The sequence below is a fragment of the Grammomys surdaster genome, unplaced genomic scaffold (genome assembly GCF_004785775.1).
Source record: "Grammomys surdaster isolate TR1022 unplaced genomic scaffold, NIH_TR_1.0 126158, whole genome shotgun sequence".
Classification (NCBI taxonomy): domain Eukaryota; kingdom Metazoa; phylum Chordata; class Mammalia; order Rodentia; family Muridae; genus Grammomys; species Grammomys surdaster.
The window spans coordinates 1,778,049-1,848,251 of NW_021620966.1; the positions used below are offsets into that span (position 1 = coordinate 1,778,049).

The following is a 70,203-nucleotide window of genomic DNA, read 5'->3' on the forward strand; positions in this document are numbered from 1 at the left end:
TCAGCATATTTTCATGCACTAAGGGAACTAGAGAAGGGGAGTGGAAGGAAGGAGAAGGAAGCCATGCTGTCCAGGACAAAGACTCAGAGGGCCTGGGAAGGGACCCAGAGCCCTGGCGCCCTTCAGAGGACAGAATAACTCTGCAGACAGGGATAAGGGCTAGGACAGCAAGTCCTCAATGCAGGGTCCCCAGAGTCTAAGAGCATCATCCCTTTGAATGAGAGGGGTCTCTGAAAGGCATCAGGGGACAGTGGGGACAGGACATGGAGAGATCTGAAGCTAGGAGTCACAACCAGTGCTGTCCTGGAGAATTTAATCCCAGTGTTGATCACTGATCCTCTGGATGTCTCTGTGCACTGTCACACATTCACAGTGCAGCCAGTCCTAGTGTCTTTTTTTGTTTTGTTTTGTTTTGTTTTGTTTTGTTTTGTTTTGTTTTGTTTTGTTTTTTTCGAGACAGGGTTTCTCTGTGTAGCCCTGGATGTCCTGGAACTCACTCTGTAGACCAGGCTGGCCTCAAACTTAGAAATCTGCCTGCCTCTGCCTCCCAAGTGATGGGATTAAAGGCGTGCGCCACCACCGCCCGGCCAGCCCTAGTGTCTTAAAAGGACACTGTGCAGGAAAAATCTAAATGTTTTGGAGGAAATTTGGCTTATAACCTGTAAAGTGACATCTGAGATGTATTCTATAATTCCTTCCAGGCCAACGGGTGACATTCAACATGGTCAATGAAAAAACACAAGATTCTACAAATAATGGCTTCTGAATGTTTAAAACACTACAGAAGTAAGTGTCAACAAACAAAGTGGTCTCTGCCTCATGGAGACTCTCAGAAAGTCTCTCACATGCTGTCTAGAGAAACTCAGGAAATAGAGAAGATACATGATTGAAGAGGAATTTTAATCCAGCAACCTGGTTACTCTTGCTGGAATATAGACACACCCTCAGTACACCCCTTTAACCTCAAACAATGCTGTCTAATTGAGGGACAGACAAAGTAATGAATCAGAGAAAGATTTGATGGGATAGGATACGCTCAACTCTCATGAGAACAGCACAGGAAAGAGGGGCCATTTAATAGAGAGCAGGGAGAGGCAGGGGAGTTGAGTTGAAGTCAGTTCAGTCAGTTTAGTGCAGGTAAGTTAAGTCAGTGCAATTTGGGGTAGTTTGGTTTAGTCAGTTGGGTGTGAGTGCAATGGTGTGGAATTGAGTTCATTTGTGATTTAATGCAGTTCAGTGCAGGTCAGCAGAGGCAGTTGAAGCCAGAGAATAAAAAGGAGCCAGGAGATTAGAACAGATTACCAGAGTTAGACTGAGGCCAAGCAAAGCAATTCAGTGAGAAGCTGAAAAAAGTCAGTTTGAATCAGTCATCTTGAAGAAGAGTTTAGGTAGAACAGTTGAGTGGAACCAGCGAGCCAGAGTTTATAAAGAACTAGAAAGGGTGAGCGTATCAGCAGTAAGCCTCCAAGATGACAATTACATCAGACAGATAAAAGTTACTTTTACAAATAATATTTTCTCATTTCTGTAAGGAATAAGGAAATGAATATCATACATGTCCCAGACATGCTCAGCTCAGAACTGATCTTGCCCACCCCCTTATGATAGCAAGAACTGGGTTAAGGACTGGCTTTACAACCAGAATAAGAGAGTCTGTACTGCCTGTCACCAACAAGCAGTGATGGGAATTGAATCTTCAGGTTGTGCTCTCATTGGAAAACAGGCAAAAACTGTTTTCGTATCTTGTCTCCACCCAGTAGGTCTTTATAGAGTTAAATAGTAGCTTTGGGAAGTAACCCTGTGGCACGGATGAGACCCCGTGAATAAGCCTCATGCCTTGTGTTTTCTCTCATTCTCCAGACATTGGATTCCAAGCTCGTTTTAAAATGCCAAGTCTAATAAGCATCTGCCTGCATCAGCCCTGTACCCTCTAGACATCACTTGGGCTAAAGAATTAACTCAGAGCAAAAGCCATGGACCAGGTATACCTGTAAATTCCACTCTACGATATGAAACATAACACGCCCCTATCCCTCTCCCATCCAGGTATCCCCACTACTAGTCATCAGACTTATATCTATAAAAATCTGTTTAATATAAAAGACATCCTGCCACTGTCCATCCAGTCAATCATCAGCTCAGCTTCTTTTGGGAAAGAAAAATTTCCATAATAGTTGTGCACACCAGAGTACATCACATGCAAAAGTGAATAGTTAATGCTGAAATGAATAAAGAGCAGACAGGAAAGCTAGGCAGACTTCTCTAAAGCCTTTGAGGTGAGAGAATCAGGAATTGAGAAAAGATAGACCAAAGCTAAAGAAATACCCTTGTTTCGTTCTATCAGAGGCAAGTTCAAGAGCTGCCATAACTTCTCTGAGGTCTAAACACCTACCAGCATGCTGTGAAAACAGCACATTCTCTGGCATGTGAGATACTAGTGGTAGTGCCTCACCTGCCAGGAGGATGCAGATGTAGTTAAGCTAGCATCTGTAGAGAGTGGATGACACCCTATGTGCAAGTTGTAGATACATCAAGACAGAAAATAAGCTGGAGAGACAAGCAGTAAGAGACAAGAACTAAGGAAGGAAAGAAAAGAGAAGGGAGGGAGGGAGGAAGGAAGAGAGGGAGGGAGGAACTGAAAGAAGAGAACAAGGGAGGGAGAAAGATGAAGTGAAATAGAAAAAGCTTTATTTAAACATATTGACATTTCAAGATGGAAGGAAAAAGAGCCACGTTTAATGTAAAAATTTTTGTCTGAAAAAAAAATACTAAGAAGAAAAATACTCAGACTTTCTCTAAGATTCATGAACACCCATAATCCTATCTCAGAGCATCTACAACATTGATAGAGCGTTATTCAGAGACAAATAGAAAACCAAAGACAGAGGTAAGAGGGGTGGGACTCAGTTGGGAGGGTGCTGGCCTAGCATGCACATACTCCTGGGTTCCATCCCAGCACCCCATAAACCAAGCAGAGAGGAGCTCACTAATCTCAGCTCTCAGAAGGCGGGGGCTGGAAGATCAATCAGTCCAAGGCCATCCTCAGCTGTACAGTGAGTTTACGGCTAGCTACCTGAAACAAGAGGCCCTGCCTCACCTGTGAGAAAGTGGATATGGTAAACTCATAAGTATTAGAAAAAGAAAAGAGACTTAAAAATCAGCACAAATGGTTTCAAAGTCAGACATGCACTTCTTCCATGAGCATATATTAATGCTACAATGAGCTGCATCTAATGCAAATACAACAAAATATAGATTAAACCCCAAATGAGGCAACAATGCATGATAAGTAGGGTAACAAAAGATATTTGGTTTTCATGAACTAGCTGGATGGTATTTCAGAACCTCCCCAAACGAGTAAGTTTGACTACCAATGTCATGACCTGCTCTCAGGCCTGGCATAAATGTCCACATGGGAGGCAGAATGATGATGAAAGCTGTCTCTCTTCCTTCCGAGTCTGATTTCCCACCTAGGCCTCACAGAGAGAATATGGTGTCTTGGTTGTAATTGCTTCCGTGCTCAGTCATGGCAATACAAAAAGAGAGAAAGATAGAGTAGAGAGGGAAGAGAAGAGTATGTAGACATGACAGCTGAGGAGCACAGGGGAGACTAGATCCTGTGCAAACTGTTTCATGCACTCTGGGTGTCACAGTACAGACACGGACACTCAGCAATCCTGCACAATTTGTCCAACCATGACACTTGTCAGAAGGGAACCTGAGATCCAGAAGGCTTAAGTAATTTCCTTCTCACACAGCTAGTCAGTAGGCCAGTCAGACTGGCTTTGTGGGGCCGTTCTGTGAGGTTCCTGACCCCATGCCTCCTGTCTTCTTGCAGGAAACACTCTATTCTTCTCAGTTTTCATCAACATGTTTCTGGTTCAGAGCTGAGCTCCTTCTAGCCTAAGTTTGCATATATCCTGGACTTCCAGCAAGACAAAGGAGTCCAAAAGGTCAGCACGACATAGAAGAGATCTTACCCAAAGACCTACCAAAGACAGGATGAAATAGGACAATGGGGGCGGGAGTGGGGGAGCGAAGGTCCAGGAAGAAAGACTCATCAGGCTTGTAATCAAGACAGTCCAAGTTCCCCCATGTGGTGCCTGAGGCCAACCTCATTGTGCCAAAGCTGACCTCATCTCCAGGCCTGATAAGGGACCAGGCTGGATAACACCCACGTATGTTACTGACCTTCTACCAGGATGGTAAGTGTCATAGAGTTTAAAGAGTTCAAAGATATCCATGACTTCCTGTCCTCCAAAATCCAGGTGCGCCCAGCCTCAAGTGCAATCTTCAACGGTTCCCTCCTGCCCCTCTCCTCCCTCTCTCCCCATAGCCATGCCAGCTCTTGCACAATCTCCAAGGCCATTAGCCTGGACCAGAACCAGTTCTGATGAGAGCTAGTGTGTAACTTGATGAGTGTAAGCCAGAAAAATAGATTCCAGGCTGAATGTTTCTATGACATCTCCAACTCTAAAATATCTAATAAAGTAGTCTGTGTGGTGTCAAAAAGTAGTGACCCATGGTTATCTGTGACAAGAGAGTCAGACTTGGCTCCCTAGAACCCAGGAAGTATCACATACACATCGGAGTCTGGGATCTCTATTTTTCTCTGTCTGTCTTGTCTGTCTCTGTCTGTCTCCATCTCTCTGTCTCTCTCTTTCTTACCCTCATGATGAGGACTTGTCTATCTATCTCGCTGTACCTGACATCATGCCTCATACAGAGGACTGTAATGTGAAATTGAGAATCTATCCCATTTCACAGAGAATCCGAGTGCTACAGCGGAATGTACATGATAGTCAGGTGTCTGTTACTTAGACAGAATAGGAGAGGAAGTCAGTCCAAATGAGGAAATATTTATTCTGCCTCATGGTTTCAGAACTTTCAGTCCATGATCTCTTGGCTCCATGATAGGAAAGAATATTTACTGCAAGGTGACAGTACTGGAGAAAAGCTGCTCACCACACAGTGTGAGGAAGCCAAGAGACGAAAGGGAAAGGTTATAATATACCCCTCAGCCATGCCCACTCCTAACTCCTACTAGGGCTGCCCCCTTGGATTTCCACCACCTCTCAATAGCCTTTTATTAATCAACTACACCACAGCATTGATGGGTCTCAGATTCATGTTCCCATCACCCCAACTCTGAACACAGTTACACTGGGACCGTGCCTGTGGTTACATGGGACAGCTCAGATCCATGCTCCAACAGGACATGATGGGTAAAACGAAACTGCCATACCAAAGGATGTTCAAGGTGTAGTCCTTGAGAAAGGACACCCAGGTACTTCCTCCAACCCAGCATAACCACAGCCTGGGAGGTCAGTGCTTTTTAGTGGAGGCTCTGATTAGAAAGGATTCTCTGATGAGCATCTGTGTCCGTGAACATTTATTAGTGACATCATTGTGAGAAACATACCTGACATAGACAACACGTGAAAAGAGAGGGTTTTTAAAAACATGTTTCATGACTTTACCTGTTAGTTAGTTGTTCATTTGTTCGTAGGAGGCCTAGGTGAACACTCGTGGCAGTCAGAGAGTAACTTGCAGGAGTCCTGGGCACTGACCTCAAGTCGTCAGGCCTGGAAGCCTTTATCCATTGCACCACATCGCTGAACACGTGAGCGCTACTTTGGTTCATGGATTCAGAGGGATTTCAGCTCATCTTTTCAGGGAAGATATGGCAGCAAGAGCAGCTCCCTTCCTTACACCTTGTGCCTGGGAAGCAATGGCCATCCCTCAGAATCTGTAATAGCTTCAGTTTTCAGAGAGGGCCTCCACACACTTCTGTTTCTCCTGAAGCCAAAAACAGCTGTCATCATCCTCATGCACAAGTCCCCTGGCAGAGAGGATGTCCTGGCAGGGCTGTGCAGGCTCCAGCCGGGCAGCGTGAGCAGCTGCCTTCCTGACCCCCAGGCTTGGGTTTTGGTAGAAGTTTCAAGTTAACGAATCAGCATTGGCTGGACTTCAGGTGCAGCTGATGTCTACAGATGTGATGGGGAACCAGATAGGAATACAGTACTGTCAGGCTGCCATGGCAGTGCACATCTGTAACACCAGAACTCCCTTGTTACTTTTCAGAACTTGTAGTTTATCTGTCTAGACAACCCCCCTCCCCCGCCTTTTAAAGTCTCAGCTGAAGAATCTGCTGTTACTATGATGTGACTTGGTGCTTTTCTCTGACCTCCTTCAACAAGATCATGGGGAGTTCATAATGATCCTGAAGCCCAACTACAAAAACGTTTTGGAAAACCTGGCCTAGCAGTAAAGATACTTGATGCTCTTGCAGAGGACCAGAGTTTGGTTCTCAGCACCCACATGAGATGCCTCAAAATCACCTGTAACCCCTGTCCCAGGGGATCCAACCACTGAGAGCACCCGAAAGGGTGTGTGCATGTCCTCATCCAGAGGAACACTGAAACATACATTTAAAAGTCTTTTAAAAAGACTTAATTTAATTTTAAACTCTGAAGAAAGAACAAGAGCAAGAACAGCATCAACAACCACTGTCCCTGTGTGTACACTGACTGCATCCCGCAATGGACAGACTGAAGAGGCAAGACACTGAAATTGCTCCTAGATTAAGAGCTCTATCCAATAAAATTATGGAAGAATGAAATAAGCATCTGAGATTTCTATAAAGCCGAGGAGTAACTGAGGCTGAAAGGAGAGAAGGAGGCCAGGCAGTGGTGGCACACGACTTTAATCCCAGCACTTGGGAGGCAGAGGCAGGCGGATTTCTGAGTTCGAGGCCAGCCTGGTCTACAGAGTGAGTTCCAGGACAGCCAGGGCTACACAGAGAAACCCTGTCTCGAAAAAAAAAAAAAAAAAGAAAGAAAGAGAGAGAGAGAGAGAGAGGGAAAGAGAGAGAGAAAGAAAGAAAGAAAGAGAGAGAGAAAGAAAGAAAGAAAGAAAGAAAGAAAGAAAGAAAGAAAGAAAGAAAGAAAGAAAGAGAGAGAGAAAGAAAGAAACAGGGCCTGGGTTCATAGGAACCCAAGAGTCCTGACCCTGATCCAGCCTGGTTCAGCCCAGTTCAAGGCACTGGATGATTCAGAAAGGCTGGAGAGCAGATTCTGGCCACCTGGCTGCAGGTGGCTATAGTTGGCTTCAAAATGTCCAAATGAATTCTTCTTTTCTGCTCATGTACACCACACAGAGTGGCACATAGTACTTCACCAAAGCAAGTTCATGAGGATGGACATTCCCCAACTTTTATCATAGGCTACTTTCACACAGAAACACAGAGACATGATATTTGTGGGTGACATAACATAGGATGGCATTAATCTAGGTGAGCTTGTGCCTAACTATACCACATACTGAGTTTCTGCACATGATGAATGCTCCCTGTTTCAGCTGCATAGTGGGAACTTGCTTTCTTAGCTTGGGCTCTTCTGCATGTCTGTCTGTCTCTCTGTCTGTCTGTCTGCCTGTCTCTGTCTGTCTCTGTCTCTGTCTCTCTTCAACTCTCAGTGCTCATGACACAGCATCCTATGAGGTGGCAAGGCCACAGTCAGAAAAAGCTTATATACCCAAAGGATGCCATGGAACAGGACCACTCAGCCTCCTGGATGCTTCCCATGGAACTTCTATAAGGAAAGTGAACTGTTTTGCAGATCAGGGTCTATTTTAGCTGAATCCATCTCCATTAACACGTTAGGAGTGGGAAGCGTTAAGGCTGTGTAAGAACAGCAGGTGGCTGCAGCCAGATTCCGGGGGATCCAAGCGTTTCAGATCCTGTGCCCAGTCCCCATGCTACAAACATTCTAAAGTGTTTGGACTTCTAATGGATTCCAGCCACATCAAGTCATTGGCCTTTTGGGTTAAGTTCAAAGACCATGCCTTTCAGTACTGTTACCTGTGGCTTCAATTTCCTAATTTTGCCACAATATTCTAAAACTTGTTTCCATTCCATATTCTCTTGGTTTGCAATGCCTTCCCCTTTACATAAAGAATGATTCAGACTCCTTTTGGTTTGCACGAAGATCATAACCCAGGACCTACAAAGCCTCAGTACTGACTCTCATGGGGACGTTAGCCAACCTCTGTTCTAGGTCCATGTCTACTTCGGTGTCATTTGGTAATTTTATCCTCTCTACTCAACATTATCAGAGCGCCACTCCTGACTTCACTACATCCTTTCCAGCTTATCTTCTTTGTCTTTTAGTTAAAATTTAACAGACATTGGCTGAAATAATGTGAACTTACCAGTTTCACGAACATTTCACTTCTATGAATTTTTATCTTATGACTTTTTAGTTCCTCATTTATTTCAGCAAGCCTGCCTGTTCCTTGACTGCAGTAGGCAGCAGCAAACAGGGGGCATGAAGACAACACCCATCAGGGCTCTCATCCTGATGTGCTACCTGGTACAGGTAGGTTGCAGGCACTGCCTGACAAAGGTCAGACACTATGATGCAGCTCCTGGCATAGGAACATGCTCAGTAGGTACTTCTGCAATGTGTCCAAGTCCTTCATGGACAACTTGATGCAAAATGTCCACAGCATCTTTGACTGTACACTGTGGCACTGGAGCCCTCCACACCAGGCCTGCCCATCCCTGATCATGCTCTTCCACAGGCAGCTGCTGCTTCTTAATGAGCCTGCTTAGCTGAGAGACTGCTGGTTGTATGGAGGGGCCAAAACATCTCTGGAGATAATGCACTCATTCTAAATTTTCCAGTCATCCAGCATTTGCCAAGCCCTGCCTGCCATGAATTCTGAAGATGAACAATCTGAAGCTGGTGTTGTGGTACACATGTGTAATGCCAATAGTCAGGAGGTAAAAAAGGAGGATTATGGGATCAAGGGCTATCCCAGGCCCATAGTGAGTGAGGACCCAGCCAGTGTCAGAGTCATGAGATCCTGGATCAAAAACACCATCAACTAGGACTGGAGGCATGAATTAGAGATTAAGAGTACACTGCTCTTAGGGAAGTTCTGTTCCCACCCACAGGCCCATCTGTAATTCTAGCTCCAGGAATTTGATGCCCTCTTCTGGCATCTGAAGGCACTAGTAACTCATGTGGTGGTCATACACAAATGCTAGCAAAAGACTCACATGCATAAAGTGATAAGAGAGAGGAGATCCCCTAAATTAATTTCTGCTTGAGTTGCTTGAGTTGTGGACAGATGTACAAAGAGACATGCTGAGAACACTGAAGCAATATGGACGCTTTGTCCAGGAAGGGCATTGATGAGGAGAACAGAACCTGCTCACCCAGAGCCTGCATGCTTTGCCCCTTCCTTCAGCACAGGATCACTCTGAAGCATGACACAAGCTACACATGGACAACTGTGTTACTGCACTCCGCAGAACCAATTAGAAATGCAGGAGATCTCTTCCATGGGATTCTCAGATTGAGAAGAAGGGGACTTGAAGCAAAAACATCAAGGACTTTAAATATCCCAGAATCCCACCTCTAGCTCCTCCTGCAAACAACAAAACAGATACCACCCAACCAAGTCAACACAGTCAGCCCTGAGTGTCACAGCCAGCAAAACAAGACACTGAACAAATGTGGCTCACACTTTATTTTGAATCAAATGGGGCTTAGCTGCTCACTCTGAGGAGCAGGGCAGCACACGGGCAGATCTAATCTCTCAGGCCACGCTGGAGATTCTGCGGTCTGGTACATTTTGCCAGCCATCAGTAAGGGAAGGGCTGGATGCAGGGCAGAGACACGGGATAGGAGGAGACTGATGAAGAAATGGGGAGCCTGAGGAACCAGAGGCTTGACTGAGGGAAGGACTGGGAAGAGGAAATGGAGGAATAGGGAGTGGAAAGGAGAAAGCTGCACGTCATGGGAGCCAGAGCCGTGCTCGAGGCCCAGAGCCAGCAGGGCACTCATGAGTATTCCCCCAGATCTGGGCGTTGTCGGCCTACTTTGGGTTCCAAAAAGCCATCTTTGCAAAGATTGGCTTGGAGAGGAAGCGGCTGCTCTTCATGTAGTCAGATATCTTCTTCAGGCCCTTCAGGGAGGAGAAGAAAGCAAGAATTGAGGATCTGGGGCTCCAGTGGGAGCATAGGTTTCATTCTAAGAACCCCAACTCAGCCCAGGTTGCTCAGGTGCCCAACTCTGGTAAGAGAATGCTTTAATTTCCTGTGTTGACGGGAAAACTGGCACTGCGTTCAGCTGTGTGTCCATCTGCAGTTGTGGTGCAGGTGTGGAGAAAGAGGGAGCACTCCACAGAATCCTGCAGAACAGTGCTGTGCTCCACATTCACCAGGAGGAAGGCTGACACACAGGCTCAGCAGAAACAGCAAGAGTCTGCATTCCTGTCTAAATGGGGAGGGGCTCTGCAGTTTCCATTCTGGCTCCCTCGGTTCACTCCCCTAGCAAGAAATGCCTTGTTGCTACCTGTTTACACAAACTCTCACCTTTTTTACCAGCAGGCTCCTTCTTGCCTGTGTTTCCACATCAGGGAGGAACCAGGCAGGTCAAAGGGACCAGTAACATGCCAGGGTACTTTGGAAGAGAGTAAAGCTCTCACCCAGTATGTCAGTAAATCCTGACTGCATTAGGATAGCGATAGATGAGTCAGCAAGGAGACAATGAAGCGGCCTTTGTCATTCTCCTGATGTAGAAAAAAATCTAAACTTGGAACACTGGTAGCTGAATGCATACTTAGTGTGTCTGTCCTGTTTTTCTCAGCCTCGCTAGAGAACATTCTACAGAATGGCACTGTGCTGTGTGCTATCTTTCCACTACAGTGCTCAGATAAGCTGTGATGAATTCAAAGTTCCAGGGCAGCCTGTACCCAAGAGGCGAGGCTTGGCTGGCCTTGGACTGCAGCCTCCCACACTCTCCCACCACACTGATGGGGAATTTCATGCAAGAGATGAAAGAACTGAACACAGTTCCATGCTCAACAAAAGCTAATCATTTTCACTTCCATTCCAAGGAGTAGAAAGGCATTCTGGAAAGGGGGAAGGGAAGTAAGTAATCCAAGAGGAAGCAGGATCAGGACATCACCTCAAAACGAACTATGAAATCCTTCAGGTTTGGGAAGGCGTCCAAGCACTTGGGTTCAAATATACGGTGCTGATCAAGAATGTCATAAACGAGAAAATCCGCATAGGTGATCTGCAGGAAGCCAAGAGTGAGTCCTCTGGAATTTGACACCTGAGAAGAATGGTAATCCCTCCTTCCCACCCTCTCCCTTTACCTTGTTCCCTGCAAACCAGGGCTGCTTCCCCAGAAACTCAGAATAGAGCTTCATCTTCTCAGGGAGACTCTCTAAGTACTCGGGCTTCTTTTTCTCCTGAAGCAGAAAACAACTGTCACCACCTTGGCAGAGGCTTGCCTCACAGGGCTGTGCAGGCCCCAGAAAACAGAGGAGAAGTCTTCATGAGATTTAGTCTGGGTTGATGTCCAAGCATTTAGTTAGAGCACCACCATGATTAGACTGCTCTTAGGAAACAGCCCAACAGGATATAGCTCTGTCCCCTGGTCTCTACCACCATTGTCAAGACCACTGTGCATGAGACAGCTGTGAGCACCTGGCTCTGAACTCTGACCTCACATGAGGCAGAAGCAAACAACTGAAATTGTCCAGGAAACAGGCAGTGTTCTACCTACTGGTGCGGTGAGGACTTCAGTACAGGTTCCAAAGAGATGAGGTGAATTTGAGAGGACAAAAGGAAACAAGGGGAGGATCAAAGGCCTTTGGTTGACTGAGTTGTCTATTAGGAACATCTGCTTATCTCTGTGGATGTTAAGGACACAGCTCTGGGAAGCCATTTGGGAGGAAAATGTTCCCTACCCCCAATGTCTTCTTCTCATAATGTGAGTGTGAATGCTACAGACATGGCAAGCCTCCAGGGCAACAGAAAGACATGGCTCAGGACAGAACCAGCCATTAGAACTGGAGGGATCGAGCTCTGTCTGTCCTATTAGAGACTGAAATACCGCTGTAGAAAGTCTGGACTGGATCTTAGGATGATGACTGGAAGTTTTCATTTGGCAAACTGAGCTTTGAGTTACTCTGTCAGCAATTTCAAACACTGTACCATGAGGAGCACTGAGAGGCTCTGGTGGCAAACTGGACTAGAGCAGATGCAAGGGCAAGAGTACAGGGCCAGCTCCAACTCAGAGTTGGTGGAACTCACAAAGTCAGGGCTGTAGCAGACCATGGCCAACTGCATGCGGGTGTCCATAACCTGGTTCTCCAAAATGTCCACACGAATGTTCTCCTCCTCTGTCTCTCCACCTGCAGCACACACAGCACAGACTCACCCTCAGCATCCTGTTCCAGCCAAACCAAGAGGAATGGCTTCTGTCCCCCTCCCTGCAGTCAGCCCCACTCACATAGGTTGTGCTTGCGGCCAAGGTAGCGCAGGATGGCATTGCTCTGGGTGACCTTGTGTGAGCCATCAATTAAGTAGGGCAGCTGGATGGACAAGCAGGGACAGTCAGATGGGTTATGGGGTCTCAGCATCCCTTCCCTTCCCTGGGTGAGGACAGACATGGGGCCTGGCACTCAGTGTGCCTACCATGGGAATCCCTCCATGAGCACCGTGTGCACTGAATGGGAGAGCTGGGACACAGCCCATCACAGAAACACAGTGCAGCCAGTAGGGATGGAGCAGGTGAGCAGAAACATTGATCTTAAGCTCCTTCAGCCAGGCCAGGAGATGAGGTGAGGACACCAGGCCTTCCCCAAACCCCACCTTCCCCACACCTACATTGGGAAAGTCCAGGCCCAGCTTGAACTTCTCACTCAGCCACTGGTTTCTGTCATAGTCGGGAGCTGTGGTGGACAAAAGGATGTGAAAAGGAATCACCTAGTGTCCCAACTTCCTTCTCTAAATATCCCTCCAAGGAGCCAGACGTTCATACATCCCAGGGCGGAAAATGCTTCTTAGGGCCCTGGACTGTATATCACTGAGATTTTTCAAAAGGTCTGAGTAAGCCAATCACTATAAAAGGGTACCCAGCCCTCCAAATTTAAGAAAGTCTCTAGAGGGGACAGTTTCTAAATCCAACTCCAGGAGCTCTGTAGAGCTGAGCAACGGGGGTCAGAGAAGTGTTGCTGGGCATCAGTGAGCAGGGGAGCAGGGATCTGAGAAGCAGGGTGTAATCACCGTCCCCCATGGAGTATTTCTTGTCCTCATAGCTTGTGTCTGTGTACTCCAGGAGCAGGCGGATGGAGTGAGCCAGCTGGAAAGATGACATGTGACAAGTCACAGATTGGAAAACCCCCACAGTCTGATTTTGCCGACTCTTGGTGAGCCTATGCCTTACACTTAACAAGTCTCCCCACTAGCTCACACACAGGCCACACATAAACACAAGCTCCCCTGTGTTTGCATGTCCCCTGATAGACAAAGCTTTCCGACAACTTCTCTACTCAATCTATCTCCTGGAAATAAGCCTCTAGCTACTCCCCACCCCACACCTGTCCCACCCAGCAGAAGCACTCTCACTCACCCCACGGATGTCCCAGTAACCCAGTATCATAGGCATAGTGGTGGTGTCCAGAGCAGGCCAACCTGGGCTTTGCTAGTCTGAGCTTCCTGATAAGGTCTTAGGCATGGAAGAGGCGGGGCCTGGTTATGGCTTTCTATTGGACCATTGGCCTTTAGTGTCTCAAATTTCAAACATTCCGGTTGAAGGAAGGAGCCAAGGATCCAGGGGCAGGGCAAAATATATCTAGCCTCAGGAACCAGTCTAAGCAGTCTGAAATATAAGACAAGAATGGGCTAGTACCTGTGTCAGCAGCTTCCTGTTCTTGCTCTGGTGTGCTGTTTCAATGGAGAACAGATGTGCAGCTAGAGACATTCTTGACTCTGTTCATTATCTTCCTGGCATTGTTCTTTCTTCATTATCAACTCCCTGTTTTGGCTCTGGGTGACTCCTGGTGGCTGAGCCAGGTCAAAACAAGATACCTCAAATGTCCCTGTGGTCTATAGCCTTTCAAAGACAGCAGATGGCATGCAGGATTCTGCTAAACTGGGCAAGTCAGGGCCACATACAGGTACAACCAGTGGATGCATTAAAGATATTCAGGATCACTAGGCACTGGGAAGATGTAAAGCAAACCACAGAGAGTGAGATACACCTTCCCCAGAAAGAACTCCCATTCTCACATAGAACAAAGGTATCGGGAGCTGGCAAGAGTGTGGGCAGGAGAGACCATTGAACACTGCTGGTAAGAGTGTAAACTGTCACAACTCTGTTAGGGAAAACAACCTGGTGTTCCCTGAAAAGTCAAAACTAGAGGTACCATGCGATCCAGCAATGCTGGATATATATCCACAGGAAGTGAAATTAGAATGACAGGAGAACACACTTTACCATAGCCAAGAAATGGATGCCATCTAAGAACCATTCTCTGACAAATGTATAATAAAAATGTGGTCCACGTGCACCTTGGAATACTAGTCACTCTATAAAAAGGGGAAAAAGAAAAAAATAAAGCTAGATATCCACACACAGAGAAACTAGAAGTGAGGGGCTAGAGAGATGGCTCAGAGGTTAAGGGCACTGACTGCTCTTCCAGAGGTCCTGAGTTCAATTCCCAGCAACCATATGGTGGCTCACAACCATCTGTAATGGGATCCAGCGCCCTATTCTGGTGTGTCTGAAGACAGCTACAATGTATTCATAAAATAATAATAATAATAATAGAAGTGAGATTCCTGTCTCTTAACCCCGGGGGGACAGGGAAGGATACAAATAAACCAGTGGCCTTAATGTAAGACTTGAAATTTAGAAGTCACTCGAAGGACACACATGGAAAGAGTTCCAAGATGATAGCTAGATTTTTTTCCTTTCAGAATAACTGTTTAATAGTTCAGAAAATAATTACAAGATTTGACTAGCAAGTGTGCATCAAATCAAAAGGCTCCTACACAATAAAGAGGCTCCCCCCGCTGAACTGGAGGAAATCTTTACCCACTATTCCTTTGACAGAGGACTACTATACAAATATGTAAAGAACCCAAAATCTTAGTGAAATGTAATGACACTGTAATCTGAACAATGCGGGCTGGAGTCAGGACAGTCATTAGGACTTTGAGGTCAGCCTGGGCTACATAGCAAGATCTTTCTCAAAGACAGAGGAGGGGAAGGAGAAGATGGGGAGGAGGTGTTGGTAGTTCAGTGGACATGCTGAGTATTCAAAGCTAAGGTACACAAGAGAGAAGAAAGAGAGAGCGGTTGCTCAACAGGTCCGATGTTGCACTTAGGAGGAGGTTCTGATGGGCCGATGCACAGCAGGTAACTACACAGCATGACAGCAAAGTATTTCTAACCAAACAACTGGAAGAAAGGACTTCCTTCCCATGTTTCCATCACAGAATAGTGATAAGAGTTTAAGGAATAGATGTTTAACTTAATTTCAACGGAATATTCATGTGTATCCAAAAATAATTCATATGGTACCACCCAATAATGTGTGATTTTTTAAATGTTTTTCTGTATGTCAAAAACGAATTTATAAATCATTTTTTAAAGGGTGGCTGGAAAGATGACTCAATGTTAAGAAGACTTGCTACTCTTACAGAGGACCAAAGTTCATATCCTATCACTCAACCTGTAATTTCAGCTCTAAGGGACCAGAAGCCCATTCTGACCTTTGTATATACCTTCATTTATATGCACATACTCATGGAGGCACACACAGAAACAGATCGTCCACGCATGCACACACACACACACACACACACACACACATTAAAAAGTAAAAATGATTATTTAAGAAAAGTTAATAATTTAAAAGTTCACAAGACCCTTAGAAAGTATAAATGAGGGGAAATTCCTATAAAAGTTGAAAGGATACACGTTCTGAGACGTTAAAAGCAGTTCTGAAATGGAAATTTATAGCTCTGAGAATCTATACTAAAAAATCAACACAGGCTTGGAAAAACAGAACAAATCCAATCCTAAACCCAGTAAATGGGGATAAATAATAAAAACCAGAGCAGAAAACAACAAAACAGAAACAAAGAAAGCGATACAAAGAGTCGCCCAATCTAAGAGCTGCTGGGTCTTTGAATACATAGATGAGACTGATAGACTCTTAGTCCAGTAAACAAAAAGGAAGGGGAACCCCAAATTGACAGAGATAAACAGGAGACATTGCAACAGACAACAAAGAATTTCAGAACATTATATTTTACAAACCTATACTTCATTAAGTTAGAAAACCTAAAAGAAATGAACAAATCTCTAGATTGATCCAAAGCATCAAAGTTAAACCAAGAAGAGATCAACACCTTAAACAGGGCTGTAACAAGTAAGTCTCAAAGACATACAAGACAAGTCTCACTCAGCACCTGTGACTCCTCTCAGCACTTTTCACCCGGCCCCTAACCTAAACCTCTCCAGCCCAGGGACCGGGCTCCCCTCCCCACTTCTGATTCCCACAGGACTCAGCCGCTTTGGGCACGAATTCTCTTGGTTTGCCCACTGCTCTCTTGGCTCCTGGTTTCTCTCTTGGCCTTGAGAGGGCCACTAAAAAAAAAAAAAAAAAAAAAAAAAAATTAAAAACCTTGGGAATAAAACTTTTCAACTCCCTGGGCAGCATGACGGACTCCTCAGAGGGAGCCACTGACAATAGGTCTTCAGTCAATGATGACCCTGAACAAGAGAGGATGGCTCCAGAGCTGAGACAATCTCCTGGACACCCAGCCAGAGGAGATAACAAGGCCAGAACAGGGCTGGTCACTGCAACTCTTCAAGGTCTCACCAAATATAGTGAAACTAATGTAATAGCCAATCAAAGCTGTGCTAATGTCATTGGCTGGCCTCTACCAATCATAATAGAGGTTACCTAACCCTTCTGGAAATTTCCCCTACCCCGCATAAAAAAGGGGCCTTCAAGCCCCTAGAGTTGTCACCATTTTGATAAATGGTTAACCCTGCACTCTGGTAATTTCTGCAGAGTAAATGTTCCTTGCCTTTGCATACTATTCGAGTCTGGGGTCTTCCTTCAGAGATTATTGGACCCTAACAGCCTCTTGGCCTGTGGCTCCTCTCTTGGGATCCTTGTCTTCTCTCCTCTTTTCCCTCCCTCTCTTGTTCTTCCTCCCCACTTCTCTCATGGCCCAGTTCAGTCTGGAACCTTCCAGATGCCTCTGGTTATTCTCTCCCTTTGCATCTACAATAAAATCCTTCTCATCAACCATACCTAAGAGTGATTATGTTCTCATTTTCTCTTTCTTTCTTCCTTTTTTCCTTCCTTCCTTCCTTTCTTTTTCTTTCTTTTTTAAACTAGAAACTGGCATTTATTATATGTGGAGGAAGGAAAGGTCACTCACCCCAGTGACCCATACATAATACAGGCACATGGCGTCCTAAGCTCAGGCAATGTGTGACTGTCGAGTCCACCCTCGACCAGCAAGGAAGATGCAACGCACGAGCTCTTCTCCAAGCAGTTTATTCAGGACCCTTGAACAATCTGCTGACTTCTGACCCCGGGGGAAGTGTCTCCCAGGCTTAAGTACTCTAGGACTAGCCTACCCCCATCTGCCACGTGGCAACAGCAGATAGGTACACACACACACACACACACACACACACACACACACACACACGGAGACAAGCCAGATCACCAGCCACAGCCAAATAAGGACTTTACTCCTAAGAGTCCTCGCCAGCAGGTGGCAAGGACTTATTTACTCCTAAGAGCACTCGCCAACAGGAGGAGGAAGGCGGAGACCGGTGACATCTTAAGGGCGCATCACTATGCGGCTCTCCATATGTGACTATCCTTGTGGCCACACTTCTGACATGGGTGGTCTTTGGTTCACAGCATCATAGGTTCCTGGGACACATCTGCGACGATCTGGATCAGCTTGTCTACTTTGTGGTGATTCTGTTGATGTAGATGCAGCTGTTGTCTGCTTCCTGCTGGGAGCTGCAATTCTGGCATGCATGCCACAGAATGTGGTTCCTTGACCTCCTTGGGCTACAGCATGTTATGACTGTGGAGAATGGAAGGTCAGAGGTCAGGAGCCAGTCCTCACTGCCTTTCCATGCCAGCTACCTGGGCCTCACCATTCATTCCTGGCAGAATCAAATACCCACAAGGCCAAGCTCACAGGTCTAGTCTGATACCATAACAATGGGGCTGTCCATATTCTCATTTTCATTCAATAAAGAGAAAAACAGTGATAAACAGCCTTCTAATGTAAATTAATAATAACAATAATTTTTAAAGGCCCAAGGCCTCCTGATGAACTCAAAGAAGAATTCTTCCAGACCTCCAAAGAAGAATTATAACCAATACCCCTTAAATAATCCAAATAAAATAGAATAAAAGGAGCAGTTTTAAACTCCTACAATGTCAGTATAACTTTAGTACCAAGTCAGCACACAAAGAAAGCTAAAGCTACAGGCCATTATCCCTGATAAACACAGATGTGAAGTATTTATTTATTTATTTATTTATTTATTTTGCATTTTCTTTTTTTACTATTACTACTTTTTTTTACTTTCTTTTTAAAAAATCAAATCGTAATTTTTACTTATTCACACAGAGGTTATAAACACAAAAAGGCAGGACGTGGGGAAGGGGATGACACCGGAACGTGGGTGTTCGGAGGAGTTCAGATATCTTTCAGAACAGGGTATTGGCTGAGTGAAGGTTCAGGGGACGGGTCATTATGACTCTGTCTATGATTCACTTGTCCTTTTCTAAGGTGGTATTATCCACCAAGGCTATTTACAAGGTCTATGACTACTCAGGCTGGTAAATTTCCACAAAAGCTGCCTGTTTACAGTAGTGTATAAGATGTGAAATTTCAACATCTCACAGGGCCTGCATGGGGGTGCACTGTGCCCTCCGCATACATGTTATAGCTTTCAGTTTAGTATTTTTACGGGACTCCTGAGTATAAGAACGAGTGGTCTCTGATTCTTGTGCTCTTTTCTTTCCGTTGGGTTGCCTTGTCCAGCCTCAATGTTATGGTTTTTGCTTCATCTTAGATTTTAGTTTGTCACTTTTGGTTGTTACATCTTGGAAGCCTGTTCTTTTCAAATGAGAGCTAGAAAGAGGATGGCTCCAGAGGGGAGGGGAAGGGGGAAAGAACTAGGAGGGGCAGAGGGAGAGGAAAGAGAGGAAACTGTAATCAGGATATATTTTATGAGAAAAGTATCTGTTTACAATAAAATTTTTTAAATGACAAAAGAAAAGACTACTAACTGGGTTTGCTTGTCCAAGATTAAACCTTATTTTCCCAAAATCACCCAAAGGAAAAGCAAGAGAGAAACAGTAAACCAACTGAAGACTTACACTTGCTCTTCAAAAGGAGCCCCCAAAGGTGAACTAGTTAGGTAAATCTGGGAACTGTAACAGAGTTCTTACTATTATCAGCAGCGTTCTCATGAAAAATGTTTGGCAATGCTGTGTCCATTCTCACCTGTGCCTGTCAGGTAAAGCCTGTGTTGACAACAGCCTGGCTTCTGAATGACAAACCAGATGTGTCTCTTAAAAACTTCAACAAATCATTCCTGGGATATCATACTCTACACAGCCAATATGTCTGCAAGACTTTCCAGTCGTTCTTATCGATGGGCTCTGAGGCCCTTTTCTTACTGATTTAATTTTGTGTGTGTCTCGAGTCCTTGTTCATTTACAACTGATGTCTTCCAGAGTCCAGGCCCTAAAACTTCAAACAGAACTTCACCACCATAACCACATCCTTCCACCAAAGGCCACCGGATCATCTGAAGTAAGGCCATGCAGCACCTTTTGCTTGTAAGAAACCCAGAAGGGGGTCAATCCCAACCCTTTTACCAATGTTCCTACTTGGATTTAACGTATCCAAGAACAGCCATCACCTGATACTCTCCCAAACTGAGTCCCCAAATCCTAATGAGAAAAATGTTGATAAAATCAAATGTGTAAATTAAATATGTTAAAATGTTAACATTAAAAGGAAATAAATCATCTTACAGCTGGGTCTAAGATAGACAAAATTAACCAGATTTTTAAAAAATACTCAAAAACCAAAACCAACCAAACAAAAACCCCACATATGACAGAATCCTTACAATTAACCTTTTTTTTATTACATTTCAATACATAAAAATATCCTATAACAAATGGCAATTTTACAGGCTGAATTTAATGCACATTGTGTTGATAACGTGTTGCACGTTGCTTGAGCTCTCTGGGTACCTGGATCTAGATAAGGGCTGCATACTGCCTCCCCTCCCCACACCCATTTCAAACCCAAGCAACCTTGTCTCAAAGTTTTCTCCCAGGCCCTTTGTCTGGGGATAATATGGCCCCTTCCCAGCTCTGTGACAGTGGGTCTCAGAGATCCTGAGAGTAAAAATCGTCCATCTTGAGAACAATGAAAAAGTGAACAGATGTTCCTGTTGTCAAACCCATGTTATAAACGTGCCTACAGTGGCTGGGTAGAGGTGCACGCTTTTAACCCAAGCACTCAAAAGGCAGAAGCAAGAGGATCTTGTGAGTTCGAGGCCGGCCTGGTCTACAAAGCAAGTTCCCGGACAGCCAGGGCTACACAGAGAAACTCTTGTCTCAGAAAGAGAGAGAGAGAGAGAGAGAGAGAGAGAGAGAGAGAGAGAGAGAGAGAAACCAGAAATTCATTTGTGGAAAGCTAAGCCATGGAGTGAAACCTCAATCCAATCCTACTTAGTTCCCCAGCCATTTACTCCTGGATATATTGAGCACCTAATTTGATAATGCTTTCCTATTTGTTGTCTGTCTATCTATCTATCTATCTACTTTGCCATGTACTTAAGAAAACTCTCAAATTCAAAACCTAAAGTCCTGCTTCATAGATCATTCATTCGCTGGGAGATACAGAACTCAGGACTAGACCCACTCACACATAGTAATTCCTCCAGAGCTGCAGGATAGGGCCATGCAGGATCTACTAAGCTTTTTAAAGAAGTGCTTCATGATTTCCACAAGTCATTGCCAGTGGCCTCAATAGGACTCTGTCTCAGGAAGGCCAAAAGTGACTGCATAAGTGCCTGGTGATCGTCATGGGGCCAAGGCATCAGTGACAGAGGTAACCATAGCAGCAGTCCCAGGCAACTGCTCATACATGCTTTCAAATTTCCTCACGACCATAAGCTAGATAAAATGTGCAAGCAGACAGGTTGTTTGCTCCTTGAGACCCATAACACACTGAGATTTTTAGGACAAAGAAAGATAGCTTACCTCTAAAAGATTTCTTCCCTGCACATCTCCCTAGAGCTGTATTTTAAGGCAATTCTTCCAGCTACTCCGGGTAGAGGAAAAAGCCTTAAATTAATGCACTTCCTGTAGAATTATGCATTGAATGTCTGAACAAACTTACTCATTGATCAGTTCTTGCTATGTGTAGTGGTGAGAGTTTTCCAAGAGACAGAATCAACAGAAGATATTGTCTCTATATTATAGAAACAATTTATTTGGATATTATGTGGGTATGTATATGGTATTTGTCATGTGATTGGCCTGTAATTTGTCACCCAAGACCTGTCTACTGCAAGAGGAAAAGCCAGAGAGCCATGGATGTATTCAGTCCAGACCTGACTAGTCAGGAGACACTGGGACAGTCCCAGATCATGATAGAGAGAAAGATAGTAGATGACCAGGCCAGGGAGCAACAGACATCTGGACATTACAGAAAGAATTCACTCGTCTTCTGGTTTGTTTTTTATTTTATCTTGTGTATGTGAATGATTTTTAATTTTTTTTAATTTTCTGCATATGATATTTTCCCTGCATGTATGTCTATGCACCACATGCATGCAGTACACACAGAGGCCAGAGGAGAGAGAGGCAGGGCCCCTAAGTAGAGACAGAAAGCACTGTTAGCAATCATGTGGGTACTGGAACTAAACACTGGTCTTCTAGATGTACAGCCAGTGCTCCAAATCTCCAAGCCATCTCTTCAGCCCCCAAACTGGAGTTGACTAAAGCAGACTCATCCATAACCAGTTCTCCAAGAACTGAACAAATTTCACAGTATTAAACAGCTTCCCTGAAAGGGGGATGCATGGACATTAGAGAAGACACAAACAATAGCTAACTGAGTGATGTAATATTCAATTCAGTTTTCCCAGGTAGAAAAGAATTAACCAAGAATGGAGGGCCGTCCCCATGCCAGTAGAGATCCAAAGCAAAAGAGACTCAGTAGAGACAATAGCCTAGAGACCTAATAGTGACACAGCCATGGCGATGTGCGAGGTGGAGAGACCTTCCAGGGCCCCTCCTGGGCATTCCCACCAGCCTCATCGTCTCTTACGGAGACACAGCTCTTCACAGTTCCAAGTCCCAGTTTACTTCAGTGAATGAAATTCCCAGCATGCCACAGTGAATGAGATTCCCAGCATGCCACAGTGAAGGAGATTCCCAGCCAGCACACTTTATCCTCTCACATGCTGTCAATCAGTGGTCCTCAACCTTCCTCATTCTGTGACCCTTTAATACAGTTCCTCATGATGTGGTGATCCCCCAATCATAAGATTATTTTCATTGCTACTTCACAACTGTAATTTTGCCACTGCTATAAATCATAATATGCATGATACCTGATATGTGACACCCCTCAAAAGGATCATGACCCATAGGTTGAGAAATACTGCTTTAAAGAGCTTTATCCCTGCTGTGAGGGTCTCAGACTAGAACCAAGATATGTCAAAGCTCTTCTGGTTCCATTAGACATTTCAGAGCCCAGCCCTACAGGCTCAGAGCTCAGACTGTTTGGAAGCAGCTGTGATGCTTGGCAAGGCCAAAGAGCAAAAGAGAAAGACACAACACACACACGGCAAGTGTGTTTCAGACTTTATTGTGGATGAGACAGACCTGGGGCGGCTCCTCCACCAGGAACAGGCTGCATGAGTATTGACCTTCGGGGTAATTCTAGGGAGGGCTGGCACTAAGATAGCGTTGACCTTCAGGGTAATTCTAGGGAGCCTGAGTTCAGGACAGACCTCAAATCGCAGAAAAGGGCTGTGAGGTTGGGTCAGAGCATCAGTGAAGAAGAGGCCATGATGAAAGAAAGTGGGGTGAACGGAGGCTGTATGGGCTTGACTGGGGTGAGGGAGAGGAGTTGGGGCTGACAAAGCTGCAGAGGGGAGCGGGAAGGAGAGAGAACCAGGAGCCACAGTGCAGAAGGGCAGGGTGCTGTCCCTACCCAGGGCCTGCAGGATCCGCAGTGTGGACAGGTCCTCCCTGTGAGTTCCAGCATGGCAGGGGCCTACTTGTTACACCAGTGGGCCATCTTTGAAAATATAGGTGTTGAGATGTAGCGGTCACTCTTCATGTAGGCAGAGATCTTCTTCAGGCCCTGCAAATTGGGAAGGACACAGCAGGAGCTCAGGTCTGCAGCCCACTCAGGGGAGCAGCCCCAGGTCAGGAACAGCCTTTGTCCTGGACTCATGCTGGAGCACAGAGCAGCCTGCTTAGCTCCCAGCCCAGGCAAGAGAATGTTTCCATTCCTCATATCAAAGGGGAGACTGGATCCTGCATAAGCTGTTCTACACTCACTAAAAATTACAATACAGGTTTGGAAAAAACCTACCCATCAGTCTTGCAAGATGAGTTATCAGGAAGGAACCTGAAGTCCAGAGAGGCTGAGGAACTTCCTGCCTCACACAGCTAGTGAAACAGGGCTGGATTCATCCTGCTTGGGAGCAGCCTGCTGTGTGTTCTTGCTCTCTGGCTCCCCCCACACACACACATACTCACCCCACACTCACACATACCCACCCCCACACACACATTCCCACCCCTCACACACCCACACAATACTCCACACCCATACCCCCCACCCCATACTCCAACACTCCCACCCCCCTACAACCCCCCCACACACACCCCCACTGCTTCTCTACTCCCTCTTCAGCCCTCCCAAGGAGACCCTCACTGTCTCTCTGCATGGACATGACCCTGTTTCTGGGGACGCTCTCTCGAGCTTGTATTTACACACAGAGGAGGAATCTAACAGGACAAAGGAACCAAAACTTGACTGTGTGTTCTTAGGAAGACAGCCAAGCACCCAGTGACTCAGCAAATCATGCAAGAAAGGGAACAACAAGAGAACAGGCCAGGGAGAAAAGCTGAACAGGATTCTAATGAGTTTCCTGAGAGAGGAGTTAATTATCTACCTTCTGCTCAGTACAATCTCACTGTACTCTGTCTGTCCTCATCTCCACCCCTAATACAGGGACCACTCCATGTGACTGTAGGTTGTGCAGTAAGCCATCCACTAAGCAGGAGAATACACAGACAATTCCAGAGGGTGCTCAGAGATCCACCACAGACAACACACACAAGCTAAGCTAAGGCACTGAGCTGTTTCTCCATCCACCCACCCCACAGTGGTGCCAACTCTTGCAGTTTCCCAGGATACCCAACCTGAACCAGAACCAGAGCTGAACAAGCTGAGAAAGGCCGGGGGTTTCAGCAGGTGAGTGCTTGTCTGGTAAACACAAGACCCTCAGTTTAGCCCTCAGCTCTGGGGAGAGAGGGATAGAGCAAGGAGGAAGGGAGGAAGAAGAGACAGAGACAGAATTAGCAGAGAAAGTGTATCCCTTGATGGAGAATGGGAACGGTCAACAGACTGCAGTTTGAAAACCCTTGGATCAATGCATCTAATTCCTAGATGTCTGAACGACCAAAGTCTGATGGAGGTGAGGTCCAGGCTGGGCTCAACAGCCCTGGGGAATATCACAAGCATCTTACAGTCTGGCTTTCCACAGCTCTCTGCTGACTCTGTCCCAAGATGGCAGCATTTTGCATACCCTCTGGGGCCCAACATGAACCTCATATAGAGGAGAATACCAGAGAATAATAGTAAAGAAAAAAAAATTTGACCCCCATTTCACAGACAGCCCTGTGACATGAAAGAGGAGAAGAATGTAAGGGAAGAAACAATGCCCTGGCACATTCTCAGGCTAAATGTCCCCCAACAGGGAAGGCACTCACAAGTCTACTCAGTGAGGTACCACCTTCAGCCCTGGGCTTTCAGTGCTCTACAGATCAGGTCTGGAGCCCTGGGCTCTTGGTACTCTGCAGATCAGGTCTGAACTTTCTTCCATCTGGGTATGTCACATTAGTCCTGCCTGCCTCACTCTCCTAATGCTCTGCCTGGCCAGGGATCCTAAACAGAAAAATGAGGTTGTGCAAGGGTCTGAAGCCTTTTCTTTTGACTCAAAGCAGGGACAGTCATTGAATGCTGTCCTGGAACCTGGTAGAGCTGCAAGTGCAGAGACCTTGAATACCTGAGTACCCACCATAGTATCAGGCTCCTTATCTGACCAATGGGACTCGGAATCACATGAATCTTTCGGAATTTTGAAGGGATAAATATTGCACAATACAGTTCTTTACAGAAAGCTCAGAAAATCCTGGTTATTTTCCTAGTCTTGGGACTAGAAAGCATCATGGACCTGAGAAAGAAGACAACCCAAGAGGAAGCATGATCAGAGCATTACCTCGACGCGGGCCAGGAAGTCCTTCAGGTTTGGGAAGGCGTCCAGGCACTTGGGCTCAAACATACGATACTGGTCAAGAATGTCATAAGCAAGGAAATCCACATAGGTGACCTGCAGGAAGCCCAGGGTGAGTGCACTGGAATTTGACACCTGGGAAGAATGGCAACTCCTCCTCCCCACCCTTCTCCTTTACCTTGTCCCCTGCAAACCATGGCCGTTTGCCCAGGAACTCAGAGTAGAGCTTCATTTTCTCAGGGATAGCCTTCAAAAACTCTGGCTTCTGCTTCTCCTGAGGCAGAGAACAGCTGTCACCACCTTTAGTCATAGGCTCCCTGGCAGAGAGGGCTTTGCAAAGGAAGAGCCACCTTCCCAAGAATGGGCCAGGTCCATGTCCAGGATTCCATTGAACACATCACTATTTTACTGGTGACAGAACTCATGTCAGAGGTGACGGACAGCCTGCAGAAATTCCACACTGTCCCTGAACTCTGTCACCACTGAAGTCCAAACCAGATGCTGTGAGTCACACCTAGTACCTCCTGACTATCTTGCATGTTTTGGCCCCAGAGATCCAACGGAACCACAGAAACAAAGGGCACAAAAGACACCGGGAGAAGACAGTTACACTGGATGGATGGGGAAGCATGAGAACAGATCAGATAATTGAAGGGTGTGCTTCGGTTTTGATCAGTGACTAATACTGAAAGGAAAAGGCATCAAAGTTCCTCTGTCTGAACCTGAGCTGCCTACTAGGAAGATGTCCTGGTTTTCTACTGTTACCTAAGACAATTCTTTCCCTACGGGGAAAGAACTGGATAGATGTGTGAGGCCAGTGTAGACATAACTTATTTTCATCATCAAGGAGTATACTGGTACTTGTTGGTGCGGGGGAGTGGGGAAGGGGTGCAATGTTGATGCCAAGTATCTTTCTCAATCACTGCCCACCTTATTTTTGAGATAGGGTCTCTCACTAAATCTAGAGCTCAAAGGCTGACTGGCCTTATTGCTCAGCAAAACCCAAGAAACCCTTCTGTTATAAGAGCAGGCTGCAACACTAGGGTGTTTTTATAGGATGCTAAGGATTCATACTGAAGCTTTAATGCTATGTAGCAGGCTCTTTCAACCAATAAAGCAACTCCACATCCTCTAATTTCATCCTGGAAGCTTTTGGTATAAAGACTGGGTAAGGCGGCCCATTGGAAGAGGTCAATCTAGCAGAGATCTACAACTGTACTGAGTAACTGAGTCCACCGGCAGAATCTCAAGACTAAGACTAGCAGGGATAGGTTCACAGTGTTGATGTGATAGGTCGTCAGGGTGATAAGGGTAAGATCAGAAAGCGTGGAGAATTAGTAACAGGGCTCATGACCGAAGGAGGATACTACAGATCAGAAAGCAAGACTTTCACTCCTGCTTCTAACCCTGTCTGCCCCACCTCCGGCCACTCACAAAGTCAGGGTTGTAACAGAGCATGATGAGCTGCATGCGGGTGTCCATGACCTGGTTCTCCACAATGTCTGCACGGATCCTCTCCTCCTCTGTCTCTCCGCCTGCAGCACACACAGCACGCCTCAGCATCCCAACCCAGCCAAGCCGAGGAGCGTCTCCACCACTCTCCCCCCCTGCGGCCAGCCCCACTCACACAGGTGGTTTTTCCGAGCAATGTAGCGCAGGATGGCATTGCTCTGGGTGATCTTGTGTGAGCCATCAATTAAGTAGGGCAGCTGGATAGACAAGCAGGGACAGTCAGATGGGTTATGGGGTACCTGAAACCTTTCCCTGGGTGAGGACAGACATGGGGCCCGGCACTCAGTGTGCCTCTGTGTTCATGCTGCCCACTGAATGGGAGAGCTGGGACACAGCCCATCACAGAAACACTGTGCAGCCAGCAGAGATGGCGCAGGTGAGCAGAAACATCGATCTCAAGTTCCCTCAGCCAGGCCAGGAGATGAGGTGAGGACACCAGGCCTTCTCCAAACCTCCCCTTCCCTGCACCTACATTGGGAAAGTCCAGGCCCAGCTTGAATTTCTCGTTCAGCCACTGGCTTCTGTCATAGTCTGGAGCTGTGGTGGACAAGAGGATGTGAAAAGGAATCACGCCATGTCCCACCCTATTACAGATATTCGACCAGTAGCAAGAAGCCCTAAGTCAGGGAATCAGCAATCTGTTACAGCGAGTCACTTTCCAAGATGGAGAAGGGTCTGAATAACAACTGGTAATAAAGGGAACCTGGACCCAATAAGACCCCAATAATGAATCCTGTCTAATTATAAATACAAATGGACCAGGAACTCCATGCTCAGTGTTCTATATTGCAAAACCAAACTGCACCCTCAAAGAGGTTCCCAGAAGCAGCAGCCTCTCGCTTCAGCTAGAGACTAGCAAGGCTAAATAACAGGAAGTATAGGCATAGTTTGATAGGCAAGAGGGAAACAGGTGTCTAACCAGAAAGGTGTCATTACCATCGCCCATGGTGTATCTCTTTTCCTCATAGCTTGAGTCTGTGTATTCCAGGAGCAGACGAATCGGATGTGTCAGCTGGAAGAGAGGATACGAGACAGGGGTCAGAAATTGTGGGGACTTCATCTTTACCCGTTGAGACCTCCCACACTCTACAAACACAGCCACCCCGCACGGGCATGTGCACACCACATACATGTGCACGCCACACACATACGCGCACTCACACAACCACCCAAGTATGTAAGCTCCTTAGCGCAGAGAGCAGCAGGCAGAAGATTCTAGCGAGGCCACAGGAGTATTCACTGTTAGAAGGGCCCTTGCTGTTAAGAACTTTCTGCTTTACATCCCAGTCCCACCCTCCAAGTGGACCCCTCTCTCACTCCGCGGACGTTCCAGTATCCCAGTATCATAGGCATGGTGCTGGTGCTGTGGTCTTCTCAAACTGGCTTCAGCAGGATTGACCTGCGTGTTTCGAGTTATGATTTTATATAGACTATCAGAGAAACGTGGGCTAGACAAAACGGCGGGTCCCTCCCAAGTCTGCACCAATCCCAATTAGACACTCCCCTTCCCGGGTCTGTAACCAGAGCTGCAGACCCTAAAGCGGAAGGCAGAGGGCCACACCCTCTCCGGGAGAGGCGGGGTTAAGACTCTTAAGCAGCCTCTGCCCCGAGATTCTGTTTTGCACACCCTGAAAGCAAAATCTGCTCGCCTGCTCCCCAAACATTCTTTGCTACTGCCGCCATCGCCGCCTGCTGGATGCTCCCGAGACTAGCTAGCACTTTCCCTGGAGTCAGGCCAGGCAGCGAAAGAACATGGGTGGGTGTTCTCCCACCTTCCTTTCTTTTGCAGAGCTCGGTTTTCACACCCAGACTGTGGGAATCTGTCACTGGGGAGGCTCAACTCTCAGCTTAAAGACAAAAAGGTGAGCCCCCGACCTGAGAGTTTAATGTAGCACTTATCGTCAGAGAAAGGACTCTGCCAGTCTGACAGCTACTGGATTTTTGTGCACACAGCCTCAAGTTACAGGAACAGTCAGTGACATGAAAACAACCCCAGGGCAGAGTTAAGCAGATCTCTGTATTTTCCTTTAGGAGATTTGGGAACCCAGCCCTTCTGTTACCAGTTATTAAAAACTAATCAGTCTTTTGGCCATGTTTATTAATCTAAATTCAAGAACCAACCACAGAGGGACCATAAGTCTGAGGGAAGCCACAGCTGTGGACAGCAATCAGCTGACAGAACCCAGCAGAGCACAAGGGAGCAAAGAGCCTGCAGCTGGGGTGTGCCATAGCGAGGGAGAGTATGCGTCTCAAGCGACTTGCTTTCAACAACAGGATGCTGTACACATGGGATCCTGTAACACTTTGCACAGGACACAAGGAGTCCAAAGCTAGACCTTCAGCTGTCCACATCCCTGGATGCTGGACCTGACCCGGGCTCCTGACATGTGTTTATATATGACAGAGTGGCTCAAATCACCATTCAGGTTACCCTGGGATATATGTCCTGTACTATAACCTTCACAAGGACAATGTCCTACCAAGAACACTGTCCCACCTGCCTACTTACTCACCTGTCAGCAAGAGACTCTTTCATAACCAAGAGGCTTGTGGTTAATTGGCCTGAGGATGACATCACCTGGTTTACAGAAACTTACCAGATATAATGAAAAACAAGTGACGAGAGAGGAAACTAAAATGAGTTTACAAGTCAAAAGGCAAGGCTGTTGCTCTGCAGAAAGTACATTTTGGGATTAAGTCATCCTTTACTAGGACGATGGGATATGAAGCCAGCATATCACTTCACTCACATAGGAGGTGTGCAGTGAGGGTGCAGGGGACAAACAGGCCATCTTATCCTGGGACCTTAGAGAAGCCACGTGCTTTGCAGGTCTCGGTGAGGATGCAAGCAAAGAGACCATGTCTCTGGGGCTCACAGTGCCTGTGGCAAATGCCACCTTAGCATTTGGACATGTCCACCTGCCCACTTCAGGTTCTCTGAGTGTCTACGCTCAGAAAGTAACTGAGGCCTTAAGGACAATGTTCAGAGTTAAGCTTGCACACAGAGAGACCATGCTAATCATACATGCACGAAACTTCCTGGTTCCATGAGCTCCTATGGTTTGGATCTTTAATCATTTGCTCTTCTAAGGATCTCAGAAAAATGAAATTTCTATATGTAGCTGAAAACTGAGTTTTAAATGCGATGACCAACTAAAACAATAACTTTGACAGGCAGTAAAAGAACATTAAAACAGCTTTTAATTGTACCACAGTGTTCATCCAATATGTTTCTTCCTTTATTAAACAGTCAGTTCCTAGCAAGGAGACCCCATGGATAAGAAGGCCCTTCGTGTTGACTGTGAACTGACTGGTAAAGACCGCAAGTTTGGTGGGAACTACAGGGAGATCGTGTGCAAGTATGAATGAGGCACATCAGCATATTTTCATGCACTAAGGGAACTAGAGAAGGGGAGTGGAAGGAAGGAGAAGGAAGCCATGCTGTCCAGGACAAAGACTCAGAGGGCCTGGGAAGGGAGCCAGAGCCCTGGCGCCCTTCAGAGGACAGAATAACTCTGCAGACAGGGATAAGGGCTAGGACAGCAAGTCCTCAATGCAGGGTCCCCAGAGTCTAAGAGCATCATCCCTTTGAATGAGAGGGGTCTCTGAAAGGCATCAGGGGACAGTGGGGACTGGGGACATGGAAAAATCTGAAGCTAGGAGTCACAACAGTGCTGTCCTGGAGAATTTAATCCCAGTGTTGATCACTGATCCTCTGGATGTCTCTGTGCACTGTCACACGTTCACAGTGCAGCCAGCCCTAGTGTCTTAAAGGACAGTGTGCAGGAAAAATCTAAACGTGTTGGAGGAAAATTGGCTTTTAACCAGTAAAGTGACATCTGAGATGGATTCCATAATTCCTTCCAGGCCAACGGGTGATATTCAACATGGTCCATGCAAAAACACAAGATTCTACAAATAATGGCTTCTGAATGTTTAAAACTCTACAGGATAAGTAAGTGTCAACAAATAAACTAAGTGTTCTCTGCCTCATGGAGACTCTCTGGAAGTCTCTTACACGCTGACTGTTGATCAATGGTTCTCAAACTTCCTAACACTGTGGTCCTTTAATTCAGTTCCTCATTTCGTAGTGACTCTCACCCTCACTCCATAAAATTATTTCATTGCTACTTTATAACTGTAATTGAACTACTGTTATGAATGGTAATACAATTATCTGATTTGTGGGATATGTGCTATTTAACCCCAAAGGGGTTGCAACCCACAGGTTGAGAACCACTACTTAGATAAAGCCAGTATGGAGAAGGTACGTAATATTTTCTCATTTCTATAAGAAATAATGAAATGAATATGACCATGTACCAGACATGGCCAGCTCAAAACTGAGACAAAGAAACAAGAAAGGAAGGGATGGGGGAGGAAAAAAGAGGGAGGAAATGTTGGGATAGAGGGAAAAGAGAGGACAGATGGAGTTAAAAGAGAAAGAGACAAAGCTTTAGTTTAAACGTATTAAGGTTGTGAAGTGGCAGTAAAGCAGCCAAGTTTGTTGTAAAATAAAATCGTAGAAAACAAAAAAATTACACAAAGAAGAAAAATACTGAAACGTTCTTCAGTGTGCATAAGAATCCAGTAAACTTATACCATAAAACATTAGCAAAATTGACAGAGCAAAACTCCAACACCAACAACAAAAACGACAAAAGGAAATGACAGAAGGAAATTGCAGGGGCTGGAGAAGTGGCCCAAGTGGTAGAAAGCTTGCTGAACACGCATGAAGCCTGGCAGTCAATCCTGAGAACATCATAAACCAAGCATGGTGGTGTTCGCCTCTAATCTTGGCACGCAGAGGCTGGGGCTGGAACTGAAGGGCACTCAAGGTCATCTTCAGCTACACAGCAACTTTGAGTCCAGCCTGGGACAGAAGACTTTACTCAACATGGGAAGACTCCAAGTTAGTACAACATCAGGAGACAGAATAAAACAATTATAAATCTGAACAAATGATTTCAATATTGAGGATACATTTTTCCATAGATGCATATGAATGCTTTAACCGACTGCATCTAATGAATGCAACAAAATATGGATAAAAAAATTAAGAAATGAGTGATGTAATGACGCATACTAGTGATGTTTTTCCAGGCACTGGTTTCCAGAAACTGACTGTACAAAATTACAAACCTGCCTAAAACTTACGTTGCACCAGTTGTCAGGAACTACACGGATCAGGCGTGAATGATCACCTGGGAGGCAGCACAAGAGAGGATGATTGTACAGTACATTCTGAGCCTAAATCCCCACCTATGCATAACAGAGAAAGTGTACTGTAACTTGGTAAAAAATCATTCATCCAGAGCATAATAGAGTCACCCATGAGGAAGGGGGAGTCCGAAGGAAGGAGAAGGGAATGTGAACCAATGGAACAGCTGGAGCCCAAGGCAGGAACTAGACCCTCTACAGGGCGCTTTGAACACACCAGATATCACAGTGCAGACATGGACATACACTCAAGAATCCTTCCAAAGCTGTCTGACCATGTTCCCTGGTCAGGAGGGAACCTGAAGCACAGAAGGCTTAAGCAACTTCTTTCTTTCCACACAGCTAGTCAGTGGGACAGGGTCCCAGTCAGACTGGCTCTGTGGGTGGTGAGGTCCCTGGGCTCATGTCTCTCATTTCCTGTGAAGGACTCCATCCCTCTCTCTTCATATGCATAGACATGTTCCTGGTTCACAGGTAAGCTCTTTCTAGCCTGTGTTTGCACACAAGTCAAACCTCCAACAGGACAAAGGGGTCCAGCAGATCAGTGCAGAACAGAAGAGATCTTATCTGTGACCAAGCATGAGAAAGGCCTGGCCAGCAGGTCCAGGAAGGAAACCTCATCAGGGCTGCCATCAAGTCCCTGAGAGCAGAAAGTTCACTTGGGGAGCCGGAGGTCAGTCTCATTGAGCCGAAACTGACCTGCTCCCTAGTGGACCAGTCAGAACAACAGCTATGTCTATTCCAGTCTAGTTCAGGACAGCGAGTGGCAAATAGCTTCTAAAGAGTTCAAAGACGGGAGGGGGTTGGGGTGGGGGTGCGCTATTGAGATGTCTCAGCAGTTAAGAGCACTAACTGTTCTTCCAGAGGTTCTGACCGCATGGTGGCTCACAACCATCTGTAATGAGATCTGATGCCCTCTTATGGGGTGTCTACATAAAATAAATAAATAAATAAATAAATAAATAAATAAATAAATCCCTTTGGGCAGGAGTGAGCAGGGCTGGAGTGAGTGGGGCAGGAGTGAGAGGGCACAGACCTTGGCTCTCCCCTCCCTCTTCCATCCTTCTTCTCTCCCCACAGCCATGCCTGTTCTTGCACAATGAGAACTAGTTGCAAAATCAGTAACAAAGTAGGTTGTGTGGGAGTCGGAAAAAAAGTTAGTGGTCCATGGTTATCTGAGAGACTGCTCCCCAGCACCCAGTAGGTACCACATGCACTCAGAGTCTGAAATCTCCCTCTCCTCCCTCTCTCTGTCTCTGTCTCTCTGTCTCTCTGTCTCTCTGTCTCTCTGTCTCTCTGTGTGTGTGTGTTTGTGTGTGTGTGTGTGTGTGTGTGTGTGTATTGCTCTAACTCTCCTACCCTCAGTTTCAGGATGAGGACATCTCTACCTGTCCCACTGTACCTGACACCAGAGGATCATGGTGTGAAGATAAGAATCTGTCCCATTCCACGTGCTACAGCGGAATGTACGTGATAGTCAGATGTCTGTTACTTAGACAGAATAGGAGAGGAAGTCAGTCCAAATGAGGAAATATTTATTCTGCCTCACGGTTTCAGAACTTTCAGTCCATGATCTCTTGGCTCCATGATGGGGAAGAACACTTACTGCAAGGAGACAGTGCTGGAGAAAAGCTGCTCACCACACGGTGTGAGGAAGCCACGAGACGAAAGGGAAAGGCTATAATATACCCCTCAGCCATGCCCATTCCTAACTCCTACTTCCTCCTACTAGGGCCAACCCTTGGATTTCCACTACCTCTCAATAGCCTTTTATTAATCCACAACTACACCACAGCATTGGTGGTGGGTCATGGCCTCATGATCTAGTCACCTCTTAAAGGTCCACCTTTCAATACTGTTACACTGAGAACAATGCCTTCATTCAATACATAAACCTTTGAGGGACAGCTTAGAGTTTCTTTTCTTTTTTTAATTTTTATTTTAATTTTATGTGCATTGGTGTTTTGCCTGCATGTAGGACTGTGTGAAGGTGTCAGATCTTGGAATTACTGACAGCTGTGAAGCTGCCATGTGGGTGCTGGGAATTGAACCTCAGGCCCTCTGGAAGAGCAGAACCATCTCTCCAGGCCCCACCACTAGTCAGGGTTTCTATTGCTGTGATAAAATGTCCTGTCCAAAAGCAACTTGGGAAGGAAAGGGTTTATTTTGTCTTACAAGACTTCATCTCTGAAGGAAGTCAGGACAGAAACTCAAATGGCAGAAACCTAGAGGCAGAAACTCATGGAAGAGTACTACTTACTGACTTTCTCCCTGTGGCTCGCCGAGCCTGCTTTCCTATAGAACCCAGCACCATCATCCCACGGATAGCACCCACCCTCCAACAGTGGCCTAGACTCTCCCCAACTAATTAAGAAAATGCCCTACAGGTTTGCCTAAGAAACAATCTTAAAGAGGCATTTTCTCAATTGTGGCTTCCTCCTCTCTGATGACTAGCCTGTGCTAAATTGACATAAACCTAGCCAGAACAAGGACAATTCAAATCCACACTTTAACATGAAGAAGGAGATAGAAAGAAACTACCACACAAGATGATCAAGGTACAGTCCTTGAGAAAGGACAGTAGATACTTAGACCTAGCACCAACCACAGCCTGGAAGTCAGAGCTTCCCAGTGGGACTCTAACTGGATATGGTTCTCTGAAGATCATCTTGTGTCCATGAACATATATTAATCAATTTCCTTATCCTTGTGACAAAAACAGCTAACACAGACAACACATTTTTAAATGTGTCTCATGAGTTAATTTATCAATTAATCAATTAATCAATGCTTGTTTATTGGGAGGAGAAAGCACATGTACTATGAGAGCAACTTCCTGGAGTCAGTTCTCTCCAGTGAGTCCTGAGAATCACACTTGGGTTGTCAGCTTTGGCAGCAAGTGCCTGAACCCACTGAGCCATCTCACTGATCCCAAGAGATGATGTTTTTGGTTCACAGATTCAGAGAGTTTTCCATCAAGGCAGCAGAAACATCTCTCTTCCTTTCACCTTGTGCTTGGGATGCACTGGCCACACCCAATAATCAATAACATCTTTAATTTCCCAAGAAGGGGTTCCCAAGGAGATACTCTGGGTTCTCTTTCTCCTGAAGCCAAAAACAGCTGTCATCATCCTCATGCACAAGCTCCTTGGCAGAGAGGATGTCCTGGCAGGGCTGTGCAGGCCCCAGCTGGGCAGCATGAGCAGCCGTCTTTCTTAGCCCAGGGTTGGCTAACTTGGCCTCTGGAGTGCTAGAACTAATGACGTGCACCAGAAGCACCTCCACAGCCAGCGCTTTATTGTTGCTGCTCCATTCTAACTGCAGGGTTGAGGAGCTACAGTGAAGAGTGTATGGTCTGCAAAGCCTAAGTACTGGCCTGTCATGGGGACGTTAGCCAACCTCTGTTCTAAGTCCATGTCTTCGGTGTCGTTTGGTAATTTTATCCTCTCTACTCAACATTATCAGAGCGCCACTCCTGACTTTACTACATCCTTTCCAGCTTATCTTCTTTGTCTTTTAGTTAAAATTTAACAGACCTTGGCTGAAATAAAGTGAACTTACCAGTTTCACGAACATTTCACTTCTATGAATTTTTATCTTATGACTTTTTAGTTCCTCATTTATTTCAGCAGGCCTGCCTGTTCCTTGACTGCAGTAGGCAGCAGCAAGCAGGGGGCATGAAGACAACACCCATCAGGGCTCTCATCCTGATGTGCTTCCTGGCACATGTAGGTTGCAGGCACTGCCTGACAAAGGTCAGACACTATGATGCAGCCCCTGGCATAGGAACATGCTCAGTAGGTACTTCTGCAGTGTGTCCAAGTCCTTCATGGACAACTTGATGCAAAATGTCCACAGCATCTTTGACCGTACACTGTGGCACTGGAGCCCTGCACACCAGGCCTGCCCATACCTGATCATGCCTTTCCACAGGCAGCTGCAGCTTCTTAATGAGCCTGCTTAGCTGAGAGAGCCTCTGACTCAGACTCCAGCACCCCCAAGTAGACACATTGCTGTAATGTCTCTGGATAAGTTGTTTTTACCAGAGCTCTAAGCCCTACAGCTGGCTGTATGGTGTCTTAGTTAAGGTTTTACTGCTGTGAACAGACACCAGGACCAAAGCAACTCTTGTAAGGACAACATTTAATTGGGACTGGTTTACAGGTTCAGAGATCCGGTCCAGTATCATCAGGTGGGAGCATGACAGTGTCCAGGCAGGCATGGTGCAGGAGGAGCTGAGAGTTCTACATCTTCATTTGAAGGTTGCTTGCAGAATACTGACTTCCAGGCAGCTAGGATGAGGGTCTTATAGCCCACACCCACAGTGACACACCTACTCCAACAGGGCCACATCTTCTAATAGTGCCACTCCCTGGGCCAAGCATATACAAACCATCACATATGGACAGGCTAAAAAATTCTCTGAAGATAATTCATTCAGATTCCAAATTTCCTAGACACCAACCACATGCCAAGCCATTCACATCAAAGATGGAACAGTCCAAAGAAAGGGACCTCTTCTGTAAGAATCCCAAGTTGAGGACCAAAGGCCATGGACTAGGGACACCAAGGATCTTAAATGACTTACAGTCCGTACATCTCCATCACCCAGGCCCTGCTGTGAAGAACAAAACAGAGACCACCTAACCAAGTCAACACAGTCCTGGGAGTCACAGGCAATTAGACAAGACACAGACCAAACGTGGTTCAGACTTTACTGGGGATCAGACAGGACTTGGCTGCTCACTCCAAGGACCAGGGCAGCACATGTGTGGGTCTGGTTCTTCAGTGCATACTGGAGATTCTGGGATCAGATAATTTCCTCTAAGCAGAGGGCTGTCTGGATGCAGGACATAGACAAGGAATAGGAGGAAACTGATGAATAAATGGGGAGCCCAAGGAACCAGGGAACCAGGGAAATGGGAATCTAGGCTGAGGGAAGGGCTGGGAAGAAGAAATAGGGGAAGATAAGTGGAAAGCCCTGCTAGTGAATGACATTATGCCTTTTGCCATCTTCCCAGTTGAGCTATGCCCAGATAAGCTATGAATAAGTCAAAGTTCCAAGGCTGCCTGTACCCAAGAGGCCAGGCTTGGCTGGCCTTGGACTGTGGCCTCCCGCACTCTCCCACCACACTGTACAGCCAGAGCATACAGTACGGTACAGATTTCTCACACGGTCTCCAGGATGAGCAGCCTGGATCAAAAGCAATGGGGTGGGAACTAGCTGAGAAAGTACTTTCTCTCTCCAGATGCCTGTCACTCACATACCCCTGACCACAGCTTTTCTTTTTGTCTTAAGTCAGGGACAAAGAAGTGACTGTAGCGACTGTCATTTGCCACAGGAACCAACACCACAGAAGGATATATTCATTCTCACTATCCCTTGGGAGGATGTACTCATTCTCACTATCTGTTCAATAGCTTTTGCTAATTCTATCCACCCCATAGGTTGCTGTAATGACAAATGTCATTCAGTAGTTGTAAGACTTTATTGAACAATAGGCCCAGTCTTCTATAAATGCCAATTATTCTTCATTTTCATTCCAAGGAAGGCATTGTGGAAAGGGAGAAAGGAAGAAGACAATCCAAAAGGAGCGAAGATCCAGGAAAGACAACCTAAAATTGAACTATGAAATCCTTAAGGTCTGGGAATGCGTTCGGGCACAGTGCTGGCCAAAGACGTTACAAGTGCTGACATCCACATAGATAGGCACTCTGCAAGAAGGTGAGGGGATTGAGAACTGGTAGACCTAGAACAGCTACTCCTCAGCCTCATCTCCCTCCCTTTACCTTACCTCCTGAAAATCATGGGTGAACCCAAAGAACTCACAATAGAGCTTTATCTTCCCAGAGATACTCAGGGATGCCCTCTTAAATCCTCTAGTTTTCATTTCTCCTGAAACACAATGTCCATATCCTCAGACATGATGCATCTCAGAGTGGTGTCCAGGCATTAAGTTAGAGCACCACCATGATTAGACTGCTCTTAGGAAACAGCCCAACAGGATATAGCTCTGTCCCCTGGTCTCTACCACCATTGCCAAAAAAACCACTGTGCATGAGACAGCTGTGAGCACCTGGCTCTGAACTCTGACCTCACATGAGGCAGAAGCAAACAACTGAAATTGTCCAGGAAACAGGCAGTGTTCTACCTACTGGTGCGGTGAGGACTTCAGTACAGGTTCCAAAGAGATGAGGTGAATTTGAGAGGACAAAAGGAAACAAGGGGAGGATCAAAGGCCTTTGGTTGACTGAGTTGTCTATTAGGAACATCTGCTTATCTCTGTGGATGTTAAGGACACAGCTCTGGGAAGCCATTTGGAAGGAGAATGTTCCCTACCCCCAGTGTCTTCTTCTCATAGTGTGAGTGTGCATGCTACAGGCATGGCAAGCCTCCAGGGCAACAGAAAGACATGGCTCAGGACAGAACCAGCCATTAGAACTGGAGGGATCGAGCTCTGTCTGTCCTATTAGAGACTGAAGTACTGCTGTAGAAAGTCTGGACTGGATCTTAGGATGATGACTGGAAGTTTTCATTTGGCAAACTGAGCTTTGAGTTACTCTGTCAGCAATTTCAAACACTGTACCATGTGGAGCACTGAGTGGCTCTGGTGGCAAACTGGACTAGAGCAGATGCAAGGGCAAGAGTACAGGGCCAGCTCCAACTCAGAGTTGGTGGAACTCACAAAGTCAGGGCTGTAGCAGACCATGGCCAACTACATGCGGGTGTCCATAGTCTGGTTCTCCAAAATGTCCACACGAATGTTCTCCTCCTCTGTCTCTCCACCTGCAGCACACACAGCACAGACTCACCCTCAGCATCCTGCTCCACCAAACCAAGAGGAATGGCTTCTGTCCCCCTCACTGCAGTCAGCCCCACTCACACAGGTTGTGCTTGTGGCCAAGGTAGCGCAGGATGGCGTTGCTCTGGGTGACCTTGTGTGAGCCATCAATTAAGTAGGGCAGCTGGATGGACAAGCAGGGACAGTCAGATGGGTTATGGGGTCTCAGCATCCCTTCCCTTCCCTGGGTGAGGACAGACATGGGGCCTGACACTCAGTGTGCCTGCCATGGGAATCCCTCCATGAGCACCGTGTGCACTGAATGGGAGAGCTGGGACACAGCCCATCACAGAAACACTGCAGTCAGCAGGGATGGAGCAGGTGAGCAGAAACACTGATCCTCAACCCTTCAGCCAATTGAGAAGATGAGCTGAGAACTCCGTCTTCCCTAAATCTCCCCTCCTCTGGACCTATGTTGAGAACCCCAGATCCAGCTTGAATTTTCAACTCAGCCACTGGCTTCGGTCATAGTCAGAAGCTGTGGTGACCAAGATGATGTAGAGGTCACCCTGTGTTCACTCCCCTTTGTCGAGGACCCTCCCAAGAGATCAAGGACAAGAATTCCTGAAACAATAAACCTGCAGCCTCACACACTGTTTCCCATTCGAAGGCCCAAGGATGAAGCTCACGCCATTCCTGTGGTAGGACTATGGACCCTACCTCACTAAGGCTTATACACATTTGGGTACCCTCCAACATGGAATGTGGCCCAATTACAACAGAAAGGAACTCAGCCCTTCATTTCCATTGCCCTGTCCTGGAAGACCAACCTCAACAAGGTTTCTGGAAAGACACATTGTAGTTCCAGCAGGAGGAGGTTTACACAGCCCAAGAGCAGGGGATAGGCATGGTCTGTTGGACATTGATGGTTAGAAATTCAATGAAAGTCTGACAAATATGGTGTAATCACCATTGCATGAGATGTGTCATCTCTTTTCCTTGTGACTTGGATCTGTGGATGGAGCAGGAGGATGGCGTGAACCACTCATGACGACAACCTTGGCAGGGTGATTTCCTTGCTGCCTGACGGGTCTTCACCTTACTATTAACAACCAGCCCTTTACACATGCACACATCACACACACATTACACAAACACATTATACTCTTGTGTTTGAATTCCTGATAGGCAAAGCTTTCCAGGAACTTCTGAACTAAATCCATATTTTAAAATATATTCCTAGGTATTCCCCATGCCTGTGAAATCCCTCACTCATCCCACATATGTTCCAGGATCCCAGTGTCATGGGCTTGATATGAGTCTCCAGTAGGTGGACCGGGGCCTTTGTTTGTTCAGCCTTCTTATAGAGCACTGGGCAGAAGGGAGGCAGAACCTGGCTGCAGTCTCCAATCGGGCCACTATCCTACCTTTTTCCAACTCCAGATATTCCACTAGCAGAGAGAAGAAAAGTTCTGTCCAGTATCATTGTGGTTTGTCCCAGAAACAGGTCAGGGCACTCAGAAGTCAAAGGAAGGGTTGGGTTGGCCAGCTGCCCACACTGGGCTTCCTGGTTGGCTATGTCCACAGGGAAATGGCAGTTTAGTTGTAGACATTCTTGATGGTCAAAGTGGGACACTGTTATTATCTTCCTGGCATTGCTCCTTCTTCATTATTAACTCCCTGCCTTGGCTCTGGGTGACTCCTGGTGGCTGAGCCAGGACAAAACTGCATATCTCAAACCTGAGAGATTAGTGTCCCTGTGGTCTATAGCCTTTCAAAGACAGCAGATGGCATGCAGGATTCTGCTAAACTGGGCAAGTCAGAGCCACATACAGGTACAACCAGTGGATGCATTAAAGATATTCAGGATCACTAGGCACTGGGAAGATGTAAAGCAAACCACAGAGAGTGAGATACACCTTCCCCAGAAAGAATTCCCATTCTCACATAGAACAAAGGTATCAGAGGCTGGTGAGAGTGTGGGCAGGAGAGACCACTGGACATTGCTGATAAGAGTGTAAACTGTCACAACTGTTAGGGAAAACAACCTGGTGTTCCCTGAAAAGTCAAAACTAGAGCTACCATGTGATCCAGCATCCACAGGAAGTGAAATTAGAGTGACAGGAGAATGCACTTTACCATAGCCAAGAAATGGATGCCATCTAAGAGTTCATCGACTGATAAGCAGATAAGGAAATGTGGTACCTGTGCACTGTAGAATACTATTTAGCCATAAAGAAGGAAAATCTCCAACCCAGAATGCTAGGAGAACTGGATAGTCACATGCAAAAGACAGAAAAAAGATCCCCGACTCTCATCCTGTACGACAATAAATTCCAAACGAACCAAAGGCCTTAATGGAAGAGTTCCATGGCTCCCAAATAAAAGAGCAAGAGTGGGCAAGTGCAAGGACATCCAAAAGAAAGTTCTTCACAGTGAGGGAAACTCTCAGGAGAGGGAGAAGACTCCTGCAGAGTGGGAGGAAGTCTCAGCCAGCTGCTCATCAGACTAGGGTTAATATCCAAAATAAGAAAAGAATACAAAAGCTCAGCCAACTACGACAGCACATGCTGCAATCCCAATACCGGGAGGGAGGCAAAGCCATGAGGCAAAGCCTGGGCTATACAGCGGAACTTTGTTAAAAGAAAAAAGAAAAGATAAAAACCATAACAACAAAATAACAAACAAATGAAGAATGAGAAAATGTTCTGAAAGAATTTGCTGCAGATAAGCAGCAGATGTGTTTTTTTCAGATGTTTGACATTTTTAGTCATCAAGGGAAAGTAAATGAAAGCTACACTGAGATTCCCTCTCTGTCAGAATGCCATTTAAGAATAAAATAACAAAGGCCGTCAAGGGTGTGGAGGGAACAATAGTTCTATACTGTTAGTAACTGCATACATTAGCACTGCTCTATAAAAAAATGTTCCTCAGAAAACAAAACAGACAACAACAAAAAAAAGTCTGCCATGCCATCCTGCTTCGTCACGCATGACCATGTTTACTGCAACTAGCTAGAGTAGCCAAGTTCTGGGACCAGCCTAGGTGCACTGCAACAAATGTGTCGCTAAATAAGGTACCATGGAGTATTAACCATAAAGGATGAAGCTGGCATTGCCTAAAGGTACGTGGAATTGGGGAGCATCTCATTAAGTGAAATAAGCCAGGCACAGATGACAAATGTTGCATGCTTTCTCTCATGTAAGGAAACAGATATCCCTATGTTGGAAAGTGATTGTGGGTTTCCCATACCCTAGACATGGACACTGCAGGGAGAGGATGCTGAAAGCCATTCCCCATGTTTGGAAGGTCCGCTCCTGTCCTTACCAGATCCTGGTGCTTCTGAGCACATCTTCCTTCTCACAGCCTGTGGGTCTCTGGCTGCTGACACCAGGCTCGCTCGCTGAGTGCTGTTTTCCATAAGGGGCAGTGTCCTCAGGAGATTAGGAAGGGAAGTAGAAGCAGGCTCTGCCTGGTTTTGCAAATATCCAGTGAGCCTCAGTTTCATCCTCCTGTGGAACAGCCTTTCCTGCCTTCCCTAGCTGCCAAGAAGAAAGGCTTCCAGAAGCCAGTGTGTTGATGGCTCCCTCTTCCCTGCTCCTTGCCTTCCAGGTGTTTGTGGACATCAGAGGGCTTGGGAGTGGACAACAGGGCCACCACACGAAGTGGAACTGGAGACACTGCCTACTCAGAACATCATGAAACAACTTTTTATACAGCTTAGAAACTGGCTCAAGCAGCACTCCTCAGTCACCTCAGAGGGTTATGTCCTGTCCCTGTGTTGAGCTTTTCTATTGAATTTGTTGCTAGCTTTTCTGCTACCTTCCCTACAACTGTGCAATAAACCGTATAGATTCTTTTTTAAAAAGAAAGGACTACCAGAAAGCAGAGAGCGACAATTAGGGACTGGGAAGGGTGCTGAGGAAGGAATGGGAGGCTATGGGAGGGAGGCAGTAAGCTGTAAGGAAAGCACACATGATCAAAGTACAATATATGCATGTGTTAAAATGCCACAGTTAAATCTACTAATTCATATAATTAATAAGTATAACGAAAACTTTCCTAAAGAGTAAAATCTTGAAATCTTGCAATAAGCGTGGATACAAATAGAGATCACTAAGCTAAACGGCACATGCCAGGCACAGAGAGAAAAGTCCTCCCCAACTTCAGTTAGAGCTAAGGTAGTTCATCTCAGACTAGGTGAGACTCCAGCCAGCCAGGACACTGCATGCCTACAATCCCAGCATGAAGAGGCAGAGGGAGGAGGATCATACTGACAGGGTATCATGGTCACACACAAGATTGTGCCTCAGAGGAGAAAGAGAGAGGATGGGGAGGTCGGGAGAAGAAGAGGAAGAAGAGCAGGGAGGTGGTCCTGTGGGAATGGGGGTCACAGAAGCTGAGGAGAGAAGGTGTTCACTGGGTCCTAAGTCGCAGTTATGAGGAAGACATTCTAATGTGCTGTAGACAATGGCAATGTGTGTATCTATCTTAATAGTCAGAAGAAAGGACTTCCAGTGTTTCCTCTGCAAAGAAGTGATACATGTTTACGGTGATATATCTAGCTATGTTTGGTCTGGTTTCAACATCATAATATTTAAGTGTATCAAAACCATCACATGGTATCCTGTGCATACGTATGATTTTTATGATTTTTGTGTATGTTAAAAATAAACATATGAATCTGTGTTTAAAGGGGAGAAATGGCTTATTGTTTAAGAGCACGTGACTGGAATGTGCACCCCAGCATCCACATCTAGTAGCCAACAACTGCCTGAATGGCAGTTCCAGAGGATCTCACGCCATCTTCTGGCTTCTGTAAATACCTGCAGTCACATAGCCATACACGCAAGCACATAACCATAACTTACAAATTAAGTCATTTTTAAATGAAAAATAAGCAAGGGAATATGTTCTCCACATGATAAAGAATACACTCATATTGCTAAGTTAAAGTTTCATCAAACAAGAGCCATAATAGTTGTCTGAGTTGTATTCTTTTTTGCTTATTATTATTATTATTATTTTTACTTTTTTAAAGTGGGGATCTCCATTCAGTATACCATTGGTGTGTACAGGAAACAATTTGCAGCTCTTGACACATTTTACAAAGCTCAGAGACTTTCTGAATGGTCACCTCTGAGGAGTTCTGCGGCATGTAGATGGAGAACATCATAATATTTAAGTGTATCAAAACCATCACATGGTATCCTGTGCATACGTATGATTTTTGTGATTTTTGTGTATGTTAAAAATAAACATATGAATCTGTGTTTAAAGGGGAGAGATGGCTTATTGTTTAAGAGCACGTGACTGGAATGTGCACCCCAGCATCCACATCTAGTAGCCAACAACTGCCATGAATGAAGAATGGAGAAGCCATGAATGTCCCACAATGCACAGCAGAGCCCCACAGCAAAGAACAACTCAATCCAAATGCAGTCACAACCAGGTGAGGGGACCCTACCTCGTCTGTGAACCATGAATGACTCAGAATCCACAGTTGGAGAAACTCAGCCTTAGAAATGCTGGTGGGTAAGAGGTAGAGCAGAGCAGCTGCTGGCCTGGAAACAGACGTTGGAGGGGGAGGGGGGGAGCTAGCATCAGCAATCTTGCCCAGGGAAGCCCTGGGAGCATCTGGCTGCACATTCACAGTGAGCAGACTTTCTCTATCTCTAAAGAATAAACATTTATTTATTTATTTATTTATTTATTTATTTATTTATTTATTTATTCTTTCTTCCTTTCTTTCTTTCTTTTTAAATTTTATGTACAGTGGTGTTTTACCTCCATGTATATCTATGTGAAGATGTCAGATCTCTTGAAACTGGAGTTACAGACAGTTGTGAACTGCCATGTGGGTGCTGGAAATTGAACCCAGATCTTCTAGGAGAGCAGCCAGTGCTTATGACTGCTGAGCCATCTCTCCAGCCCCATAATAAACATTTCTTTTACAACTCCTAGAAATCCTAGGCTGGAGAGATGGCTCAGCAGTTAAGAGCACTTGCTGCTCTTGCAGAGGACCTGGGTTTAGTTCCCAGCACCCAAGATGGCACCTTGTAACCAGCCATAATTCCAGTTCCAAAAGATCTGATGCCCACTCTGGCCTCTGTGGGTTTCTGCACTCATGTGGGGCACATAGTACCCAAAACATACATATACATAGAATAAAAATAAATAAACCTTGAAAATAAAAAGAAAGAAAATAATCATATGCCACACGAGGAAGGACAAGAATTAAATATAAAAGCATATAATGGCTACCATGAGCCAAGGACAGCAACGATGGGGTCACCATAGCAGTAACTCCTTTCCAATGCCTGCCCGGCCTTGCAAGCCTCCCAGATAGTCTCTTACCAAAGAATTGGGCAAAATGAACAAACTAATTCCCCTTTGGACTCCCTCAAAATCACTGATAATGAACTGAGAGACTTACTAGAACAGAAAAAGATATCTTACCTCTAAACCTTCATCCAATCTGTTCCAAATAGAAAGGCACCACACACACACACACACACACACACACACACACCCGCATGGAAGTGCTGCAGCGTTTTATGCTTTATTTCTTTGTAGACTTATTCTTTCATTGTTGTAATTATCTTTTGTGTTTGTTTGCTATGTATAATCAAGTTTCTCCACACAAACAGAGTAAATAGATATCAATAGATTAGATATGAATAACTCATGATTTGGACGTGGGTGAAAAGGTCGCAGCGTAGGGGAGTTTCGTGATCTCTGCTGCAGTTCAAAGCATGGGAATCAGTGTGGTGTAAGTCCTTCAAGTTGAAGGGACAGATGGGTGGAGGGCTAGGATGTAAAGTTCTGTCGAGTTTTAGAGTAGAGGATTTATAATCCACCAGAGGAGAAGATGAACTGTCCGGGTAAAACAAGGGAGACAATTCACCCTTCTGGGTTAGAATTGTCCAGACTCAGTGAGTAGCTGGTGACCCCTCCTAAAGGTGAGCGCTACCTCCTCTACTCAATCAAATGCTAACTAAGCTTTTCTGGAAATGAGGACGGATGAGGTCTTGGAATGTATGTGACATTTGCATATGATTAACTCTCACTTTCTGTGATAAGTAACCTAGACCAGCACAGTTACTGCGTCCCTAAGGAAACAGAGGTGTTGACTGCTTCCGGGGCCTTTCAACTTTCTCCAGGAAATGACTCAGCAATGGATAGGAGATGAACGAGGAGTTTTAATCAGGGAGATTCCCAGATATTAATTCCTCAGGCAAAAACATGTATGAACAATAATCTGCAAAGTGGCCAGGCAAACATTGCAAAGCATTATGAAATGAGAGCCAGCTAGGTGTGGTGGCACACACCTTTAGCCCAGCAGTCAGGTGGCAGGGCTGGGGATGGGGGAAAGAGGGATGGGAGAGTTGGGGGTGGGGGGTGGGGTCTGTGAGTCTGAGACCAGCCTGGCTTACCAGGTGAGTTCCAGGAGAGCCAGGGCTTGAAAAGACAAAGAAAGAATGGAAAGGAGGGAGGGAGGGAGGGAGGGAGGGGGGGGAGAGATTGAAATTGTTGGCCATCAGGTGCCTGTGAATATGATTTACTGTTGCCACCAAAATTTAAATTATTATATCTGAAGAGCACAAGATAATCTCTTATAAAGTACTAAAGTAGTTTTACCTTGTACATTGAAGTATTTACTCAGTGATTTATTCTAATAAAGGACTAAAGCCAGGGGGAAACAGTTGAAAGCTGGTCACAGTGCTGGTTAGAAGCTTTTAAATTAATGAAATCCACACATCTAAAAACACTGAGATGACGGACAGAGTATACTGAGACTACACTCACCTGCACAAAGAGGTAGGCATCCACAAAAATCAGGCGAGAGTCTGGAGTGAGTAAAATACCTGCCTACAAACTAAACTACGCGTTTCAGTGTTTCTAGGGGACTCATGGTGTTGTTAAAAACCCCAGAATCTCCTAATGTTCATTCTAGGTGTGATTTTAAATCACTTCAGGAAAACATCATGCAGATGAAGGACTGGATCTGACAAAATTCACCAGCTCCTGTCACCCATTGGATGTGAGCCATTCTGCAGGGAATAATCTAGGATTATGCAGGAAGGATTTAGACACTGTTCTGCTCACTAATGCTGTGTGTCATGATTCTGTGGGCTTAGTGACTGGTTGTTCACTTTGGGGAAATGCCTATGCAAGTCTTACATCAGTTTTGGAGATGTATTTCTGACTATAGTTTTTGAACAGAATCTTTACTGAATTTACAAGTGAATACACAGAGACACATCTTCACACACTGTACCCCAACCAGTAAGACATAAAAAATATTGAAATGAGCTTTATTTTAAATTTTTAATTATTTTTTATTTTTCAGATTATAATATAATTATCATTTTCTCCTTCCCTTTCCTCCCTCCAGACCCTCCCACATACCTCTGTTTTCATTCATTGTTGCACATATATATTCTATGTTGCATATATATGTATGTATGTATATATATATAATATATATTATATATTATGTATTATGTATTATATATTATATATTCCAAATACACAAATACAACCTGTTTAGTCTACATGTTTCTTGCATGTGTGTTTTCAGAGCTGACCACTGGTACTGGGTAACTAACTAGAGTGCTCTTCCCTGGAGAAGACTGCTTTCCCCACTCTCAGTATTCCTTAGTTGCCTGTAGTTCTTTGTCTAGGTTTGAGGTCTCATGAGCTTTCCCACTGCTCACTTTACATCTCTGTTGGCTTGTCCTTGTTCAGTCCATGTTTAGGCAGCCATGGTGGTGAGACTTCATGAGACTTCTGAGATTCCTACAGACACAGTCTCACAGCAAACTCCTTGTTCCTCTGGCTCTTACCAGTCTTTCCACCCACTCTGGAGTGATCCCTGAGCCTTAGGTGTAGGAGCTGAGCTGTAGATGCTATCGGCTGGGACTGGGTTCCACAGCTATGCGTTTTGATGGGTTATGGTTTTCTGTAATGCTCTCCATCTATTGCAAAGAGATGTTTCTTGATGAAGAGTGAGGACTACACTTACCGGTAGCTATAAGTACAAGTAGTTGGAATGTATTTAAGGATTATGCTGGTTTAGCCAAGTGGCAGCTGTATGTTCTCCTCTAAGATCCATGGCTTCTCTAACCCTGGCAGTTGGCTAGGTTCCCTATTCCAGGCATGTTTTTCCTCTTGTTGAGCAGGCCTTGAGTCCAATTTGAGAGCTGTTGGTTATCATCAAAGTATGGTGACCATCAAAGGGTTATTGTGGCATGCTTGTCATCGTTGTGGTTCGTAGGTGTCATAGCTGAGGATCACTGGTTGTCTCTCTCCTTTGGCACCATGAAAAGTTAGTCCTCAAGAAGGATTTCAAGTCAGATCCAGCTTAGGAGCCTCTGGGCCTGTGTCTGAAGTACACTGTGTCTTCAGCAATAGGGGCTAACTCCGACTTCTCGGAGGGGCAAGCAATGCCCATAGCGATAGCCTGGAATGTTCTGGGAGTCTCTTGGACAACCCTGAACTACATATCAAAAGAGGATTTTTCATGACCGGTATGGTTTTTATTCAATGGCCTTTGACTCTTGGAGGCAGCACTGTTAATCCAAAGCAACTGTATTTTAAATCTGAGTGGGAGAGGCTCAGAGAGGATGTGAGAGGATGTAAAGAAATCTCAAGACAAAGGTGGCCATCTGAAGTATCAAAGTAGAACATGTACAAAAGAATCCTAATCACAGTGACTGGATTCTTCTCACCAGAAACGCTGCATTTCTGAAAGGGGCGAGGCCATCTGAAGCGGAAAGTTCACTCTTCAATTCTATACCTATCCAAAGTATTGCTGATATAAATGATAGAAAAAGACATCTGAAATTATGAAAGCATGAAGAAATTTATTTCACGGGAGCTCACAAAGAGAAGGGATTAACCAAAATGGTCCCCATCCCTGGTGACCAAGACAATTCTCTGAAGGCATCAGAAATAGGATCCTGGAGACACATAGCCATAGCACGTCCGGCAGAGAGGATGCTGGCTTACTGCTGGGGACTCACTCCCACCAGCAAGGAGATCTCAGCTCCCTTTGAGCTCCAGAGCCTTCTGCAGCTGCCTCCTATGAAACTATCAGGTGAGGCCAGGAAGTCCCGCACCCCTGCCTATCCAACTAAAATCCCTGTGAACTCAAGCTTCTGCCAGGGTTGCTAGGCACGCACTAGGAACAGCTGTAAAAGCTGGCAGTGCAGCAGCCAGAGCCAGTGTGGTTCAGGTTTTACAGGAGGGAGCCAACAGAGCTGTGCAGGGACCTCACACATACATCAGGCATCACTAGTCTCCAGGTAAGCATGGGGAGCCCCAGGCTGAGCTCTGATAGAAAGTCCCAACTCTTCACAACAGCACAGCAAGTGACAGGCAAGACTGTCAAGTGGGTGCGGGACACAGTCATGCTAGAAGGTCACTTTGCTAAAGGACAACTAGGAGCCTAGGCTTTAGCTGGCTTGAAGGGACAGGGACTGGGTGAAAGAAAAGAGGACCTGTGACACTCTGGAGTCGGAAGGGGTGGATAGAAGGCAGCTCCAGGGCTACAGGAAGTTCAACTTCTCCCAGAACCCCAGGTTCCCACTTCCTGCCCAGTCAAGGCCCTACTTATTGCCCCACGTGGCCACCCTTGTATATAAGGGTGTTCGGAGGAATCGGCTGGTCTTCATGTAAGCAGAGATCTTCTTCAGCCCCTGAGAGTTAGAGAAAAACAGAAAACCAAAAACTAAGGTTTACTCAGAGCCAGAGGAGTTAATCTGATTCCTCCTGCTCACACTGCTGGAATGTGGCACCTATCTGGGATTAGCCTGGCCTCTGTCTCTCAGATTTTGTACTCTCTTGGCTCACTCCCTTCCTGACCTCCCCAAGGGACCCTGTCACCCCTGTCTACACAGACATGCTCCTCTTGCACACATAAACTCCATAATGCCTGGGTGTGCATACTGAGTAGGAATCTATCTAGCAGGAGAAAAGGGCATGTTGGAAGATAACCCCTATCTCAACCAGTGATTCAGCAAAACCAGGGTGAAAGTTTATAGATACAGATAGACCACAGAAAAAAGCCAGGCTCACTCTAACCATTCCCTAAGGAGAAAGCCACAGTTCTACAGCTGATACTGGGCTTCAACCAATCCTGTCTCCAGCCTTGATACAGACATGGACCAGGGGCAATGGCAGTTACATATGCTGTTGGCCTTCTAGCAAGAGAATGAGCCCCTTGAATATCCCTAAAGAGTTCAATGAAGTCCAGAGCTGTCTGTATCCAAGGGAACCAACTTCCCATTTAACCTAAAGCTTTAGCCTTCAGCTCTCCACAGCCTCTCCCCTCCCAAAGCCACTTGAGAACCAAATGAGAACCAGCTCAGACCAGACATCACTTGATAAGGTATGGGAGAGAAAAATGAATTCAAGACTGAAAAGCCCATCAGACTAAGGTCTCCAACCCCCAAATTTCTAATAAATTAGCTGGTATAGGTAGTCAAACAAGTATTCTCTGGTGAATCTGGGTTCCCTAGCACCCAAGTGAGACCCCACACACTTCCCAGTCTGGTATGCCTGATGTTATCTGATATACTTGGTTCCAAGGTGAGTATAAAAGAAAAGGTATTTTTCTTTCTTACTGGGCATTAAATGTGCCTCATGCAGAGATCAGGAAACACAAGTATAAATAAGTTTATGATGCCATCCCACAGAACACTTGGACACTCAAAATAAAAAAGGAAAGGAGGGAGGGAGGAAAGCCCATGACACATTTCAGGATAAAATTCTCTGACAGGAGCCCGACACAAGTCTCAAGAAAGCAGTCAGCAGGCCAAGTACAAGTATTCTCTACATCCTGGGACTTCACACCATCTTTCTTTGGTTTGCCCTCCTAACCTGGGCTGCAGCCCCTACCTGCTCTGAGGAGCTGGAAGTCAACGGGGACCCTGGCAAAGCAAGTCTGAAACCCCGAGCAAGTGTAACTCTATAGTTTCAGATTTCCTTAGCTGAGCAATGGGAGTGAAAACCCCTCCACCATGAGGAACACTGATCACTACAAGCCTGATCAACAGATGTAAGATGTTCTGCACCGATTCTGGCAGAAAGCAAGTGCTCAATTCATGATTGTTATCCTCAGCCCAAGAAAACATCAAGGAAAAGTTGACAGCCAAGGGGAAGCAGGATCAGGGCATCACCTCCAAGCGGGCCACGAAGTCCTTCAGGTTTGGGAAGGCATCCAGGCATGTGGGTTCGAATATAAGGTGCAGGTCCAGGATATCGTAAGCAAGGAAATCTACAAAAGTAATCTGCAAAAGGCCAAGAATGAGAGGGCATGGAATTCTGTCCTCTAGAAGAATGACAACTCTCAACTTCTTCTCTTTTACCTTTTCACCAACAAACCATGTCTGCTTCCCTAGGAACTGTGAGAAGAGCTTCATCATTCCAGGGAGCTGCTCCAAGTATTCCACCTTCAGTTTCTCCTGAGGCAGAAAGCAGCTGTCACCATGTAAGTTCCCTGAAGGAGGTCTGGTCCTTCAATATCATGCATGGCCCTAAATAGCCAAGGGTAGGCAGCCATCTCCACTAAGATGGAGACTCAGTCACTGTCCGGATTTTGATTTAACATATGAGCATTTACTTACCAGACTCCTCGGTAGCCCACCCCACCCTTCAAATGCAATGGAAAGCCAGGGAAGAATAAGACAGTGCTCACAGTGGGGCATCACCATTCCTGATGCCTGTACCTCTGAGTGCCACGAGCACCGGGCAGGTACTGACGCCAGGCAGCATCAAAGAAGCGAGAACTAAAATACTCAGAGGAGATGAGAGGTTCACACAATGGCTTCCAGAAGAATGAAATATACTTGAGTTTTCCCCATAAATTGAGGAGAATTTGAAACAGAAAAGAAGGAGAGAAAGCCCTTCAGGCTGACCCTGTGCTACCTATGGAATAATATGCTGACTCCTGTGGGTGTGAAGAGAACTTTGAGGGGCTGGAAAAGGTTCTGTGACAGTTCCTCATCTTGGCTTCATTTTCTAATCCATGGAATATGTATGTATTTCATGAACAGCAAAGGTATGAACTATCTTCAGTAGAGGGCCTATGGCAGAGGGCACAGGTGGAAAACACTTGGAAAACATGGCCTCACTATCTAGGAACTTAATATCCACTCTGGGAAGTCTGGATTGCATCCTAAAATAGGTAGGGCCTAAATAAGAATATTCATTTGATCATTCAGTGTCATGGGGATAGCTGGTGACACCACATGAAACATCCTGGGGGGTAAGTGGCTAAGAAATTCAAAAGGTAAGATCTGCACGGGTTGGGAATCTGAGAGAGCTGAGTCCTGACCCAGACACTGCCTGGTCCAGCCCAGGGTGGGAGCTGGATGACACTCACAAAGTCTGGGCTATAACAGACTCTAGCCAGCTGATTGGAGACATCCATAGCCTGGTTCTCCAAAATGTCCACACGAATCTTCTCCTCTTCTGTCTCCCCACCTGCAGCACACACAGCACAGACTCATCTTCAACATCTCACACCAGCCAAGCCAAGGAGGTTGTCCCCCATGTGCCACCCTGCACCCAGCCCCACTCACACAGGTTGTGCTTGCGGGCAATATAGCGCAGGATGGCATTGCTCTGGGTGATCTTGTGTGAGCCATCAATTAAGTAGGGCAGCTGTTTGGACAATAAAGGATAATCAGATGGAATATGAGGTTCCAGCCTTACTTCTCTGGATTAGGACAAACATGTGGCCTGGTGTTCATCGTGGCTAGTCTGGGAAGCCCTCCATGAACACACTGCACACTGAATGGAAAAGCTAGAACACAGCCGTCTAAGAAACGCTGTGCAGCCACCAGGAATGGGAGCATGTGAGCGGAAGGAAGCATCAACTCCGAGCTCCCTCAGCCAGGGGATGAGGTTGGGAACACCTTGATTCCCCCAAACCTCCCCTTTCCCCTCACCTACATTGGGAAAGTCCAGGCCCAGTTTGAATTTCTCACTCAGCCACTGGCTTCTGTCATAGTCAGGAGCTGTGATTGATAAGATTACATAAAGAGAAATTAGCCCAGTGTCCAACACACCTGTTCCAATGACCCAACGCCCTAAGGCAGGGATCTGCGACCTCCCGCAGTGTGCCTTTATCCCTGAAGGCTTCAGGGATAGAGTGCTTGGGACTGACAGCCCTACAACTCTAAAATTTACAAAAGGTTTAAGCAAGTCTTCTTGGGGAATGTGATCTAACCTCAACTGGAAGGGGATCCACCCCTCCATTTCCAGAGTTCTGTATTCAAAGGTCAAGCCCAACTCTCTGAGGCTTACTGAAAGAGGCAGATTCTAAGTCTATCTGGGGGAGTCTTGTAGTGCGGGGTGGGGGGCGTGTAATGCAATATAGGCGCCAATTGCTAGGCACCAATACACGGGAGAAGTCTGACCCACCGACGAATGGCATTACCGTCGCCCATGGTGTATCTCTTCTCCTCATAGCTTGAGTCTGTGTATTCCAGGAGTAGCCGAATAGCGTGAGCCAGCTGGAGAGAGAGGTTAGGAATGGGGCCGGGGAATTTCTTTGTGACTTCACCTCCTCCAAGTGAGTACACACGGGCGCACACACCAGCAAGGACATGTGTGGAAGATCCTGAAGCAAGAGATTCCTCTAGCGCCCCACCCCCACCCCAGCTCGCCTTATCCTAGCTGGGCAATCCTTCCCAATCATCAGGTGGTCGCTCACCCCACGGATATCCCAGTAACCCAGTGTCATAGGCATGATGTTGATGTCTGAGACTGAGTCCACCAGCACGTAAAGCTCCGGTGTAAGCAGCTTTGACTTTATCCTAGTGCCCTCGGGTAGCTGGGCGGGGCTGGTGCCGGGCGTGATCCTGCCCCTCCAGACTCTGCCCCGCAACACAGACCCTGCTCTACAGCTTTTCCCCCGGACAGTTACAGACAGAAGCCAAATTACTGAGCTCCGCCCCCAACAGACCGGAAAGCGTAATATGCGATTCCGCCTGCAGTTCCGCCCACTCCCCCTGCCGAGTGCGCAGATGCAGAGCTCTAGCTGACTCCTTGTCTTTGCCAGATCTTTCTGCTCTCTAGATGCCCTGTTGCCCTCGGAGAGTGGGAGAGTCAGGCCACAATGGGAGCACCCACCCCAGAAGTGTTGATCTAGCACTTTATCCCTGCTGTCAAACAAGACAGACTTCTGCGGAGTTCTGCTGAGGACGGTGGTCCCCAGGTGATGTTTTCCGCCTGGCAGAGAACAGTCTCTCTCTTCAGAAGTTTCTCATCTGAATTCGAAGAGATTATTTCTATCACAGATAAACTTCTGTCTCAAAAAAAAAGTGGAAAATGAAAAATCTGAATGTTCATACGTGGTCTGGATGTCTGCTTGTATTATCTCCAAGGACTAAAACAAATATGTGTCTCTATTGTGTGACCGTCCTAGTGTACTTCGTCTGAAATGTCCGAGGGTACACAGGGCCAGCACGTGACAGCTCAAGATTAGCTTGTAGCAAATGCAATTAAGAAAGAGATGTCTGAGTTGTCTATAGCTGCTGTTCATAGCAAGCAAGGCACACTGTTTCAAACCATTGGTGGTTGTATGTGTACAAAGACGATAGTCTGCGGAGGGGGCTAGAGAAGCCGGCTCTCATTTTGTGTAACAGACACCACACGTTCACTCCATTTTGTTATCGCTTTAAAACTCCTACAAGACATCAAATGATACAGATTTTAAGCTCCATTATAATTCTCGAGTATACAGGATCCATCTTTAACTAAAATGTGCCAAAGTGGCATGTGACTGCACTTAAAATTCTTACTAATGTTAAGAATGTACTGTGGCAATGCATTATGACCAAAAATATCTCTTACATTCTAAGAGACTGGGACTTTTGCTGGACCTCACAGCAAGAGTTAATAAGACACTTTGAAGTCACTAAAGGTTGCTATCCTACTGTGTACTCTTGTCTATTTGTTAAACCTGCCTTTAAGAGAATGATGTAAGAACAAAGTTATTTGTCTTGGATTTCCTATGTAATAAACTTTTATGACCTAAGCTAACACATAGCTGTAATAGTGTTTTTTTGGTTTTTGGTTTTTTTGGTTGTTGGTGTTTTTTGGAAGGGAAGGGGGTTGGATGGTTGGGTGGGTTTTTTGTTTTGTTTTAGTTTGGTTGATTTGGTTTTGGGTTTTGTTCTTGTTGTTGTTGTTTGTTGTTGTTTTTCTGAGATAGGGATGGGTCTCTCTTCATATCATCAGCTGTCCTGGAACTCACTATATGGACCAGGCTCGCCTTGAACTCACAGAGATCCACCTGTCTCTGCCCCGTTAGTGCTGAAACTTAAGGTGACTCACCACACATGGCCCTGTAATCCTTATTTACGAACTCGACTTAGTAACTCTTCTACTGCTATGACAAAGCACCTCGACCAGGGCAACGTATAGAAGGAGCATTCTGCACGTTGGTTTATTGCGTTGCTTACGTTGCCGTTTCCCTTGCTTGTCTTCTGCCTTCCCTACCCATTATCAAGCATAGAACTACTTCTCCATATTTCTCAATATGCTTGTCTCTTTGATTTTTGTTATTTGAGATTGGGGGTCTCACTATGTAGCCTTGGCTGGCCTGGAACTCATTATGTAGACCAGGTTACCCTCAAACTCACAGAGATTCACCTTCTGCCAATTTTTGCTGTATGTATTTTGTTCCAGTCCCACTACAGAGGTGGACCTTTATGAAAAGGAATCCAGTATCCCTCCTGGGAGTTCTTCCAAATTATCTGTGCTTGCCTCATTGTGAAAGGGTTGTCTAGTTACCCTTACATAAACGTGACTTCTTGGCATGTGGTTTTACATATCTGAACACTCTAAGGACTAGCTGGAATCAAAGTCAGTGTGCAGGAGAAGGTGTCAGCCCCGTGTCACATGAGACGTGGTGGAATACACATGACTCCAGAGGAGTATCCTTTGTTATCATAAGAGTGAGTTGCTTTGTGTCTCAAAATGAACAGAGTTCTGGGCCTTGGGTTCTTGATTTTGTTTTGTCTTGTTGCAAAACAAAACAAAACCTTATTTTTGACTATTTAAAACCTCTGTGCAAGTTAGACTTATTGAGTAGATCAGTTTCTGCTAAACAGGCTTAGATAACCCTGAGGAAAGCAAACAGCTATGGCAGCCAGAGTAACTCCAAAATAAATTATAATTGGTTGGCCTTGCTGATAGGCTTGTAATGACCTCAGGTGGAGCCTAAAGTTTTGCAAGACTGGAGACAAATCCATGGTTTAATTATCCATAGATAACTACTGGAGGGGCCTCTTAAAGGGAAGTTCCCTTCTGACTTTTTACAAAAAGCAGCTGTGAAATTTTTGTTGTCAGAGTTAGGTGAGGGTCATAAGTTAGCAACCTTCTGATCCAGAGCTGCAGCAGTCACCTGGGAGAAATGCAGGGAAGTGTTATAGATTCATAAGTACCCGGCATCAGACACAGAAGGATCAAGATGGGAGAAATAATGCTTACTTGAGAGCTTCAAAATGGAAAGGAGGTAGGGACTGATGGCAGAGAAGGGCTTCAGATCCGAATGTCAGTCTTTATCAGTGTCTGGCATGGAAGCTAGCTACCTGTAGCGGGATATCTTCCCTGCTACATTTGCAGTAAGGCTCGGTGATTGGGCAGCATGAGATGTAAGCAGAGTGAGGAGTTGGGAGGAGAGGAGAGGAAGGAGACTGTCAACCATGGAGGAAGACAGATGAGTCAAAAGCTGTCCTGAGTAGCAACTTCTATCAAGAGGTTAGATATTGGGTAACAATTCTAACTGTGTGGGCATCTTGTTATTTGAGCATTTCTAAATATATAAATCCATTGGATAATCTTTAAGCATTAAGAGTCTTCATTCTACTGGGTACTGCGAGGATGACGGATATTGTCTATGGTTCAGCCGAGCTTTGTGGAGACAGCGTGGTGGACTGGCAGAACCAGACACCACGCTGGTGTCTCATGGGTCAACTTGTGGCACACATGGCCTCTGGCCGCTTCTAGCTATGGCGTACTTGGCTTCTGGCCACTTCTAGTGCGGAACATGGTGGTAAGAGCTAAGCAGAGCCGCCAATTAGATAGCTGGCTCGCGCAGGGATTTTCCAAATATCTCCCCATACATCTACCTGTGACTCAGCATCTTCTGGAGGACTCCTAGAAATCTCATTTTAAGATTCCTATGGTTGGCTGGAAAGATGACTCAGGAATTAAGAATACTTAGTGCTCTTGCAAAGGACCTGAGTTCAGTCTCATCACCTGTATCAGGTAGCTCACTACCTCCTGACCTACACCCCTTCTGAATCCCATGGGCACTTGCACACATACATACATACATACATGCATGCATGCATGCATACATACATACATACATACATGGAAAACAATTAATAAATTTTTTTGAAATTTTCCACTGAGTGGTGGAGGTACACATCTTTAATCTCAGCACTCAGAAGGCAGAGGCAGCGGATTTGTATGAGTTCGAGGCCAGCCTGGTCTACAGAATGAGTTCTAGGGCTACACAAAGAAACCCTGTCTTGAAAGAACCAAAAACAAACAAACAAAACCATTTCCAATAGAATGAGTGCTCAGTACTTTGGAGGAATGTGTACTCTTTGAGCTGATCAATACTAACCTATGGATAAATACTTTAGAGTTTCATAAAAATCCTTCTTATGTTGACTCAAGGGAAAAAACTCATCTCAGACCTTTTAAAAACAGTCTCATGTTGTAGACGATAGCTAGGTAGTTTGACAATGGTACTAGTACCTCTTGATACCGTTGGCAGGGCTGAATAAATCTCTTACACTCCTTGATTGTACGGAGCTCATTGTAATCACATGGCATCTAAGACTGGGGGTGAAGCTTTCAAACACATGGGCCAGCATCTTATTAACTCATCAGGAGGTCATTCCCAGGCCTACGGGGATTGATCTGGTAGTCATTAAAGCAACTGGTGATGTGTTTAGCTATGGGGCTAAGGGAATTTGTTCATTTAGTTTTACAATTTTACTAGCTCTTTCTATTTTTTCCCTGAGAATATGTATATGTATATGTATATGTATATTTCTGACCACAGTTGAAGCGATACAAGAAAGGAAAAGCTTCACTTTGCCCTGCAGGGAGGGAGATGGGAGGTCAGCAGAGCACATTCCCAATCTTCTGCAGGAGGCAGTCACATCCATTTAGAGGTTGGCAGGGTCTTCAAGATCTTGGCTCTCTCCCCCATCCCACATTACACTGATTAGCGGCACTCTGCTGACAGGAAGACATATTTTTCAAAACCTCTTTGGTTATATCTGTGAAGTCACAGCACCAGCGCTGGTTTATTATTGCTGCTGATTTATGTCCCATGAGACACTTTTGCTCACTACCTTTGAAGTTACCTAATATAAGCAGACATCCTGACCAGGCAATGGCCACCCCAAGCTTTCTGGTTTTCTGCTTTTGTGAGTCACTTATTTGTAATAATTAGAAGCAATCTCTTCAAATTCCTCCAGAGCCCATTTTTTCCAGGTGATTATAGTCTTTGTTACTGTTTTTGTGTCGAGCACGCTGCTTGCCTAAAGCACTTCTCTGAGGTTCTAGGTCCCATGCTCAACAAATATTTCTTTAAATTGTATTAAAGCTAAAAGTCTACTAATTGTTTTATAGGTTTGGGGTGGGGTTTTTTTGAGTAGTTGTTTGGTTTGGGGGATTGTTTGTGATTGTTGTTGTAGCTGTGAGTTTGCAGAGGCTCAGGTCCTCTGCAAGAGCAGTACGTGCTCTTAACCCCTAAGCCATCGCTCCAGCCTCTGTCATCACATTTTAATTTTTTGTTTTGGTTTTTTTTTGTTTGTTTTTTGAGACAGGGTTTCTCTGTATAGCCCTGGCTGTCCTGGAACTCACTCTGTAGACCAGGCTGGCCTCAAACTCAGAAATACACCTGCCTCTGCCTCCCAAGTGCTGGGATTAAAGGCGTGCACCACCACTGCCCAGCCCTGTCATCACATTTTAAAAGAAGATTTATCAGACACACCAGAAGAGGGCATCGGGTCCCATTACAGATGGTTGTGAGCCACCATGTGGTTGCTGGGAGCCACCATGTGGTTGTTCAGGACCTCTGGAAGAGCGATCAGTGCTCTTAACCGCTGAGCCATCTCTCCAGCTACCATCATCACATTTGAAAACATGAGAAAATAAAACCAGGTCAGGACTCTCCAAGAAACTTTCTAACAAAAACATTTAAGAGTAAAGGAAAAACAAGGAGAATTAACAGGGCAGTGTCATGAGGAAAAGCTCCAGGAACCTGGGTGCACAATAACTAAGTCACTTAGCGTGCAAAATCCACGTCCTAAATCCACTCCCGTAGCACGCTATGTGTACTGGCTGGTTTTGTGTGTCAACTTGACACAAGCTGGAGTTATCACAGAGAAAGGAGCCTCCTTTGAAGAAATGCCTCCATGAGATCCAGCTGTAAGGCATTTTCTCAATTAGTGATCAAGGGGGGAAGGCCCAGCCCATTGTAGGTGGTGCCATCCCTGGGCTAGTAGTCCTGGATTCTCTAAGAAAGCAAGCTGAGCAAGGCAGAGGAAGCAAGCCAGTAAGTAACATCCCTCCATGGCCTCTGCATCAGCTCCTGCTTCCTGACCTGCTTGAGTTCCAGACCTAACTTCCTTTGGTGATGAACAGCAATGTGGAAGTGTAAGGTGAATAAATCCTTTCCTCCCCAACTTGCTTCTTGGTCATGATGTTTGTGCAGGAATAGAAACCCTGACTTAGACACTATGTTTGTGACAGATTATAGTTGAGTTTCACACATCAACTAAAAAAATAAGTGATATATTAAAGCTTACTTTCTTTGTATTTGAGACAGGGTCTCTGTAGGTAGCCCAGGCTAGCCTCACAGTCTCCCTCCTTGTGCCTCTGACTCTCAAGTGCTAGAATTACACAATGTGCCACTACACCCAACTTAAAGCTTTGGATAAGACAGTGTAATTCTGTTAACTGTGAGCACAGTGTCCTATAGCAGACACATAGAACATGTTTCTCTTGAGTCACTGAGGTGATGTACCCATTCAAGTGCAGTTGGCATTTTCTGCTCCAGTAGACCCATGCAGACTCCATTCTTGTACTACTCTGTCTGTACAAGTTTCCTTTTGTTAGACATCTCCTCTAAGTGCAATAACACAATATATGTTTCCCTGAGAAGAATTCATTTCACTTTGCTGGTTTATCCATATTGTTGCATGTTGCAGAATCTCTTTCTTCATCAAGGCTAAGTAATAGACCACTTTTTCTTTATCCATTAACCCATTGGTGAGAAATTTAAGTTGTTTGCATGCCTTGGCCATGGTTTTGTGCAGCAATAAACAGAAGAATGGCAATGTCTCTTTGAGATATTGATTTCAATTTGGAGCAGCTTATATCACTGGGCATGGGAATATTGGAATCATGTGGTAGGTTCTTTCTTTCTTTCTTTCTTTCTTTCTTTCTTTCTTTCTTTCTTTCTTTTTTAAACTACCTCCATATGGTTTTCCATAGAGTTTTTACTATTTTCTATTCCTGCCAACAGTATACGAGCATTCTAGTTTCTATACTTGTTATGGGGAACCAGAGCAAGTAGCTACTTTGGTTAGGAGTGTACACTATCAGTTAATTGTGTGTTTGATGTTGAGAGTCTTCTAACATATCTGTTAAACGTTCTCATGTCTTCTTTGGAGAAATGTCTATTCTGGTCCTTTGCAAAGATGGTTCAACACATGCAAATCAATCACTCGGCCTTGTCATATTAACAGAATGAAAAGACAAAAACCACATATCATTTAAATAGATACAGAAATAGTGTCCTGTAGAATTCAACCACTCTCATGATTAAATAACTCAAAAAAATATAGTTTTTGAATATTTTTATACTCATATGTCAACTAGATATGTCAACGTAATAAAAAGCCTACATCATAATTTAGCTCTAAAAATTAGGATTTTTTTTACTTAAAGAGCATGCATATCTGTGTGCCGTGTGCTTGATGCCTAAGAAGGTCAAGTGAGAGCACTGGTTGCTCTGGAACTAGAGTTACAGGCAGTTCTAAGGTGCCATGTGGGTGCTGGAAATCAAACCTCGCTCTCCTGCAAGAGCAGCCATTGCTCTTAACCACTGACCCATCCCTCCGGCCTCTTACTCAAAGATCATAAACAAGACAAACAATGTTCCTGTTCAACACAGCGCTAGAAGCCATGGCACTGCAACCAGGCAAGTAAGAGATAAAGACACCTACAGTGCAAAGAAAAGACAATTTACATTGATTTACAAATTTCATAATCTTATTCATTGAAAAGCTTGGTGTATGCTTCTGTGGTAGAGCACCTTCCTAGCATGGGCAAAGGCCAGAGTTCAATCCCTAGTACCAATAAAAAACAAATAATTACGGGCTGGAGAAATTATTCAGCGGTTAAGAGCACATATACTCTTGCAGATGACCCAAGTTTGGTTCCCAGCACCTATGTTGGATGGCTCACAAGTGCTTACAACCCCAGCCCCAAAAGATCCAATACCCTCTCTTGGCTTCCTGCACTCACATACATATTACCACAGACAAGTACACATAATTTTTAAATTTAGATAAAATTTTGAACCAGTTAAAATCACATACTGCTCTTCCCAAGGACCTGAGTTCAATTCCCAGCACCAACATCAAGTGGATCACAACCATTTTCTTCTTTCTTTTCAATGTGGCTGCCTTTCAAATATGGCCCCAGAGAGGCCTCTTAGATACCTGCACTCATGTGTATACACCCACACAGAGAAACACAGAGACACATTATAACTGTAAGCACCATTTATGGAAGAAATAACTTTCTTTACAGTCAAAAAACCTAAACTGGAACCTTCTACCATTCACAATAGTCAAGTCACATTGGGCTAGAGGTTGAAATTTGAGACCTGATTCTATACAACCCTTAGAGGAAAACATTTTGGGACAATGGTCTAAGCAAGACTTCTTGGAGATGACACCAGACGCACAGAACGCAAAAGTAAAAATAGACGCCAAGAGGGTGACTCCGAGCTAAGAGGGTGACACTGAGCTACAAAGCTTCTACACGGTACAGGAATCGAGCAGCAGAGTGGAGAAAACATCTGTGAAGGTCATGCCCAATGAGGGGTTGACACCTAAAATAAACCAAGAACACTCACTACTCAGCAGGAAACCATGCTTTAAAGGCTTGGACTATATACATTTAAAATATAATTGATTTATTGGCCATGCTAAATAAAACAAGTTTTTAAATTTACCAGTGAGTGATAAGTTTTCTAAACAAGCAGAAAACCATTCCCTGTTCTGCACACATAACTGGGTCTCTCTGTAATTACTGCAGTCAATGCAATTAACTGTCTAGCCTAATTATTTTCTTTAATTAGAGTAACCAATCTTTTTCCATTTTCTCTAGACACAAAATAATCCAAGAGGAAAAAAAGTTTTATAAACTTTTGAGCTATTTTTAAATTTATTAGCTTATTTTGGAGACAGGTTCTTAGTTATTCCAAGCTGGCCTCAAACTCCCTATGTAGCCTGGATAACCTTGAACTCATGACCCTTCGGATTGTACCTCCTGAATGTGGGCATCACAGTACTGGGCCACAACACTTGGTTTATGTGGTAGTAGGACTCGAACCCAGGGCATGCAGGGCAAACACTCTACCAACTCAACCATACCCTTTAAATTTATTTTTAACTAATACATACAAATTACACATATTAATAGGTATCACATTATTTTTGTTAAGTTTATACAGCATGTAATATTTAAATCATGTTACATATATATCACACTTAATTATTTCTCAATAGTTAACAAAAATCCAGACTCTTTCCTTCCAGCCTTCTCAAGACCACATGGCGTCATTGTTATTTGTTGTCATCTTCCTGTCCCATAACACACCAAGGGTTTATTGTAACCATAACTTAGTACTTGAGCTATCTTTCTGCAAGTGCGTGTCTCACATTACTCAAATCTTCTGTAGAGCTAAAACAAGCACGCATGTGTTAGCATCTCTAAAAGTAATTGCATTTTTAGAAATAAGGACAGGGTAAAATATATTAAAATTTAAAAAAAAAAACAATGTTTTTGGCTCTCCCCACCTCCCCAGTTCCTAAAACCTAGTTTCATTTGTCCGGGATCAGGAGGTCCAGTCCTGAATGGTGATGCCTTTGTCTTTGACTGGCTTGCACACAGGAAAGTCACACACAGCCATTCATTGACTTGCCTTCTAGCTCTTCCCATCTGAAACTGCCCCTTCTGGCCTGACACCTGCTTCCTTCGTGTTTCCTCCCAGTGACAGCAAATTCTTGTGTCTACCTAACAGCTTGTAATCCTAAAAGACAGACTCCCAAATGCTGTAATCTTACCTGTTGAAATCCCAAAGGAGTAAAATTTCTAACCAGAAAAAATCACACCCCTCAAAAGATTAAAATCCCAGATGTTGAAATCCTGAAAGCTTAAGACAGGCAGCCAGCCAGCCTGTGAGGAGAGAATTAGCACGTTCTGTGATTTGTGTAATGTTCATGTCCTGTTATGTGGAAGGAAAATCTAAGAGTGTGGTGAAGCATTTTCAGGGCTTGCCTAGAAGGTGTTTCCAGAGAAGATTAGTGTGGGAGCTTGAGTGGACCATTCAGAGAAGATCACCTCAGTGTGGTACTGTCACCGGATCTTAGGGTCAGAGCCTGGGATCTGGCAGTCCCAACAAGGTAGGCTGAGCCATCTGTCTCAACACACCAATTAAAGAGACAAGTGATATTGAAAAGAGTAGAAAGAAGAGTTATTCAACACCATCACATTGGAAAGAACAAATAACAAGGTTGGGTGACACTCAAGTTGGTCTTTGGGGTATCAATGTGGGAAGTTAGTCCCACCCAGCGCTCACACAATTTCTTGGCTCTGGTCTGTCCTGCCTGGAGGTCTGACAAGGGTCAGACTGTGTGAAATCTCGTCATGGGACTCAAATTCCTTCTTTGGTTGGCACGAAGATTTCAGCCTTTCCCTTTGTCCATTGTGGGATTAATGGGAAATTTTTAACTTCTTGGAGCCTTTGTTTCAATGGTGTGGTAGTACAGACAAGCGTCTCTCGTTGGAATAGCCTCTCCCACCAGGACCATCCAGTTTGCCCAGCTACAGAGAACAAACACAGAAAACTAACTTGTCTCTGAAAGTGGAGACCAAGAATGTTGCTACTGCCTTGGACACCAGCACTCCAGGCTCCCTGGCCCGTGGATTCCAGAACCTGTGCCAGCATTTCCCAACTCCTTGGGCTTTCTTTCTTTCTTCCTTTCTTTCTTCCTTCCTTTCTTTCTTCCTTCCTTTCTTTCTTCCTTTTTTTTTTTTTTTTTTTAGCTAGGGTCTCTTCACCTACTTGTCAGCACTCATTTTTATAATTCGCTAGGCCATATATAACCTCAGGTTTGTATCATTTTGAATTCTGGAAGTCTACAAAGACATCCAGAGTTCTAATTCACGGCCAGCTTTTCCGTTTTTTGCAAATTTTACTCCACGGAAGTTCAGTTCCACCACAGTGACTCACGGACTCTGTGTAATGTGCACTGCCGGTGCACGAAAACATGTTGAAACTTCCCAGTAAGTGAGGGCATGTTCTTTTTCATACATCTGCATTTGCGGAAGACGAAGTTTTCAAGGATTCCACCTCTTTGATCTCTTGCCTGTGCTGGGGTGATTTGCTGAGGCTTTTTGTCTTGTTAGGGATGGGCAGCGGTGGGGAGGAAGGCAGCTGTGGGGAGGAGCGCAGAGCCGCACACAGTTGAAGAAGCTGTACCACTAAACCAAGGTCCAGTACCCTGTGCTCGGGTTTTCTCTTTCTTTTTTGTTCGTTTGTTCTTAGTTGAGGTTTTGTTTGTTCATTTTGTTTTGTTGTCGTTTTCTTATCTTTTCTTTAGTCCTGGCTGTCCTGGAACTCACTAGGTAGTCCAGACTGGCCTCAAACTCACAGAGATCTGCTGCTGCCTCTGCCTCATGAATGCCAGGATTTGTTGCTTTTTTGTTTGTTTTGTTTTGTTTTGTTTTGTTTTGTTTTGTTTTGTTTTCAATGATCCAAAGAGGAATATGTATGAAGGGCTCTTTACAGGAGTACGGGCAACTACTACCACTGAAGAAAATATCTCCAAATACCTCTCCCTCCCCGCAGCAACCATTAACTATAGTAAGTCTCAAGGTGTGAGGGGAAACTCCACTAATTAAGGACAAAGACTACCATTGACCAGATAGCCTTCTGGGGCACAGCGTGAAATGGGGGACTCCCTTTGTTAACAGTTTTTCCTTCTCTGACCTTGTCTGGGAACTCTACACCCCATACGCTCCTCTACCTGAGGAATGTCACACAGCCTCAATTAGTTTATAGGATCAATTTCCCTTGTCCAGACAAAAAATGTTCAACTAGCACCTAAGATTCCAGAAATGTTTCCCCACGCTAATAAGGCATTCCAGGTACCCTAAGCCCTCAATGCCCTTTGCCCATCTTGGATGTCCCTACCCTTAGTCCCCGAAAACTTTCTAAGCCTTGAACCACCCTAAGTAAAGTTGATCTGCCTACTGACAAGGGGGCCCGGTGTCACCATATGTACTCACAGGGCTTCTGAACCCTCTTTTCAGCTTTCTACCCCCTTTTCCCTTATGGTCCCAAACGGCAACAGTCCACAAGGGTAGGGAGACCCACGAGGGTGGTTTGCTCCTGTGTGTTTTGAGACAGGGTCTTACTATGTAGCCACAGGCTGGCCTCAAACTCCAAACCACCCTGCCTCTACCCCACTGGTGCTGTCAGGCATGCAGGGCCTTCAGTGTTTTTGATCAAGCAACAAAAGACTTAGGTTAGAGCTTCCAAGATAACTCACCTGGCAAAACCTATACCATCAATGAGTGGGGAGAGCTGTTCTTTTATGTCTAGCAGAAAGGTTGCTACAACTCCAAAGCCAAATTATCTTGAGATACTCTAGCCTTATTAGTACCCAGTCTGCTGCTTAGCTCTGTGTATGGCATAAGATTCCTATTATTGGAACTCCAAAACTGCTTAATGAAATTAACTTTAAGGACAAGCCAATTCTAGTAAAACCTCTCTGTTATAGTTTGGATGAGAAATGTCTCCCAAAGGTAAATGTGCCTAAGCACTTGGTCCTGGTTTGGGAAAGTGAAGTAGAGGAACCACATCACTAGGGGTGAGCTGTGTGGCTTTGTTTTTATTTATTTGTTTGTTTTGTTTGGGTTTTTAAGACTTTTATTTTTATTTGCTTGTTTGTTTTGATTTTTTGAGATAGGGTTTTGTGACAGGAATTTTCCAGTCCAATCTATTTGCAGCAGGAGGCCTGCGATTGAACAGGGAAAAGGGAGGCAGAGCTAAGTGTGGAGAGAGAGAGAGAGAGAGAGAGAGAGAGAGAGAGAGAGAGAGAGAGGGAGAGAGAGAGAAGAAAGGAGGATGAAATGGAGGCAGACATGAACCAGCCTGGCCTTAAGTAGCCATAAGTAGTTATACACATCAAAAGGTTAGAATAATTGGGATAACTTGTCTAATCTGTGTGGGCATCTTACTATTATCAACCGGCCTTGAAATTATTGTGTGGGCATCTTGGGATTTGAGTATTTGCTGATATATAAATCTGATTGGTTAAGTATAAGATTTAAGAGTTTTGATTTTACCGGGTTACTGGATATTGTGATATCTAACCATGAAGTTGGCAGTGCAGGCGGAAGCAGCAACCATGACAATGTCTGGTGGGTGGGACGGGCCAGCCAGTGCTGGGCATAGTGTGAGAACTTGGTGACTGAGCAGGGAAGCCTGCTGGTCATCTGTTTTACACCTCCCATTACAGGGTTTCTCTGTGTAGCCCTGGCTGTCCTGGAACTCACTCTATAGACCAGGCTGTCCTCAAATTCATAATAGATTCACGTGCCTCTGCCTCCAGAGTGCTGGGGTTAAAGTCATGTACCACCACTGCCCAGGAGATCTGGGGTTTTATAGTCCAGCCCTACCTCCTGTGTTGTAGCGCCCCCCATTGTCTCCCACCACCCTAATTCCAGACTGCCTGTCAGAGCAAAGATTGGCTCTACTCCTCTGGAATTGTAAGTAAAAAAACAAACAAACAAACAAACAAAACAAAAACAAAAATCTTTCTTCCTAAAGCTGCTCTGATCCAGAGCAATAAAAAGTAGAGCATCGTCTTTGCCCACTGATGCCCTTCCCACCCTCTCCTATAACCTTCACAGAGTCTGTTCTGCCAAGGGTGGTGATGCTCACCTTAAACCCCAGCATGTGGAAAGAGAGGCAAGCAGAGCTCTGTGGGTTCCGGGACAGCCAGGGATACACCGTGAGGTTGTTTCTCAAAAGCAAAACAAAGTGCTCACTCTGTCATTAACGCTTCTATTTACCTCATCCCTTCTTCTTAACAGATTCAACCCAAAATTAATTTCAAAGCTTGTCAGAGAATTCCTCATCTACCCCTGTGGCTCTTCCTAAAATTTCTTTTTGAGTTTTCCATCTGCAAGCCCTGCTCCAGTCTGCCTGCTGATTCAATTTACCCAGGTTGCCAGGCAACATTTGTATGAGCAATATTTCCCCAGTGCATAAATCCAGGTACCAACCTCTGCCTCAAAGACCAATGGCTGACTTAGTGGCTACAAACGAGGCACCCCCCCCCACGACCCTACTACACCTCAATAATCAACTTAAGGAAGCAGAGACTTGAATTCAGTGACCAGCTTCCCATGGTTCCTCCTCTACCTTCCTTTCCTATAAAGCCATTCCTCTATTTCTTTTTCAAGAAACAACATAAAGGCTGGAGATGTCAGACCACAGACCCCATAGCTTCCTCCTCTCTGTCTCAGAAGTGAGGCCATGCCTCCTCTGCCAATGTTCTCTACCCACTGTGAGTAAAGAGGGAACACATAGGCAAACATTCTGTATCCCTCACTCTAAACAAACAACTGTGTGTCCCCTGTACACACACACACACACACACACACACACACACACACTTGCCTCCTTGAAACTGGTTTGACTTGTGGCCATACTCCCCACCCCTAGGGAAAATTCTAAAGCAAGGCATTACTAGCTCTTACTCTGTCTGTCTCTCCTCTCTAGGTCCACACATCTTATTGACTTGCTTCTCCTCCTCCTCTTCCTCCTCCTCTTCCTCCTCCTCTTCCTCTTCCTCCTCTTCCTCCTCTTTTAGATTGATTGCTTGATTGATTGATTTAATATATGTAAGCTCCCTGTCTGCACATTTCAGAAGAGGGCATCAGATCCCATTACACATTGTTGTGAGCCACCCACCATGTGGTTTCTGGGAATTGAACTCAGGACCTCTGGAAGAGCAGCCAATGCTCTTAACCACTGAGCCATCTCCCCAGCCCCACTTTCTCTTTCTTAAGAAAGGTTTTAATGGGGGAACTTCTTGAATCAGTTACTTTTTGTTGCTATGATTAAATACCATTCCCCAAAAGCACCTTGTGGATGAACGAGTATCTTTTGGTACATGGTTGTGAAAGGGGCATCCATGATGGCAGAGGAGCCACGACAGCAAGCAGCAAGAAATAGAGGATGTCCTCAAATGCAAGCATGGAGCGAGGAAAAGCAAACTCAACGTGGAACAAGGCTCTAAACACAAAACCTGCCCCTAGTGACTGACTGATTCCTTCCAGCAAGGCTCCACCTCCTACCTGAAGTGTAACCGACCCAGATAGTGCCACCAAGTGGAGATAAATACACGAGCCTGTGAGGACCATTTTCAATCAAACTCCCACACCTCCTCTCCTTTCCATGAAGGCTCTGCCATGCTCTCTCTGATAGGATGTTCACTAGAGATCCATATTGATCTCTTACCTCAAGGTCCAAGCATAGCCCCTCTCCATGGTCACGGGCCTCTCTAAAATCATTTCTGAAATCAATTTCACATCAGCTCCTTTCCTAAAACTGCTACTCTGACTTTTAAAAATTGTTATTTACATGTAGGTATGTGTATCTGTGTACATGCATGTGTACATGCATGCTGATGCTGAAGAGGTCAGAGGAGTATTGTTAGATCCCCTGGAGCTGGGAACTAAACTCAGGTCCTCTGGAAGAACAGCAAATGCCCTTAGCCACAGAGCCATCTCTCCAACCCCGTCACTCTGATTTTTAACACCACACAAGCCTGCTGACCTGAATTTGATCCCAAGAACCCACATAAAAATAAAAAGAGAAAACTGGCTTCCACAAAGTTGTCTTCTGACTTCCACATGTATGCTGTGGCATATGCCTATATACAATATAATACAATTTTTTTTAAAAAGATTTCATTAAGATATTTAAATGACTATAGTTATAAAGCTGGATGCACACAAGTCTCAACCACAGTGATATGTATTTATACATTTGTGCTTCTCGGTTTTATTTTGTGAACACAGTTGATCTGTTCACAATAGTTACACCCACAACATTGGTATTAGTGTTTACAGTTAATAGAGGGTTCAGATGAAGTCCTGAGTGAATATCTATTATTGAAAGGGCCCCAGCTCCTCAGATGGAACTGGCAAGATTGCCTGCCCATTTGCAAATGCTGATATCGTGTACAGAGAGCATGGACTGCAACTTCCTCCTCTTAGATGTTTACAGTCCGAGACTCCCTTCAGAAACCTGCCACTGGGACTTGCTAACCCCAGGCCTACTGGATCAACAAGTAAAACAGGAAAATCCTGACATCCCAAAGTTACTAGACCTCCTGACCACCAGTCAATCTGACTGCAAATGGAAATAACTAGTATGTATGCTTTAGAGACTTAAATCCCCACGAGGTTTCTGGCATCAACAATTCCTACAGTGACTCCTGGTGTCCAAATTGTGAAACTACAAGACAGTGGCCTTAAGGTTCCTTTAGCCCATTACAAGGAAGAACTTGTTTTCAATCAGCAAACACTACACAGCCGTACAGCCATGGCTACCTAAAGGGAAAGATAGTTTTCTTTAACCAAAGATGTCATCAGTTCTGTGAGCTATCAGACCCAGAGCTATCTTCCCAGAGATTTGACTTTTTTTTCCTCATTCCTACAAAGATGGCATGGGGTGAAGAACAGCCATGGGTTTGCACATAATGCAAAGGCCCAGCAAGGTTCAAGGGAACAGAATGTGACAGAGGAGAGAAACAGCCATACACCAGGATTCCCTGCAGTGGGGTCCCTGGGGATACATTGTCATGAATATGCAAAGTATGGCCATCCTGGAACAC

The 70,203-nt window shown here is 45.2% G+C and overlaps 3 protein-coding genes, 1 long non-coding RNA gene and 1 other non-coding gene across 12 annotated transcripts; 2 read left to right on the top strand and 3 right to left on the bottom strand.

Annotated features, from left to right (window-relative positions):
- Positions 1-9,520: 9,520 nt before the first annotated feature.
- LOC114612306 (glutathione S-transferase Mu 2) lies at positions 9,521-17,410 on the bottom strand. 7 transcript variants are annotated; one of them, XM_028757256.1, is made up of 10 exons: positions 17,270-17,410; positions 16,364-16,463; positions 13,716-13,750; positions 13,091-13,166; positions 12,692-12,756; positions 12,315-12,396; positions 12,116-12,216; positions 11,173-11,268; positions 10,980-11,090; positions 9,521-9,975 (listed from the first exon to the last, which is right to left on the bottom strand). In XM_028757256.1, exons 1-10 carry the CDS (start codon positions 17,297-17,299, stop codon positions 9,886-9,888), a joined length of 786 nt encoding a protein of 261 aa, XP_028613089.1. In that variant the 5' UTR covers positions 17,300-17,410; the 3' UTR covers positions 9,521-9,885. The 7 variants fall into 7 exon arrangements, with proteins under 7 accessions (XP_028613089.1, XP_028613091.1, XP_028613092.1 ...); XM_028757258.1 differs by lacking the exon at positions 16,364-16,463 and having other exon boundaries at positions 13,716-14,027; positions 17,270-17,384; XM_028757259.1 differs by lacking the exon at positions 16,364-16,463 and having other exon boundaries at positions 13,716-13,870; positions 17,270-17,383.
- Positions 17,411-22,746: 5,336 nt separating this feature from the next.
- Positions 22,747-28,488, bottom strand: LOC114612310 (glutathione S-transferase Mu 1). The gene is made up of 8 exons (XM_028757266.1): positions 28,260-28,488; positions 27,879-27,954; positions 27,415-27,479; positions 27,058-27,139; positions 26,865-26,965; positions 25,609-25,704; positions 25,416-25,526; positions 22,747-23,266 (listed from the first exon to the last, which is right to left on the bottom strand). Exons 1-8 carry the CDS (start codon positions 28,293-28,295, stop codon positions 23,177-23,179), a joined length of 657 nt encoding a protein of 218 aa, XP_028613099.1. The 5' UTR covers positions 28,296-28,488; the 3' UTR covers positions 22,747-23,176.
- On the top strand, positions 24,135-34,025 carry LOC114612316. 2 transcript variants are annotated; one of them, XR_003709985.1, is made up of 5 exons: positions 24,135-24,388; positions 25,345-28,804; positions 30,193-30,255; positions 30,810-30,897; positions 33,528-34,025. It is a non-coding gene; the product is annotated as an uncharacterized LOC114612316 (long non-coding RNA). The 2 variants fall into 2 exon arrangements; XR_003709986.1 differs by lacking the exon at positions 33,528-34,025 and having other exon boundaries at positions 30,810-30,935.
- Positions 34,026-42,161: 8,136 nt separating this feature from the next.
- LOC114612464 lies at positions 42,162-42,293 on the top strand. The gene has a single exon (XR_003710024.1). It is a non-coding gene; the product is annotated as a small nucleolar RNA SNORA71 (small nucleolar RNA).
- A 6,497-nt stretch (positions 42,294-48,790) lies between these two features.
- Positions 48,791-53,891, bottom strand: LOC114612311 (glutathione S-transferase Mu 1). The gene is made up of 8 exons (XM_028757267.1): positions 53,670-53,891; positions 53,394-53,469; positions 52,907-52,971; positions 52,534-52,615; positions 52,335-52,435; positions 51,319-51,414; positions 51,130-51,240; positions 48,791-49,647 (listed from the first exon to the last, which is right to left on the bottom strand). Exons 1-8 carry the CDS (start codon positions 53,703-53,705, stop codon positions 49,558-49,560), a joined length of 657 nt encoding a protein of 218 aa, XP_028613100.1. The 5' UTR covers positions 53,706-53,891; the 3' UTR covers positions 48,791-49,557.
- Positions 53,892-70,203: the final 16,312 nt, after the last annotated feature.

What these genes read in the sequence shown, in the direction of transcription:
- LOC114612306 (XM_028757256.1), bottom strand. Translation starts at nt 17,299, where the DNA reads ATGTGCCTGTATTATGTATGGGTCACTGGG. An exon ending in TGGCCGCAAGCACAACCTAT is followed by an intron (nt 12,217 to 12,314) that starts GTGAGTGGGGCT and finishes TGTGTGCTGCAG; the next exon opens with GTGGAGAGACAGAGGAGGAG. An exon ending in ATTTCATAGTTCGTTTTGAG is followed by an intron (nt 9,976 to 10,979) that starts GTGATGTCCTGA and finishes TCCTCCCTGAAG; the next exon opens with GGCCTGAAGAAGATATCTGA.
- LOC114612310 (XM_028757266.1), bottom strand. Translation starts at nt 28,295, where the DNA reads ATGCCTATGATACTGGGATACTGGAACGTCCGCGGA. An exon ending in GATACTGGAACGTCCGCGGA is followed by an intron (nt 27,955 to 28,259) that starts GTGAGAGAGGGG and finishes CCTCTCTTCCAG; the next exon opens with CTGACACATCCGATTCGTCT. An exon ending in GAGATACACCATGGGCGATG is followed by an intron (nt 27,480 to 27,878) that starts GTAATGACACCT and finishes TGTCCACCACAG; the next exon opens with CTCCAGACTATGACAGAAGC.
- LOC114612311 (XM_028757267.1), bottom strand. Translation starts at nt 53,705, where the DNA reads ATGCCTATGACACTGGGTTACTGGGATATCCGTGGG. An exon ending in GTTACTGGGATATCCGTGGG is followed by an intron (nt 53,470 to 53,669) that starts GTGAGCGACCAC and finishes CTCTCTCTCCAG; the next exon opens with CTGGCTCACGCTATTCGGCT. An exon ending in TGGGCCTGGACTTTCCCAAT is followed by an intron (nt 52,616 to 52,906) that starts GTAGGTGAGGGG and finishes TTGTCCAAACAG; the next exon opens with CTGCCCTACTTAATTGATGG.